This window comes from Lactuca sativa, chromosome 5 (genome assembly GCF_002870075.4).
Source record: "Lactuca sativa cultivar Salinas chromosome 5, Lsat_Salinas_v11, whole genome shotgun sequence".
NCBI lineage: Eukaryota > Viridiplantae > Streptophyta > Magnoliopsida > Asterales > Asteraceae > Lactuca > Lactuca sativa.
The window spans coordinates 367,578,614-367,650,702 of record NC_056627.2 but is presented as its reverse complement, the minus strand read 5'-3'; the positions used below and the strand labels follow the sequence as shown (position 1 = coordinate 367,650,702).

Genomic DNA, 72,089 nt, shown 5'->3' with positions numbered 1-72,089 from the left:
GGTTCTCATTCATCATACAATACCAGTTGCATGATTCCAAGTTTCTGTACAATTGAAACTTGGGTGATGTGAACCATTCCTTATTTGGTAAAATGTTGACATTACCACTAAGAATCCTTTTCAATATTGCTATCAACAGAAACATACAAACATCAATTTTCATAAATGCCATTGCAAGGATATATATAAATAAGACAAAACAAAATTTATTTTATTTATAAAAGTGCGGGAAAACTTGTCCTTAAAATGCAATTACAAATGAAGACTATGTTACTTACACGTTTCTAAGCAATCTATCCTAACTCTTAAACAGCAGCTCAAAAATCCAATCTTCGAACCATGCGATCGAAATCCATTTCTTCGTGATCATACTCATCTCACTCTTATTTTAAGCTTCCTTTCTTTTTCTTCGATCCTACAAAATATCAAAATGCAATCTTATCACATCATGTATTGAGAATCTATAAATAGGAACTTAATAGAGTTAGATAGTGAGTTTTACCTAAAGTATAGTCATACATCTTGACTCTCCCATCTTCGCGATCCTTTAGATAACTTCGGCAACTTCGTAACCAATGCCCCTTCTCTTGGCAATAGAAACAAGTGGACTTCTTTGGAATAACACACATGACAATCTTAGACTTAGCCTTTCTCTTGCATAGAGAAAACTTTTATGGACTTCCAATGTTGACATCATCAATGTCCATGGAAGTTTGGGAGGTTGACTTACCAGACACATTTGCTAGACCAGTGCACCAAATCATTGCTGATTCAGCAACAATAAGCAAATAGGTAAGATCAATGAGGGTTACGTCGTGGTCCATCGTATAGTACTCTCTAATGAACTCACTATATGAGTTAGGAAGTGATTGAAGAACCAAGTCAACAACCAACTTCCTTGTGACATCAACACCCAACATTCCCAACTTGTCGATATGTAACTTCATATCCAAAACTTGAGCACATATAGACTTTCCATCTTCATGTTTGCTTGCAAATAGGGCTTGAGTAACCATGAACTTTTCAAGTCTTCGAGCACATGGATCAGGTATAATTATTGGAGGAGGTGGAGGAAGTGAAGCATGATTTTCATTTCCACAACCCAATTACGGAACATCATCTTCATATGGAAAACTTTTTCCAACGGATTCAGGAAGACCATAGTTGTTAGCTTTTGACATCTACAAAACGAGAGAAATTCAAGTTAGTTGATTTAATCCTTAATATAACACCCAAATGAAATATTAAGGCTACGACCCAACACAATATTCTACAATTTAGAAGAGGGATACCGTAATCCAGCTGCATAATATTTGAAGGTAGGTAAATGACGATTTACCAATTTCCACCGTGAAAAAAGAAAATTGAAAATTAGGTGTTAAATGAATTGAAACTCCTATATCTTTTGAGATTCATTAAACTTTTCAATGGAATGTTTAATATCGATTATGCCCTTCAAGTTTGTGACTGGGATGCCGAGGATCACAAACAAGGTGTGGATAACCATGCAAATTAGCTTGGCACTCTCGAAGATGTCTATCGCCTAATCAATGTGTCGATTAATCACACACACTCCATTGATGTATGATAATCTACGAGCTACCCATTTCCATCTTTCATTGGTCCCATATTAGTGTGTCGGTTAACCACACAGGCTCCACTAACGACCAACAAGGTGCAATATGAAATTTCATGGATTAGCACCAACTCCACATTTTTCCTAAAGTAACTAAGATTTGGGAATTTGTAAAAGTGTTTAGTTACTTTGTATTTCATTATACTTATAATGGAAGGTTGTGTCCTATCCTACCCGTTCGGCTAACGACCCTCCACTAGTAAAGGGTGCGGTGGGTAAGAGAGGATACCTAATGACGGTCATTTTACAGACAACTTCCTTAAACACCCTTTATGGACCAGCTTCGTGAATGAGGCCTACTAATGGTAAGACTGACATTTACTTATATATATATATATATATATATATATATATATATATATATATATATATATATATATATATATATATATATTAAACTTTTAATTCTATATAGTATAAGGGTGTATTTTATACTTTTAAAATACTAGGTGGTTTAATCTATTAATAAATTAGACTTTTAATTTGATTAAACATAAACCATATACTTATGGATTTATTAATTATCTCTTTTTAATTAAACACTTAATTAACTTAATAAAACCATAAGGGTGTAGTTTGAACTTTTCAAAATACTAGGGTTTAGAATCCAATATTTCAAAATTAATACCTTTTAATTAAATTCTAAATTCCAAAACTTGAGGACAAATTTTGAATCCTTTCAAAATATTAGGGTTTAACCATTTAAATTTCAAAAACTAAAACTTTTAAGTTCAAATTTAAACTATAAAACCTAAAGGGTGTAAATTGAAACTTTTTCAAACTTACCAGGTTAAATATTTGAATCATAATAATCCTATATTATCCAAATTTAACCAAAACCATTAATTTTGATAAGATAATCATTCCAAACATAAAAAATCGATTTTAGGCAATGAAAATCGAGTTTTGATAATTATCCTTAACAAAATCTGCTCAAAAAATCGAAAATCCCGTCAATAGCACCCTGAACTCGTAGAGTCCATTGATGGACTCGATGAGTTCATGCAACTCGTCGAGTTCACTGATGGACGCGCTGAGTCGGCTTCGTAGACAACAAAAATTCGACTTTTTGATCCCTTGGCAGTTCACTTTTGCATTTATTCAACTGGAAAAACGACCTAGTCTCTGATACCACTGATGGGTTATTAACATAACATCAGTCCTATGGTGTTCATGCAACCCTAATTGCTTTGATCTAGGTTTTTCTAATGTGAACATACAACATTGAATACCAAAGCAATAAACCCTATGAACTAGCATATAATTCGAAATTGATATATGATTAGGCTTAGAAACTTACCTTGATTGTTATGTAGTAATAACAATCCCAATCCTTCTTGATCTTGACTTCTGAAAGCCTAGTTCCTCAAATGTTGCACCTCTAATGGAGTCATAAACACCACCAGCAACAAGGAAGAACAAGAGAAAGAGAGGAGAGGCTCAAAATCGGCTGTGGAATCCTTCTAGGGTTTCTGCTGGTCGATTTTGGCATGCCCAAGGGTTCCTTATCTAGCAATTAGGGTTCCAGTCAAAACCCTAATCCAATTGCTTAGTCCTTAAGCAGCCTAAAGGATCCTTCTAGAAGTCCCCTTGGATGATCTGTATATGGACTCTCATATAGAATTCGTCCATTGCTTCCTTATGGATCCTAAGCCCAACTTCGTAACTATCTTATAATTACAGTATCAGTCCTCTTGATTTAATTAATCTCTTTTGACCACACCAATTCTAAATTAATTCTTGATCAATATTATTTAAACCATATGATTTCTCTTTTAATATATTATTCACATAATATATTAATAAATCACAATTAATCCTCTGTCTCCATAATTCATCCTATCAGTTGCTAAGGTGAAGGCAACCCAAAAGGACCATGCTCATAATCGGGTCAAGTACATACCAAAATAGTTATGGGCTTAGACACCTAATCCAACACATATATTGTTCTAAAGGTTGTCTTCTAATTATCTTGCTCTTTAATCTTCAACTAGTGATAGTCTGACCTGAGATCAATCTTGGATAAGACAGTTGCTCCCCGCAATTGATTGAACAAGTCATAAAGCATGGGTAAAGGATACATATTTTTGATCGTAGCTTTCTTTAGCTCTCTATAACCAATGCACATTCTCATTATACTATCCTTCTTTACGAACAATACTGGAGCTCCACATGGTGATGAACTAGGTCTTATAAAACCTTTTTCCAACAACTCATGGAGTTGTGTCATTAACTCCTTCATTTTCATAGGCGCTAATCGATACGGTGCTTTGCAATTGACGTGGTGTCGGGATATAAGTCGATTCTAAACTTTACCTGCGGTGGTAATCCTGGTAATTCATCTGGTAATGCCTTAGGAAAATCTCGCACCACAAGTATATTAGTCATTGCCTTATTCTCCTTTTTTTTCGTGTCTATCACATGTGTTAAGAATGTCTTACATCCTTTGATTAGGCATTTTCTGAATTTCATCATCGTGATGATTCCAAACTTCACCATACTCTTACCTCCGTATACCACAAATGGCTTTCTCCCATGGGGATTAATACACATAATCTTTCTTCCACATAGGATTTCTACAAGGTTTTCTCCAAACCAGTCCATGCCGAGAATTACGTCAAACTCACTTAACTCAAAGGTTAAAAGCTCTCAATGAAATTTGTTTCCCCGTCTTAGTTAATGATTACGACCTATAACCTATTTCTAATAGATACATTCATACCATAATATACTTCTACTAAGATAGGGGTACTTAGCCTAAGTGGTGATAAATTAAGTTTCTTACTAAGTTCATGTGATATAAATGAATGATTTGCTCCAAAACCAAATAATATATTTTCATGAATTTGATTAACTAAGAATGTACCTAAGTAACATCGGTCTCTTCCTTTTCTTCATTAAGGGTCATTTGATAGCTTTGACCATTGGGATTTGGTGACATGATCCTTAGGATTGGTTTCTCAACCTTTGGGCACTCTGCCTTCATGTGCCTCTCCTTTCCACTATTGAAATAAAATTTTCCTTTCACCGGGTAATTTGTAGAAATTTGCCTTGTCTTACTGCACTTGAAGAAGACAACACAATCACGAAAGTGATTTTTCTTGCATTGGTCACACCACTTCCCTTCTTGGTTGATTCCATGCTTGTTGCTCGACCTTGAGAACTTGTTGTTGTTGTTGTTGTTGTTGTTGTTATTGTTGCTTCTTTTAGCTTTCCTCTTTTCATAAACTTCCGCTTTGTTGGTAGTCCTTTTCTTAATCATTCATTCCATAGATTTTGCAGCCAGACGGTCGCCTGGAAAGTAGGTTCCTGCTTAACTGGCACTGTATACTCCCATGGAAATCCACCTATAAATACTGGTCAACTTGTCAGGGGCGACTCATATGGAAAATTCCATCTTGTCAGTGAAAGCATTGGTGTACTCATCAACCGACATGTTTCCCTTCTTTAAAGTCAGTAATTGATTTTCCAAAACCATAATGTTCTCTACCAAACATAATTTCCTCTTAAAACAGGTTAAGAACTCCTCCCACGTCAAATGAAGTGGCTTGTTAGGACTCAATATATATCCCAATGAATTCCACCAACAAAGTGTTGTGCCCATGAACTGCCTCACAACATAGGTGGTTTGTAGCTTCCCCACAGGTGATAAATGCTAGCTCCATTTCTGATATCCAGTCTATGACTCCTAATGGATCCTCTTTCCCGTTAAATGATGATGGCTTACAAGTAGTGAAGTCCTTATAGTTGCAGTAACCTCTTGGTTCATCATTCTTTCGGATCTCTAAGTCTTTTGGAGGGGGGAGTGGTGCTTGGTGACTTTCCGAGTCATCATTTCCTTCCTGGACTGTCTTTAGATGAGAGGGAATCGACCCGTTGTTGACTTGTTCAACAACTACCGACTCGTTGATCACATGCGCTCCTCCTCTAGCATCAACTAATTCCTAAGCTAAGAGTTCCCTAAACTCATGTCGTTTCTGTTCAAGCATTTCCTACATCATCGCTCGACCTTCATTCATCGAGATTTGAGCAGTAGCTGCCCCGATGTTCTGAGGTGCTAGACCTCCTTTGTTGTTGACGACTCTTCCGCTCCTAGTGATTGTCATGATGTTCTATAGTCGTAGAGGTGGGTATTTTAAAGGCGATATATTACTTGTTATATATATATATATATATATATATATATATATATATATATATATATATATATATATACACACACACACACACACACGCACATACACACATGCACACACACATACACATTTAGCACATAATTAGCAATTAAGGCATCTTCCTATAATATGCTAGGGCTAGAGTTTTAAGCATCTAAGGTATATATCCTAAATTAATCTATCACACACCTCACCGATCATACTTAGCTTCTAAGTTTAAGTCTAGAATTTTCTAAATTCTTAATTTGCTTAAACTAATGCTCAGATACTAACTGTGACATCCCTATTTTTTTTTTTCAAAACCAGTTAAAACATTTTCTTTACGCTTTATAAATTGAGATGCAGAAATTCCCAATTAAACAAAACATTTTTGACATAACAACAATTATTTCATTTTATTAAAACCTCGAGGTTGTCATCGTTCATATCTAAACATACCTTACATTGTAAATATTAAAAGGTCCTTAAACTATGCACATCTCTTTATTCCACTCAACATCCTAACTAGACTTCGACAGCCTTACATCCGCTACGTGTGATGCAAAAAATGAAGTAGGTCAGGTTTAGGAAAATCTAGTGAGATGCATTGGGTTTTCAAGGCTATAATAATTTAATGGTAATTAATAATATCATTCCTTCAAACAACGATGTCAAAATTATATATATGAAATCTTGACCTAAGGCCAACTACCCAACCCAACCGATCCTCACATATCCTAAAACAACGATTATCTGGAGGAAACACCCAACGTGATGAATCGTTTAAGAAACTCCTTGATTACACCGTTAGGGGAGCCCTTTTTCAGTGAAAGTCATGTAAAGCAACCAATGTTCATAGATTTGATAAATATGGTATCCCATTTTATCTATGTCCATAGGGTATAAGTCCAGGCTAGCAACGTAATTCACTAGACCGCCTAGAATAGTCAAGTGTCGTCGTCTAGTTTGGTTGATGAACCAACCATACTTGCTAGTTGTCTGATCTGTACCCACCATTTATGGTCATCCAAGAAATAGGAGGAATGCGACACTCTACTATCTGATTTCACACTCTACCCCATAATGATACCTATGGGGTAGAGTCCAGGCTATGTAAAGAAACCAATGTTCATGGATTTGATAAATATAGTATCCCATTTTATCTATGTCCATAGGTTATAAGTCCAGGCTAGCAACGTAATTCACTAAACCGCCTAGAATAGTCAAGTGTTGTCATCTACTATGGTTGATGAACCAACCATACTTGCCAGTTGTCTGATCTGGACCCACCATTTATGGTCATCCAAGAAATCGGAGGAATACGACACTCTGCTATCTGATTTCACACTCTACCCCATAATGATACCTATCCAATGTCCAACTTATTAGTAACTATACACCTTTTTCAATCCTATTATAACTAATTATGACTTATGCTAAAGGAAATTCGTGTCCAACATAGTTCCTAATCTAATAGTATTATCATATTTATACAAGTAGCACACAACACAAACAATACATGTAAACATTTAATGTTGCTGTAAATAATACTTTTAGTTTAATACTACGTTCTTGATAATAACTATGCACTCACCTGAAAAAAGTAGGCGACTCGAAGTTAGGGCAACGCTTGGCCTTAACTCGTTTTCCAAAAGACCTAGGTGTACATAAAGCTAAGTCTTAGTTGTGACATCCCCAAATCTCGGCCAGAAAAGACCAATTTTCATTTATGCTTTTAAAATAATTTCAGAGTAAATCCTTTTGATTTGAAAGAGTTGCGGAATTTGTTCCCAAAACAAAACATGATAAAACAATGTTTACCAAAGCATTTCATAAAAGAAATGTATTTTTCATTATATAATAAAAACTCGGGGTGTCATGTTCCGATACAGACCAATAAGCATAAACGATAACATTACAAGTCATTCAACAAATATATACATATAAAGACTTGTAAACAAAACAACTTGATGGTTCATCCATCTTATGCCCTCGCGCCACTTCCTGTAATACAAATTAAAACTGAGTGGGTCAGGCTTGGGAGCCTGGTGAGCATATAGGGTTTTCAACCCACAATAAATAATCATATTTAATTTCCACCAACCAACAATAACCCAATTACCCATTCCCGTTATTCTCACTTTATGTCCCTAAAACAACTAACATAAGGGACCTAGTCTAAGAATATTTCATCGGGGCGACAACACATGCTTCAGGGGTTCCTCAGCAATATAAGTCAAATAAGGCAACCATGAGGGGGATGGAGTACAGCGAATGAACACCCAAGTTCATTAACACCTACAGGTGGCGAACCTGCTAATGTTTCCACAAGACTATCTAGAAAAGTCCATGGTCGTCATCTAAACTCCGCTAGATGACTAAATCAAACAACAACGAGGCGTCTCATCTGTTTTATTACACACCAACTATCTACCCATGTTCTACCCAACATATTAGTAGATAAAATATACATTTTTATACATAGTTTTGAAAACCTGTATAGCATGCTTTAATCAATACATATTCCACATAATAGATGAGGCACACACACACATAACACATATTTCATAGAGAATAAATCATATCTATGAGATAGAAGAAAGTGAATACACATTCACACATATAAACAACAATATACTTAATACACTCAAACCATACTTGTATTATTATCGTGTTTATGAAAGGTAGTATACACTCACTTGATCAGAAGATGATCCGACAGCACTACGACTTGCAGAAGTAGTAATCCTCAGCAGATCTGGAAGATCTTCACAAAAATCGAACTTCTCGCAGGCAGAGCTTCGGCTCGGGAACCGCACTTCTCGGGATCTTTGGGATCTCGGGACTTGCTTCAGGACTCGGGAATATTACCGGGGCTTCGGGGTACTTCTGGCACGCAAATCGATGCAAAACGAGAGAGAGAGAGAGAGAGAAGAGAGAAAATAGCAAAAGAACTTGGCTGCCCTCGCATCCTATTTATAGGAGGTTGGAGCCTCGGAGTACGCGGGGCGTACTGCTCCGAAATCGTCACTGCTTACGTATCCGAAGTGCTCGAGTGCGAGTGTCGACATCCCTCGGTGTACGCGGGGCGTACTTCGGATCAGATCGCTGACTCCCCTTCGGATAATGCCGATTTTTCCAATTAAAATTAAATACAAATTATTTAATAAACTTCGGAAATTCATATCTTCTTCATACGAACTCTGTTTTTGACGTTCTTTATATCCACGCGAAGGTGAGACTACGCTCTACAACTTTCGTTTAGACTCCGTCGGCTAATTTTAAATTTATTTTTATTATTTATTTTTAATAGGCCGAGACAGAAAAACTTCGTTATAAATTCATAACTTCTTCGTTTGACGTCCGTTCTCGCCTAACTTTTCATCGCTTTGAGACCAACAACGAGACCTTCGATCCTCGTTTAGATTGCTTCGACTCAAAACCGCTCGATCTCAAATCGAGTATTTCGGGCTGCACACCGCTAAGCCGAAACTTCGATAAATCATAACTTTCTCATACGAAGTCAGATTTGGGCATTCTATATATATTCGGAAACCTCATTTCAACTACTACAACATTATCCAAAGATATCAACTTTATTTTACACTTAAATTTTGACGCTTATTTTTATTCTTAATTAATCAAACCACATAATTAAGCAATTAAGCACAAAACACATAATACTCAAATAATACACTTCTATTATTTCAAAATGGGTTACAAAGGTTAACCTAGACTATTACATTGCTAAAAATGGCAAGCCCGGAAACACAGGCGTTACATTAGTCTAGTTTCATGATTCACGAACTATTATCCTAAGGGTTTAAATTACTCAAAGATCCGAATGTCTACCTTAATATCTATTAAATAAGGAATAACCAGGTAGGATCATATTGGAGGTAGGGTCCGTTTGGTATATATAGTATACCGTTTGGAAATCCCAATTTAAACACCTCGTTAAATCCAGCCTAAACACCACTCTTGTAAGTAGATCAATTAGTATAACGACTTCTAATCACTGATAAATCTTAATTATAGGTTCATACTAACGATTATGACTATAATTAAAAGTTACACTTAATATAAACTAAGCGCAACTTAACTTATAGAGGTTCTTCATGAATACCGGGAACTAAGAGGGCATAATACTGACTCGAGAACTTGTACTTGAAGGTTACAATTAGCTGAGCACTCAGGGTGTCATAGGGCTTCATCACTAGCTAGAAACTAAGGGAAAATAGGCTAAAAGTTGAAGAATATCGAGAGAGAAGGTATGTAGGGGTGAAGGATTTAGACTGGAGACTGCTGGTTATTTATAGGAGGGAAAAGTGACTTGCGCGCCACACACAGACCAGGTGCGCACCACGCACCTGACCTGGTCGGCTTCTTTGTGCCTGACACGTGTCCTCTATTGGGTGGGGCTGCATGGTTGACTTCGGGAACACGCTTATGAGCACCATGCACACGCGCATGCCGTTTTTCTGATTTTGAAAATTTCATAACTTCTTCATATAAACTCCGTTTTTTATGTTCTTTATGTCCCGGAAAGCTCTTGAAGAGATCCAGAAATTTACTTTAGACTAGTCGGCTAATTTTTACTTTTTTTTCACACAAGCTTATATTGTTAAAACCTGTATAAAATGCATAACTTTCTCATCCGGAGTTCGTTTTCGACTGTCCTTATATCGTTGGGCTCCTATTAAGAAGATCTTCAATTCTCGTTTCCGATTTTTTGGCTAAAACTCGACCGCTCTAAAATTCGATTTTTGAGATTTAAACGTTCTCTATATACACGCTCTAATGAAGTAAGATTTAAACGTTCTCTATATGCACACTCTTGGTTTAACGACTACTACGACTTTCTTTTAGATCACTAAGGCTAAAAAGTAATTTATCAAAAAATTACTTTTTACAATACACAAAGTCGTGCTGGTTTACTCGCGAAACTTTAAAGAAACATAACTTCTTCATTCTAAATCAGATTTAGACGTTGCTTATATCTCCAATATCCTTATTACGTATATTACAACTAGGTTAAGATTATTTATCCTAAATAATATTTTACTTCTGACACATATTTTAATATTATTTATTTTATTATTAAATATTTATATAATTCATATAAAATATTGTATAAGACACATAAACACATAAATATATGAATACTCTTTTCTTATTCATTCATATAAAGATTACAATAGTTAACCAAAGTGATTACAGACTATGACTAATCTAGCAGGAAACGCGGGTGTTACATAGTGGTGAAATTAACAGATTAAGAGCTTAATATGTGTAGCACCCGGTTCCTGGTACGTAAATCTTAATTGAGTATTTCCCTTCTTTTAGCCTTGGACTCGGCGAGTCATAGGTCCGACTCGCCGAGTGGATGCGGGACCCGGCACAAGTTTAAGTTGGCGACTCGGCGAGTCCATATCCTGGACTCGGCGAGTCACAGCTGTTGGATGAAACCCTAAGTTTTAGGGGTTTGCACCCTATTTAAACGACTTAACTGCCCCAAGCCAGCCCCCATTCACCCTCAGAGCCCTGTATCTCTCTCTAGTCTTGCTTTCTTGTGAGTTTGAAGTGTTTTGTGGTGTATTGAAGTTTCTTTGAAGGAAAAGAAGAGGGAATCAAGAAGAGGAGAAGAAGGCCAAGCATCTCTGTGTCATTCCAACGTTTCCCCTAAGGTATAGCTCGTTTCCCCTCTGTTTTTAAGCTTATAGCTTCATAAAAGTCCTTTTTGAGCCATTTCCAAGATTGTGTATGCTTGAGGGTTGGTAATAAGTCGATTGGCCTCTAGATCTAGGCAAGATTGAGCTCCAGGAGCTCAGATATGTTAGCTTTATGGCCCCATGTTGCTTGTTCACCCTAGATCTACCCTTTTGAGGCATTTTGAGCCCTAAAATCCATATTGATAAATATCCAGATCTGTGAATGGCGTGGACTGGAGTCGAGCAAATCTGTGTATTTAGTGGGTACATGGCAACGACTCGGCGAGTCGTTCATGTGACTCGGCGAGTCTGTTCGCGAGTCTCCGAGTTTGTCCCCTTTTCGTAGTGTCGAGTGAGCAGTGAGTCACGGGGTGTGACTCAGTGAGTCGGAAGCTGAACTCATCTATGGAGGTACTCGGCAAGTCAATGCCCTGACTCGGCGAGTTCAAGGCAATCTCCTTAGATCAAGAACAGACTCGACAAGTTGTTCATACAACTCGGCGAGTCGCAGCATAAGTGTTCATCAGATGAAGATGAACTCGACGAGTTGTTCATACAAATCGGCGAGTAGGATGAAGGACTTGAATATCAGTTTAGAAGGAGAACTCGTCGAGTCGTCGCCTAACTCGACGAGTAGGAACGGGATCCAGGACAATCGTTTGGGTGGTGACTCGGCGAGTTGGAAAGCCAACTCGGCGAGTCGGGTCAACTGAAAGTTGACTCTGACTTTGACTTAGGGCATGGTCAGGGGTAAAATGGTCATTTTACCCAAAGGTTAGTGAGCAGTGTTTGATTGAGTATGTTGTGGGAATTGCAGCCGGAGGATTTCCGGAGCAGCAGCAGCAGCAGTAGGCAGTCAGTTCCCGATCAGATCAGCAGCTACTTCGAGGTGAGTTACCTTCCAGTAGCGGTGGGTCTACGGCCACAATGCCAGCCCACCAGTAGGAGTTGTATGTTAGATGATTGCCTTTGTGATATCATCTAGGTTTGCTACTACCTGATGTGTTGTATGCTGGCATGATATGTATATGTGATAGTTGTAGAGTTCGGTTGTTAGGACCGAAGGGTAGGTCGGACACCCCATATATGTCTGACAGTACGTGATGATATGATTGCATGCTGGCTTGTTATGTTATATGAGGTAAAGGTAGTAAGAGGGGACTAGTCCCCGAGGATCGGTTGTTAGGACCGATGGGTAGTCAGCACCCCATAATGGCTTGACACAGGTAGTCAGCACCCCAGAATGGCTTGACATGGGTAGTCAGCACCCCAGAATGGCTTGACATGGGTAGTCAGCACCCCATAATGGCTTGACACGGGTAGGACGGCACCCCAGAACGGCCATACTGGGTAGTCAGGCACCCCAGAATAGCCTGGCAGTATGTATGGTATGTGGTACGATGGGGGAACTCACTAAGCTTTGTGCTTACGGTTTTCAGTTTTGGTTTCAGGTACCTCCTCAGCTAGGGGAAAGGAGCCGACGCGTTAGCAGCATGTCACACACACACTCTCCGGTTTCCGTATTTACGAGTTTCACTGGGATTTGTACTCTGATATTTTGATTGGGTGTATGAATTGGCTTTTAGACATAGTTCACTTTGTGTTATGGTTTGATCAAACAATGTTTTTAGTTATTAATATTTTCTAAAGTAATGTTTTAAAACAAAATTTTTGGTCGTGAAAATTGGGTCGTTACAAGTTGGTATCAGAGCCTTGGTTTGAGGGATTCGGACACACCCTCGAGAGTGTCTGAACTCAAATCGAGGGATTAAAAGATTTTCTAAAAGAAAATGTTTTCTAAAATTGAGAAAAGAGTTTTGAGAAAGAACGAAGTGTGTGATGTGCGCGACCGGCCGAGCTTAAGTAAGTATTCCCCGAAGTACCCATACAAGTTTATGTTATGTTTATCAGCTTTTGTAGAACAGCATGCTAGAATAGGACTAAGGATCTAGGAGTGATGCCTTATGTGCCTGCTTTATGTGTTTCAGTTGTGTGAGAATTGCATGCTAGATATTGAGTAGACAGTAAGTAGGATTGCCTGATTAGGTTATGCCTGGTAATATGAGCTTAGCACTAAATGCTAGCTCAGTTCCTGAAAGTAGATAGAGTTAATTGAGATTGTTACCCTTATCTGAATGTTGTTTGCTTCGTGCTGCGTGGGACTCTGAATAATGGGTGTTAGCCATTAGGCGAATGCATCACGTCACATGTGATCAGGGTTGAATAATCTTAGAGTGCCGGATTTGATCCTACTGCGCAGCTCTTGTTTGAGTCCAACTGTTGTAGGGACGAGTCGGGTACTCGAAGGATTATCTGAGCCTCGTCACATGTGATGGTATTCGGGTAATGGCTAAATGGCATTACAAGGAGGCCTGCAACAGCTGAGGACTGGTTAGAATGGGATTAGAGATTTCCCTAGGGCAAGCCTAGGATGAGTATAACAGTGATCAGCAGTAGTGAAAGGGATCTGGTGGAGTCGAGGCATTCCTTGAAGAAGGTACGGATAGATGTGGAAGGTAGTATGGGCCCGTACTACTGAAAGCAGAGGATCCGTACCCGAACCAAGGAAGGCCAAGATAAGACCAGGGAACTTGTAAGTAGTTGTGATCCCTCAGGAAGTATCAATATCACTAATGATTGTTGTGATGTATTGCAGAATGGTGGTACTTCGATCGAGGCCGGTAGATGGCGGTTCAGGAGAGGGGTCAGGTTCGGGATCAGGTTCCGAGCCGGTTGATGAGGGACTACGCGAGTTCATCGCGTCAGAGATCACCAGAGGCATCCTTGAGTCGACCCCCATTATCTTTGGGTCGATCAAGGAAGGGATCATGAAGTTGATGGAGGATTGCCTTTGGGCATTCAGGAGTGATATGGCATCTAGCCAGTCAGGATCTCACACACTGTCCTTCAAGGACTTTAGGGGCAGTGGTGCGCCGGATTTCCATGGGGTGAAAGACCCCATTGCTGCCAGGCGATGGATTGCAGACATCGAGTCTGCCCAGTTGACTAGCTTCTGCCCCGAGGGGTCAAAGGTGAGGTATGCAGCATGGTGTTTACGGGACCGAGCCCGGGATTGGTGGGAGTCAGTGGGTGACTCGTTGGGAGCCTCAGCTATCGAGGCGATGACCTGGTCGGACTTTGTGACCAGGTTCAGGGCAGAGTTTGCGCCAGCTGTCGAGCTTCAACAGTTGGCCAGGGAGTTTCTAGACACGAGACAGACGACGGAGACTGTGGCGGAGATCACCGCCAAGTTCCGGGAGAGGGCTTTATTGGTGCCCCAGTATGCTGGTGACGAGGACATGAGGAGGACTCGTTATCATGATATGCTACGAGCTGACATCCGGGAGCATGTTAGCTTTTCAGCTTGCCCTACCTTGAATTCTATGATTGCCAGGGCAAGGGAGAGGGAGATAGATTTGGAGCACATCCGGAAATGGAAATTAGAGGAGGGTCAGGTAGGAGGAGCTTCGGGGAAGAAGCCCAAGGGATCAGATGGTAGGCCGAAAGGCCAGTCAGGACCGAGCCGTTGCAGGAAATGCGGCAGGCCGCACGAGGGGGCGTGCAGGATGGGATCATCAGGCTGCTACAAGTGCGGGAAGACTGGGCACATTAGAAGGGATTGCACTGCTCTGGCAGCAGTCATTCAGACATCAGAGTTGCTGTGTTTCCACTGCAACCAGAGGGGCCACAAGAAGGCCAATTGCCCCCAGTTGACAGTCTCAGCGTCGGTGAAGGCGCCAGCTCCAGCAACCCTGCGGATCACAGATGGCCGACAGGGCAAGGCAGAGGCTCCAGTGGTGAGGAGCCGAGCATTTCAGCTGACTATCGAGGAGGCACGCGCCGCACCCGATGTGGTGACGGGTATGATTCTTTCCCACTATCTTATTTTTATGATGTTATGTTATTGATATGTGCTCTGTATGTATATGTATGCATTAGGATCGTTCCATGTGAACGGACTCCCAGTTCAGGTGTTATTTGATTCGGGTGCGTCCCGATCATTTGTTTCCCTTGCGCTTAGCAAAAAGTTTCATGAGTCATCGGGCGAGTTAGATTGCCCTTTGGAGGTGGAGATTGTTGATGATCGATCGGTGCGAGCATCGATGGTATTTCGAGATTGCGTGCTGCGTTTGTTTGAGGAGCGCTACTTGGTAGATTTGGTTCCCATTCTGTTGCGTGGGAACAAGGTGATTATAGGCATGGATTGACTGAGCCCTAATGGGGCGGTGATAGATTGCGCGCAGCAGCTAGTGCGGGTCAGGACCCCAAGCGGGGGAGAGTTAGTGATTCATGGAGAGAGGCCTCAGTGTGGACCCACTGTATGTTCAGCAGCGAGGGCTAGGCGCTACCTTCAGCAGGGATGCGCAGGATATGTCGCGTATGTGATGGATACCCGGGAGGCAGGTAAGGCGACAGTGAGCGAGGTTCCGGTGGTCCGAGACTTTGCAGATGTTTTCCCAGAGGAGCTTCCTGGGATACCTCCAGAGCGACAGGTGGAGTTCAGGATTGACCTTGTTCCTGGTGCGGCTCCGATAGCCAAGGCGTCGTATCGGTTGGCTCCTCCCGAGATGCAGGAGTTGTCTACGCAGCTGCAGGAGCTGCTAGACAAGGGATTTATTCGTCCGAGCAGTTCACCCTGGGGAGCCCCGATTCTGTTTGTGAAGAAGAAGGACGGGTCGCATCGGATGTGTATAAATTATCGGGAGATGAACAAGGTAACGGTGAAGAACCGTTAACCGCTTCCGAGGATTGATGACCTCTTTGACCAGCTTCAGGGAGCATCTTGGTTCTCCAAGATTGATTTGCGTTCGGGTTATCATCATATGAGGGTCAGGGAGGAGGATATGCAGAAGACCGCGTTTCAGACGCGCTATGGCCATTATGAGTTCGTGGTGATGCCGTTTGGGCTCACCAATGCTCCTGCCGCGTTCATGGACCTCATGAACCGCGTGTGCAGACCGATGCTGGATCGGTCTGTGATAGTCTTTATCGATGACATCTTGGTTTATTCCAAGACTCGGGAGGAACATGAGGAGCATATGAGGGAGGTGTTGGAGGCCCTGAGGAGGGAGAGCTTGTATGCCAAGTTCTCCAAGTGTGAGTTTTGGTTGCGTGAGGTGTAATTTCTTGGACACCTCGTCAACCAGAACGGGATTCTGGTCGATCCGGCCAAGGTCGAGGCCGTGATGAGATGGGAGGTTCCGAAGTCTCCATCTGAGATTCGGAGTTTCCTGGGATTGGCAGGCTACTATCGGAGATTTATCCAGGATTTCTCCAAGATAGTCGTGCCCCTGACGCGGCTGACGAAGAAAGCCGTGGTCTTTCGGTGGGGACCCGAGCAGCAAGCTGCATTTGAGACGCTGAGACAGAAATTGTGCGAGGCACCGATCTTAGCCCTGCCAGAGGGCGTAGAGGATTTTGTGGTTTATTGTGATGCGTCCATTTCTGGGTTGGGGGCGGTACTGATGCAGAGGGGGCATGTGATTGCCTACGCTTCGAGGCAGCTCAAGCCTCACGAGGCGAACTACCCGACGCACGATTTGGAGTTGGGGGCGGTGGTTTTTGCCCTCAAGATTTGGCGGCATTACCTCTACGGGGTTCGATGTACCATCTACACGGACCACAAGAGTTTGAGGTACCTTATGGATCAGCCGAATCTGAACATGAGGGAGCGTCGATGGTTGGACGTGGTGAAGGATTATGATTGTGAGATCTTTTACCACCCGGGGAAGGCCAATTTGGTGGCCGATGCGCTTAGCCGCAAGGCGGCGCCGATCAGGGACGTTTGCATGAGGATGACCGTGGTGACTCCCCTGTTGGAGCAGATTCGGGAGGCTCAAAAGGAGGCTATCAAAGAGGAGCATTGGAAGATCGAGCGCGTGGTGGGTCAGGTTTCCTCCTTTGATTATGATAGCCGAGGACTATTGACACTACACCGTAGGGTGTGGGTGCCGTATCACGGAGGCGTGCGCCAGATTTTGATGGAGGAGGCACACAAGTCCCGATTCTCTATTCATCCCGGGGCGACGAAGATGTATAGGGATCTTCGTCTAGACTATTGGTGGCCCTGCATGAAGCGGGATGTGGCATGGTACGTCGAGCGATGTTTGACCTGCAGGAAGGTCAAGGCCGAACATCAGAGACCGCATGGCAAGATGCAGCCTTTGGATATTCCACTGTGGAAATGGGAAGATATCACGATGGATTTTATCACGAAGCTTCCCAGGACCGCACGTGGAGTGGATTCGATTTGGGTCATCGTGGATAGATTGACGAAGAGTGCTCACTTTATTCTGATTCAGGAGAGCATATCGGCCGAGAAATTGGCCGACATCTATATCAGGGAGATTATGGCACGACATGGGGTGCCAATATCGGTGATCTCGGACAGGGATGTGCGTTTTACTTCCAGATTTTGGAAGAGATTCCATGACGAGTTGGGCACTCGTCTGCATTTTAGCACTGCCTTTCACCCGCAGACGGATGGTTAGAGCGAGCGGACCATCCACACTCTGGAGGATATGCTGCGGGCGTGCATGCTAGACTTCGGTGGTAGTTGGGATACCTATCTTCCCCTGGCCGAGTTCTCCTACAACAACAGCTATCACGCGAGTATCGACCGCCCTCCCTTCGATATGTTGTACGGACGGAGGTGCAGGACCCCGATATGCTGGGGTAAAGTTGGACAGAGGGTCATGGGGAGCACCGACGTGGTGCTCAAGACGACCGAGAGGATCCAGCAGGTCCGGAGCAGGCTTCAGATTGCTCAGAGTCGGCAGAAAAGTTATGCCGACAAGCGTCGATCCGACTTGGAGTTCCAAGTCGGGGATATGGTTCTCCTGAAGGTGTCGCCTTGGAAAGGCGTCATTCGATTCAAGAAGCGGGGCAAGTTGGGCCCGCGATTCATCGGACCGTTCAGGGTCGTAGCCCGGGTGGGCAAGGTAGTGTATAGGTTGGATCTGCCAGCCGAGCTCAGCCAGATCCACAGCACTTTCCATGTTTCTCAGTTGCGGAAGTGCTTAAGTGGACGATTCAGCAGTAGTGCCTTTGGAGGATATTCAGGTTGATGACAGCCTGAATTACATTGAGCGCCCAGTCGCAATCCTCGACATGAAGTCGAAGGATTTGAGGAACAAGAGGGTGGAATTAGTGAAGGTGCAATGGCAGCACCGCAAGGGTTCGGAATGGACTTGGGAGCCGGTGGACGAGATGATGGAGCATTATCCCGAGCTGTTTCGGGATCGAGCAGCAGACTTCGAGGACGAAGTCTAAAATAAGCGGGGGAGATTTGTAGCACCCGGTTCCTGGTACGTAAATCTTAATTGAGTATTTCCCTTCTTTTAGCCTTGGACTCGGCGAGTCATAGGTCCGACTCGCCGAGTGGATGCGGGACCCGGCACAAGTTTAAGTTGGCGACTCGGCGAGTCCATATCCTGGACTCTGCGAGTCACAGCTGTTGGATGAAACCTTAAGTTTCAGGGGTTTGCACCCTATTTAAACGACTTAACTGCCCCAAGCCAGCCCCCATTCACCCTCAGAGCCCTGTATCTCTCTCTAGTCTTGCTTTCTTGTGAGTTTGAAGTGTTTTGTGGTGTATTGAAGTTTCTTTGAAGGAAAAGAAGAGGGAATCAAGAAGAGGAGAAGGAGGCCAAGCATCTCTGTGTCATTCCAACGTTTCCCCTAAGGTATAGCTCGTTTCCCCTCTGTTTTTAAGCTTATAGCTCCATAAAAGTCCTTTTTGAGCCATTTCCAAGATTGTGTATGCTTGAGAGTTGGTAATAAGTCGATTGGCCTCTAGATCTAGGCAAGATTGAGCTCCAGGAGCTCAGATCTGTTAGCTTTATGGCCCCATGTTGCTTGTTCACCCTAGATCTACCCTTTTGAGGCATTTTGAGCCCTAAAATCCATATTGGTGAATATCCACACGTAAAGTTGGAAACTTTACGTGTGATTCGTGTCCTAGAAGTACAGATCTGTGAATGGCATGGACTGAAGTCGAGTAAATCTGTGTATTTAGTGGGTGCATGGCAACGACTCGGCGAGTCGTTCATGTGACTCAGCGAGTCTGTTCGCGAGTCTCCGAGTTTGTCCCCTTTTCGTAGTGTCGAGTGAGCAGTGAGTCACGGGGTGTGACTCAGTGAGTCGGAAGCTGAACTCATCTATGGAGGTACTCGGCGAGTCAATGCCCTGACTCGGCGAGTTCAAGGCAATCTCGTTAGATCAAGAACAGACTCGGCGAGTTGTTCATACAACTCGGCGAGTCGCAGCATACGTGTTCATCGGATGAAGATGAACTCGACGAGTTGTTCATACAACTCGGCGAGTAGGATGAAGGACTTGAATATCAGTTTAGAAGGAGAACTCGTCGAGTAGGAACGGGATCCAGGACAATCGTTTGGGTGGTGACTCGGCGAGTTGGAAAGCCAACTCGGCTAGTTGGGTCAACTGAAAGTTGACTCTGATTTTGACTTAGGGCATGGCCAGGGGTAAAATGGTCATTTTACCCAAAGGTCAGTGAGTAGTGTTTGATTGAGTATGTTGTGGGAATTGCAGTCGGAGGATTTCCGGAGCAGCAGCAGCAGCAGTAGGCAGTCAGTTCCCGATCAGATCAGCAGCTACTTCGAGGTGAGTTACCTTCCAGTAGCGGTGGGTCTACGGCCACAATGTCGGCCCATCAGTAGGAGTTGTATGTTAGATGATTGCCTTTGTGATATCATCTAGGTTTGCTACTACCTGATGTGTTGTATGCTGGCATGATATGTTTATGTGATAGTTGTAGAGTTCGGTTGTTAGGACCGAAGGGTAGGTCGGACACCCCAGATATGTCTGACAGTGCGTGATGATATGATTGCATGCTGGCTTGTTATGTTATATGGGGTAAAGGTAGTAAGAGGGGACTAGTCCCCGAGGATCGGTTGTTAGGACCGATGGGTAGTCAGCACTCCAGAATGGCTTGACACGGGTAGTCAGCACCCCATAATGGCTTGACACGGGTAGTCAGCACCCCAGAATGGCTTGACACGGGTAGGACGGCACCCCAGAATGGCCGTACCAGGTAGTCAGGCACCCCAGAATAGCCTGGCAGTATGTATGTTACGTGTTTGTATGGTATGTGGTACGATGGGGGAACTCACTAAGCTTTGTGCTTACGGTTTTCAGTTTTGGTTTCAGGTACCTCCTCAGCTGGGGGAAAGGAGCCGGCGCGGTAGCAGCATACCACACACACACTCTCTGGTTTCCGCTTTTACGAGCTTCACTGGGATTTGTACTCTGATATTTTGATTGGGTGTATGAATTGGCTTTTAGACATGGTTCACTTTGTTTTATGGTTTGATCAAACAATGTTTTTAGTTATTAATATTTTCTAAAGTAATGTTTTAAAACAAAATTTTTGGTCGTGAAAATTGGGTCGTTACAATATGGATTTGGATCTGCCAGCATAATCACGATGTGGTCAGTTGCTGACAACGACGTTGTGGGTAGATCCATCGCATTGCTATTTGAGCCAGACCACAGTGTGGTCAAGGTGTTGCCACGACACAATGGTTTGTATGGTTGATTTTGACTATTGACCATTGACTTTGACCAGGTTGATTTTTGATCAACTGAGGTTTGACCTTTGATTAATGTTTAAGTGGTGTGTAGGACCAACCTATTTGTTTCTTGCGAGTTGTAGTATTATCTTCATTGACTTTAAGGTGACTATTCTTACTATACTATGTAGGACAGTTGGTGTCATGGTATACTAGACTGTCTTTGTGACTTTTGCATGAAAGATCATAGGGAGGACCATGACAGTTGTATGAAATATCATGGGGGAACCATGAAAATTGTATGAAACATTATGGGGGACCATAGCAGGAAAGATGTAATGGGGTTATAGCAATGAAAGTGACTATAAGACTATGAGTGAACCCACAACATTTATATGGGTTGATTTGAAATACACCCTTAGGCCGGGGCCCGTTGTTATGTGTTGTATGCGGTATCTTGAGGAACTCAATAAGCTTTGTGCTTACGATTTTCAGTTTAAATGTTTCAAGTACTTATTGTAGCAAGGGGAAGAGCCAGACTTGATTGCATTGCATCCACCAAAGATTTTCAAACTATTTGTTTTATGTTTTTACTATGGTGTTTTGAGATTACGTTTTATACTTTGATTATCTTTTGATGTACTGAAATGAATGAAAAAAAATTACTTTATAATTTGGAATGTTTCAATAATCAAGTTAAATGACAACCTTGAGAACTGGAACTGAAATCGTTTAAACTAATTGTTTACAATCTATTTAATTTCCTACATGCTTTTAAGTTATATTGTTCATTATATTCTTAAACAATCCCCACTTGACAATCGCATTAAATCATTTTTACTGTGTCCAAAGCCAACCAACCTCTCCACTTGATAAAAATAAAAATAGATCTAACAACCGGGCACTCAAAATCCCACCATTTACCAATACGACTCCAAATAACAGCAGTAGAATGACAATCAACAAAAACATGCTCAATACTTTCCGACACTGAAAGCCAGACACAAAAAAGATTCAATGTCAATACATTTGTCATGCAAGTTCACTGGTGTTGGAATCCATTTGAGAAAAATTCTCCAAAAAGGAATGTTCAATTCTTCAAATAATATAATAATATAATTAAACAATAATAACAATATTAGTAGTTACATGATTAAAGTCATAATATTAATTAGAAAATCTTTAAATGAACAATGGCATGACTTTTTAATAAAGTAATTAAAAAAGTGAACGAGTTTATTGGGTGATAAATCCTTTTATAATAGCTTAACAACCTTAGTCTCAGTTTTTTTTTTTTACTAAGCATGCATAATCTTAAGTTATATGGTGCGGTGTCATTAATGATCACATTCACTTTCCTACACCTCTTATGATTTACATGCCATTATATCATCACATCACTCATCATCCCCTTTTTTTATTATTTTTTTACCCAGGAAATAACCACACATCATCTCTCATCATTAATTATGCTTTAGGCTGTTATTCAATACAAGTGAAAGGAAAAAAATAAAACAAGAGGAAGGGGAAGAAATGTGACAAGATCTTGCAATAGGTTGGGGAAATAGGACGTGGTGTGATATTCATGCGGGGAGGCCACAATGCCACATCCCTCATCGCATATGTGTGGTGCATCCACATTGCCTAGCTTAATAGTAACATTATACAAATAACTTGAGTTGGTCCAATGTAAACACATTCAACCTTTATATATGAGTTTGTGAGTTCACATCATTCATCCCTTTTCTTGTCCTTTTTTTTTTCTTCCTCCGGATACTAACATAACACTCATAATCGACACACATAGCGATATGAGTTATCCCAATCAACACAAAGAAGCAACGTCATATTTGTTAACCGGAACTTTGGATGAAACCTATTAGTGGGCATAACTTGAAAGTTCACCCCTTTCTCAAGGGCAAAATTGCTATGAATGAATTTTTAAGGGTCAAACCAAAAAAACCTAAAAACTTGAGGGGGTTTTTATCGATAACCCTAGATATATATCGAGGACTAAATCTACAATTGACACATAGTCGGAGGAAAAAACATGCAACTTACCCAAGAAGAAATGCCGACTACCCATTTATAGTCGACAAAGATCAACTTGCACTATTTCTGTCTTGATTCGGATTCACGGTTGGATCCTCCAAAGGCCACAATAATTAAATTCAACAAATCTCCTCATTTATATCTAAAATCAATTGGATCACAAAACCCACAATTTTAATTTTTCATCTTTTTTTCCCTGCCAATCAAAACCCATGATCCTTAGAGAAAATCCTCGAACGTCAGTGTTAGCAGTATAGTACAAAAATGTAGGGATTTCTGACCCTCACACACGAGAAACAGGATTTGGGTTAAATTCCATAACTGATATCTTTTCTCGTGCTGATGTTTAAGCTGTATCTAATGGCCTCTAATGGGTATCTTCCTACCCTCGTGTTTCGTCCAGAACAAGGATTGAATAGAGTACCCAAGGTGATTCTCGTACTTTTTCGGTTTATTGATTTTGTTGGTTTTTAGGAATTTCAATTGGGGTTAACGTTTTGTTATGTACGCTGGCTTGATTTGATTAATCTAGAACTCCGTGTGCGATTTTTTTAGCTGTTTGTAGTTATTGATGTTTACGTGTAATTATGTATTCTGTGAAATTGTTGTGGGTTTGATGGATTAGGGTTGGATTGTTTTGGGGTTTATTGGAATAGAGTTTTCGAATAGTTCTTGTGGGGTTTGTAATTATGTGCTAGTGTGCGTGTGTGTATGTGTGTGTGCATATTCATTAAGGTTAGGAGAAAATACCTATTTGATACATAGGGTCATAGGGCAAGCAAAGCAAATAAAGCTTTAAGTGAGTTCTTATAAACTTTGAACTCGATTCCTTACACGTTTTGAGTTTATATTAGTACTCAAACTCGATAAAGTTCACCTTTGATCTCTAACTATTCTATAAAGGCCCCGTGCTCTAAGGCTATTGTTGTTGCATACATGCCTAAGATGCTGTTTTAACTTAATGGACTTAATTGGGACAAGACTTAATCCGATAAGCTATATATGGTTGTTTCTTTGTGACTTAATGCAGAAACAACCACTTAATACAAAAAGTCAAGGAAAAGAAACTTTCCCATCAAAATTTTATAGTATGCCATAATTTTCTCAAAATATCTTTTGAACATTATTTAATCACTTGTTCTCTCCGTATGTTTGCTTCATGTTATACACATATTTATTACCTGAATGAACTTAACATGCGTTATCGACATTAATTGCTATGGTTATCATTCATTACCATAATTTTTAGCTTTTCAGATTATTTTTATGCTGTGAAAATTGCATTATGTCGGTTTCATGAGCAATTTAGCTTTTTGAATCATCATATTTGTTGAAACAAAACTCCGTTCTTATAACAAGACAAAAGAAACACCACACATCTTAACACTGAGTGGTTTTGGTAAAGCTCTACAAATGTAAATGCAAAAAAGATCATTGTTTCAAATTTAAAATCCCATTTTGACCTTGTAAGTTTCATGTCTCTATTGCAGGACTCTCAGCGTCTGTTGCCTAATTATGAACTACGAGAAGACTTGATACGATCAAGTCCCCTGAATATGGGATCAAAACAAATTGGGGATCCATGGAAATCAACAACCGGGCTATTCAACAACACCAATAACAACAACCAGTTTGTCACAATTGACCCCACTTTTACAAAACCTGTGCTCATTGACATGCAAGGTTCACCCCTCACTATCTTTGTATTTTGAAAACTCACATTCAAACTCAAAGATTTGAAGTGATAATCTTAATATCTTATAATTTCATGGATGATGATGTTGTTTTGCGCACAGATTGTTGCCCAAACTCGGAGCTTTTCAGCTTTAAATTTGTGATGCCTGGATTACTTGAAGTAGAAAAAGATGGACATGGAGTAGATCTGTCATTGCTGTCCAACCTAACTGGGCTTCAAACTGATTACAAACCATATGTTCCCGATTTGGGTTATACGGATTCACGGCCTATATATCCAAATCCAGAATTTGATTCCCAGAAGCCATTGATGGACTTAGTTGGTGATCTTGTTCGACATTCTGAAATTACAATCCATGAAGATGGATTCGTGTCATTGACTGGGAATAAGAAAGAGATGAAGGACATACTTTCGATTCTTGCTGAGTTTTACTTGTCAAAGAACTTGAATAACTGGAGAAGACACTCAACTTTGGTACCACAGTTTGATAGGTACGTGTAGATGTGTATATAGATATAATAACGTATGAATACTCTTTGTTGTATTTATGTTTATGAAGATTGAAATTTTTGTGTTATAAACAGGTTGTGGTTTGATGAAACAAGCTATTATGGTTCTGCTTTGGAGATTGAAAACGTGATTGTTGCTCCACAAAAGAGGTATGTCTATTTATTTATTTATTTATTTTTGGTTTGAACTTTAACTATCCTGCTACTTTAACAGAATTAGGTGTTGTATTTTTTTTTTTACTTAATGGCACAATTAGGTAGTGTTTGATATGTAGTAATCAAATAGGGAATAGAATGGAGCATTACAAAGGAATGAAAAAAAATCTTGTTTGCTTGCCACAGGGAGTGGAATGGAATGTGATTCATTCTCCTGAGCTGATTTTCATTCCATGGGGAAGGGATGCTTTTTTTTTTTTCTCATTCGTTCATGGAATGGAATGATATATGATAATTATAAATCACTTGCATTTATATAATCTTCAATAACAATAATATTGTTATATTATTTCAAAACTTCAGTTAAATTGTTTTTTGTTATTTCCCAAAAGTCACAATTTTTATATATTATAATTCTATTTTAAGATTTAATTTTACATTTTTGTAAACAATTTTTATATATTATATAATCTTCAATAACAATATATAATCTATTAAGCGGTATATCTTATCTCATTAACTTTTTTTTTTCTTATTTACAGTTTAGTTTTATTTATTTATCTATACATTAAAGAACATGTTTGAGTCCCTCATTCAAATACTTTGTCCATTCCATTCCTTTCATCATACCAAACAGTCCCTTAATCCTCAAAGCTATATATGGGTGTTCCTTTTTAACTTAAAGCAGAAAGAACAACTTAATTATAGATAAAGTCAGGGAAACAAGGCTTTTTTACTTTTTACAAACTTGTACTCAATTTAATCTTATATAATGTGACACAGCCCAGAGAAGAGCAAACAGAAGGCATCACAGAAAAAGAAAAGCAACCGTAACAAGACAACAATCAGACAAAACACAAGCAACTACAGTGAAGCTTGTGAAAGCCTTTTATCAATCATTTTTGACAAAAACCGCAACAGTAGTAAAGCTGCAATTGCAATTCCCGCTTTAAAAAAATCGGGCCCCGACCTACCAAACCTTCTAACCCAATTCTCAGCCAGCATTGCGGGAACCGGAATCGCGGTTCTTTTTTCGGTCATCTGTAAAGTAGCGAGTGGGCGGGACCCGTTTTGTTCATCAAAATTGCTGAATACAGGTCTTGGGCTTGGGCTTGTGTGGCTCTCGTGGGCCGTGAACAGACTTAGGGATACGATTGTGATGATTAATAAGAATTCGAATAAGAAAAAGGGGTTGAAAGATGAGGAAATGATGAAACAATTGGATACAAGTGTGAAGGAAATTTACTTCAGAGCAGGAGCTTTGATGATGGTGATGGTGCTGAGGCTTGCTTGAATTGGAGGTATGGAAAATAGACAGTTGATGTGAAAATGTGTGTATTATGGTGTAAATGATGTGTGTGAAATAGGGAAGTCGATTTGATTTGTTATATGATATGATATGGAGTCGATATCAAGTTTTGCCTGAAATAACTACTCCTAATCTGGATACATTCTTGAAGGATCATGAAAATTGAAACAATAATTTTATCTTTTATTTTTACATTCTTATTACATAATTTGATAATCTAAAGGTGGGTTAAACCTTTGATTTTGAATAGGAAAACTCGAAATAGGTATAGCAAATTAGCGAATGAAGTTGGGGTAGAGCCAGAGGTATTGTATATTTGTATTCTCATGGCCACATTTGAAGGTGTTTAGCTATCTACTTGTTAAACTTTACAAGGCTGCAGGGAGTGGAACTCGGCAACCTTCGGCATCATCTAGTTGTACTCGGCAATCACCGCGCCGCCACCTTTGTTTCTGTTGCTCGGCATTGGAACTCGGCAATTGCTTACTGAGTTTAAACCTTCCCTTCAACCAATGAGCTATCGACTCTTTTTTTTAATACCTATAAATACAACCCTACATATCATTGCATACCACATCAAAACCTACTTCTCCATTCTCTTTAAAAATGTCATCTTCCTCTTCATCGTCGGGTTATTTTTGATGCAGTGTTAGAATCGGCCATAGAGGTCATTTAATGCGTTGAATAGAAATAGAAGAACTACGTCAACAAAATGACGAAATGCGAGGTGGAGAAAAAGAAGATACATACAAAGACATCGTGAAGCTGCTCATTAACGTCTCATGCAAGATTAATTTGATGAACACACGACTTTTCAAGGCTATTATTTTCATCGGCGATTCCGTATGCACAAACATTTGTTTCAACGTATAGTCAACGACGTCACAGAAGCATGTCCATATTTCCAACAACGTGCAAATGCTAGAGGTACATTATGTTTTATTCCCTTACAAAAATACACAACCGCACTTCGTCAACTAGCATATGCCACTTCTCCTAATGCACTAGATGAGAATCTTAAGATGTTCGGACGTACTGCACAACAAAACCTTTACAAATTTTGTAAATATATCATAAGATTGTATGGTCCATAATATTCGTGTAAACCTACTTGTAATGACGTTCGACAATTATACGCTCATCATACAAATATGCATGACTTTCCTAGAATGTTAGCAGGCCTAGATTGCCTTGAGTGGGATGAAGCAATTGCCGGAATGCATATTAGTGCCAATACACCTTCATGGTTATCCAACCCCAGAACACAAATGATAAATTTTGTTTTTCTTCCATATACTTCTATTTCTTTCCCCTCCCCTCCTTTTCCTCCCCCCTTCTTAAATTTTACACTCAAGAACAAGGTTAATTATTCGATTAGTAACCTCTACTTTCGGTGCTTCTCTTCATATAACACCAACCATACACAATATTTGTACACCTTAACGCATATACACATGATAAATATTTATAAAAATGTATGTAGCAAATCAACATACATAAATTGATAATACATCAGATACAAACAACAAATACCGTTTTAGTTTCAAACCAGCACCCACCATATATTAAAATATCACTTAAATGACACCGTCTTCCCATTAGCACCCATACTTGATGTGGCCCGCAACTTAAGCCTTGCACGGCCAATGAAAGTCGACACCTTGTCATTAAAACTATCGTTCCCATCCACTGTTTTGGAATCTCCAATATCAGAAGGAGCACTCATTTTCATCTTCATACGACCAATAAAACTATCAAACTTTGCCTCACCAAACGTCTTCTGATGATCACCCAACTCTTTACCACCATTACCATGTTTCTCCACATTCTTACCAGAAAAATGAACATTCTTAACAGATTTTACCTCTGGGGGAGGAACAAACTCGATCGGAATCTCTTTTCCTGAAAAGGGTTGATGAAGAGCCATCGGTTGAGTGAAAGAAACACGAGGTTTTGATGAGAATGAAGGGCGAAAGCGACCAAATGTAGCTTTACGAATCCTATCACATGAACCCCTTGATGGAGTTTGGCTTGATTGGTTTCTTGCCATGCATGTGTTGCAAATGAAGGTGAGGTGTATATGACCATTTAATAGAAGTATGGCACACGTTAAAGTGTAGAAACAGCAACCGAGTTCATCACTGTTTACAAGCTAAAAGCGATTAAAAAATGTCAAAAAAGGTTTGGCAAACGATTCTGATCACACTTCTAACATGTTGTATATTGAGTCTGGATCGTATGCGGTTCTCTCTTATGCGGACTTTCTCGTGTTAAAATGGAAAAGATGGTGAAAACAACTATTTCTTTCTCAAATTGCAGGTAGAATCAGATTCTTGATCACCCAATAGGTTAACGGGGCCTCAAAAACTAATGATTGTTTTGGAAACATCCAAAAACAGGAATCAGATTCTGGGATTGGCTTCAAAAGTCTAAATATGCAACAAAAGTTCTGGGATCTTATGTAAAATACTAAAATATGCTCTTGTCAAAGTTAAAACCTCGTAACAATTATTTTACTGGTGACTGGTGAGTCTTTTTTATCTACAAGATTTATGCAACGGGAGGCCTAACCTTGGGAAGTGTCCTTTTAATTTTTAAGAAACCGAATTTGTTTTTTGTCTTTCGTTTTTTCGTTAAAACATCAGATAGATACCCAGTAGTTTGGAGATTTTGTAACAATCATTTACGTGAAATTAATTATACAAAAAAAAAAAAGTAACTGGTTTTAAGATTCGTTATATATATAATGTCTTCTTTCTGTTTGCCTTCAGTCATTACATCTTCGAATGGGCAAACAAGGGCATTATAGTTTATGGATATGTTTTTTTCCTTAACATGGATGTTTAAGGTTTAGCCAAAGTAATTAAGCTGGTAAAACTGAAGCAATCGGCCGGAGTTGAAATTGAACTACATGATCAATCAGTTTAACAATTTATAGTAAATTAACACAATTGGTCCCTTTGGTTTTGGATGGTTTGCATGTTTGATCACTAATTTTTGTAACCATCCTAGAATTTTGTATTGTTTTGATTTTGGTCCCTGATCAACATGCATCATTCACTTTCTATTTCTTGCTCTATACCAATAGAAGAATAGAAAAACTTGCATCTGCCTAGTTCTGAAATTGCTCTCGACATTGAGTTCTGAAACCATCGACTTTTGGAAACCTGATTGTTTCAGAACCCTAATGACTTTCATATCACATGGCAATCCTCACTGCACAATTTGTGCACCATGGTGTGGTGTTACCGCAAGAGTGCGGTTCCAGATGGCATTAACTGCACCCTAAGGTGCTCCTATACCCTCCAGTGTTAGAAAAATGTTGCAACTTTTTAATAAAACAATTTAATGTGTTATATGTACCTGCTTACTAGTTTTCTGACTTTTTAACGGTTTTATATGTTTGACCCGTTTTTAGCTAATTTGTTTTAATCTTCGTATGTAAATATAAACCACAATGTAACTAATCAATGAAGTTTCATGAATCGATTTAAGTTTCGTTTTGAGCAATATACGCATTCTTTAATTTATGATCTTATACCAAAAAGTTGTAGGACATATCTCTCAATAACAATAAAAATTAAAGGAAATAAAATGCATATGCTAGCGAATCAAAACATTTGATGACATATTTAATCACAAAGTTTGAGTTTTCATATAGAAAAAAACTTCAAACATGAAAGTTCATTTTATAAGAACTTGACCATTTTTTATCATATCTTGAACTATATACATACTACTTCAAAATATATACATATGTTAATATTTTGAGACAAACTTAAAATTAAAACTTGAGGCCGAAGTTTAAAACTTCAAATTTACTTACAGGGCTTCTTGCAAAAACCAATACACAGCCCGGCCCATTTTAGTTGTATTACAGTTTAGTGAGTTTACAGACGCCGAAATAAAACCCTTGACGCTTCTACAGTTCTTAGTGATCGATCCCATCCGTAAAACCCACCAAAACCCCTCTTCACCTCTGCAACACTCATTTCTCCGTCTCCGTAATCGTCTACGTCCATCAATGGCGTCCGTGGCCTTCAGAAACCCTAATTCTAGGCGTTTGATTCAACTATCTCCCCAATTACGTTCTGGTTGTCGAGGATCCGTTGTATCTGCTTCTGGTTTCCCAGCCATTGAATCACTTTCTGGAAATGACAACGCGACTGCTTCTAATCCATGGTGGAGATCCATGGCCACTTTCACCCGAACGTAAGCTTTTCGAATTGTTTTATGTATTAAATTATCCAAATAATGTATTTGTATATGAAGAAAGTCAGTGCGGTTGCTCATTGATCTAAATTACATGTGCTTTAGTTATCCAAATAATGTAACTAAATTTAATCATTTGATATTAGCATCATTTGTACAGATTTCTTTCCCTTGCTATTTATAGTAAATCATTTCTCCGCTGATTTTAATCTGACTTTTTATGTCAAACCGATTAGTTTTGAACTTCGAGATTAAGGTTGGTGATCTTATTCAACTTTAGAGTTCATACAAATTGACAAATGCCGCCCTTATGGAATTCATTTTGAAGTTAACCAGATTATTGTATTTCCTACATATAAGGCTTGCGTGTTTCTATCAACCTCAAAATATGGTCTGTTCACAACTGTGTGGACTGGAAACTGGAAACTGACACAAACTGAGAAATCTATTACTGCTCTTGCTATCTGTTGTTCTATTGGCTGGAAACCCCTTTTAACAAGTTTGATGTGGTAAATTGGTAAAACTGTTTTGTGCATATTTCTTATGGTGTGATTTATATCATTCAGAAAACCTCATGTAAATGTTGGAACAATTGGACATGTTGACCATGGAAAGACAACACTAACTGCTGCAATCACAAAGGTTGAATTCCCTGATTCTAGCTCTTAGTTCATGTTCTCTCTGTTACTTTTCATAATTTTTAAAGAAATCATATCTTATTAGTTGGCTAAACTGTGTGTTTTCTATAGGTGCTGGCAGATGAAGGGAAGGCCAAGGCCATCGCCTTTGATGAAATTGACAAGGCACCTGAAGAGAAAAAGAGAGGAATCACAATTGCAACGGTTTAATATATTCCTCTTTCTCTCTGTTTGATGCAGTCCTAAACAGATGAGATATTTAATATCTTAATCCATATTTGCTTATGGTTTGTTTATGCAGGCTCATGTGGAATATGAAACCACTAAAAGGCATTACGCTCATGTAGATTGTCCTGGACATGCTGATTATGTTAAGGTAAGATATGTTTTTCGATTTTATGGCTCCATTGATCAAGTAATAGGTTAGAGATTTTCTACATTGTGAGTTATGCAATGAGGAAGGTTTATCAGATCATACAGTTAACTGGCTATTATAAGACTGTAGTAAAATTTTACTTCCTTCATATAAGTGTGCACATTTTGGTGTATATATTATCTGAACTGAAAATTTGTTAAATGGGTAAAAGTAATTCACTATTACACAGTTTGAAGTGGTTTGATCATATGAAAACTTTGTCATCTGTGGCTTTCTACACTTGTTGCAGTTCTTGACAGATTTTTAATTTAATTTATAGAACATGATCACTGGTGCTGCTCAAATGGATGGTGGAATTCTGGTTGTCTCTGCACCTGATGGGCCTATGCCACAAACAAAGGAACACATTCTTCTTGCTCGACAGGTTCATTGCTGACAAACCATTAACCTGATACATTTCAATGAAACTAGACTCATTCATTGACTCTGCCATTTGCAGGTTGGTGTTCCTTCACTTGTGTGCTTTTTGAATAAGGTTGATGCTGTTGATGATCCTGAGTTACTAGAACTTGTGGAACTAGAGCTTCGAGGTAATAAAACTGGATCTTTGTCACTTGTGTACTGCTAACATTTAGAGTTTTTTTTAAAAAAAAAAACTATTTATATGGTTAAATATATGGAACTAGTATGCTATGATGCATAAATTAATGAAAGTAGGTTGCTTTCTTTGCATTTAGGTCTTACTTTATGATGTTTTTGATGTATTTGAAATAAGTTTGTGATTGTGGCAGAGCTTCTTAGCTTCTACAAGTTTCCAGGGGATGAAATTCCCATTGTACGAGGTTCAGCCTTGGCGGCTTTACAAGGCAACAACGATGAAATTGGAAAGAATGCCATTTTGAAACTGATGGAAGCTGTAGATAATTACATCCCTACCCCTGAAAGGCAAAAGGAGAAGGCCTTCTTAATGCCTATAGAAGATGTTTTCTCAATTGCGGTATTCAATCACAATGATCTCAAAAACTTCCATGTTTTTAAATTGGTAGTTTTCTATGGTAGCCTTATTTTTTGAACTTGAAGGGACGTGGGACTGTTGCCACTGGTCGTGTTGAACAAGGGACAATTAAAGTTGGAGAGGAAGTTGAAATCATGGGGTTGATGCAGGTGAGTTGTGGTTTTCCTTGGATCTATTTTCTGAATAATCAATAACTGCTTAATATTTATGTTTTTTACTTGTAGGGTTCGAAAAAAACAACTGTTACTGGTGTTGAGATGTTCAAGAAGAGTTTAGATCATGGAGAAGTAAGTTATTGTTCTCTTATACATACAAAACAAGTGGCAATTTCAACCCATTTATAATCATCATATATAATATAATATATCCTTTTTTTTTTTTTTCTGATAGGCCGGTGATAACGTGGGACTTCTTTTACGTGGTATAAGCAGGACTGATATCCAGAGAGGACAGGTAATTAAAATTATGTTTTCCAAGTTATTAATGCAAGTCTTGTCTTAAAGAATTGATTAATAATGAGGTTTTTGTTTGTACTTTGTACAAAAAAAGGTGATTGCAAAGCCTGGCAGTGTAAAAACCTACACAAAATTTGAGGCTGAAATATACGTGCTAACAAAGGATGAAGGTGGACGCCATACAGCCTTCTTTTCAAATTACAGGCCTCAGTTTTATTTGAGGACAGCAGATGTGACTGGGAAAGTGGAGTTACCTGAAAGCGTAAAGATGGTTATGCCTGGAGATAACGTCACTGCTGCTTTTGAACTTATTACACCAGTTGTTCTTGAACCAGGTATGTATACTAATACTATATTGAAGAGGGCAATTTAGGAAATGGGTAAATTTGTAATTAATGTCTATCTATGGTTTACATTACAGGGCAAAGATTTGCATTGAGGGAAGGAGGACGAACAGTGGGTGCAGGAGTAGTGTCAAAGGTGATAAGCTGATGATGAATGGGAATACAAGTGTTGCTTTTTAGTTTTTATCTTTTTTTTCTATGTTCTCCACTTGGTTATCAGAAGAAGAGGTAAGGGACATAAAATTTGCAGCACCATTATTTTTGTTGTTTGTCTTCATTGAAGAGCATTTTAAGTTTTTACGAACATAGAAAAAACTTGTCTTAATTGTGGGTTGGAATCCTAATAAGCGAAACCAATGAAATAGAAAAATCTCTCCAGAGTAAAAGTAATTATTTGAGGTAATGGATATTCATTTTGAGTTGACATGTCCGCAGATGTAGTCTACACAATTTCATCGGCAAAACCAAATCAAACCACAGCTATGTGTTTAGTTTTTTCAATTCTTCACTGTATTTTTCCATCTACAAAAACGATTTTCACTTTTCATTACTTTGTTTTAGCATCTAAAGCAAAATAAATTGACTCTTGATTACTTCATCGACTTTGACTTTTTGATTTGTACTTTCAGATTTCATTTTCTTTCCATTTTCGTCTGATGATGCTTGCCTCAGAAATGATGATTACAATACCAAAACGAAAAGCATTACAAGCTCATTTAAGAATTATGAAAAAAAAAACATTTGAAGAAATTGCTTACTCATTAAAACATATTGGAATCACAAAACTAAAAAAAATAAAAGAAGAGATCACACAACACAAAAAAGTAATATTAGAGTTGATTAATATAGACTTGATTTCACACCTTTGATGCAAATTAATTGATTTAAGCCTAGTTTAATGGATTGAAAGTAGATGGTTGATTTCACACCTTTGATGCAAATTAATCGATTTAAGCCTAGTTTAATGGATTGAAAGTAGATGGGGTATAAACAATTGAGTGCATCCATAGTTAGAAATCAATTTTTAGATAATTGCGTTTTCTCATTTTGAGAGTAATAACGCCTGAAGTGAAGAAGGAAGAAGGAATAAGGAAGAATAAATCCATAGATTTTTTTCTCTCTAAATTAAAATGAATGGGCATTATTGCCAATACACCTAATTTTTATGTGGATGGATAAAATACTTCGATGGCAAAATCAGTTCCTTTTCATAAGTTACTTGAAATAATTTTTAGATTATTGTTTAAAAAGCCCCATGTCACACTTTTTGGCTTGCCTTTTCTGTAAAAATACAAATATGAAACTTTATATATAAAATCACCGTCAATTATGTAATTTATGTCTGAGGAGAATGAACTTCCTTATTTTGTGTTAAATTAAAAGTGTAAAAAAATATAGTAATAAGAAAAACCCAATGAAACAATGCGCACTATATAGTTTATACAGATATACTTATATGGAATATAATGGATGTTTATTTTGGGTTAAAAATCTAGGGAAAACCACAAAAAAAACCTATCTATTATCGGTTCATGCTTAAAAAAAACCTTTTTACTATTTTTAGGTCCATTTAAACCACTTTTATTTTTATGGAAAACTGCAATGAAGTCTCTACATATTAGCCTCATAATCGATTTAACCATTATATATATTTTTTTTATTCAATTAAGTCCCAAATACCGGTAATCGTATTCAATTTAACCCTTTGACTCGGTCAACAGGTCATCCAACTTTCAAAAATTATATTTTCGGCCCAGATTTCAAAATTTATTACAAATTTGGTCCAAAATTTACACTTTTATCCCAGATTTTAATTTTTTTTTTATAAATTTGGTCCAAAATTTACCCTTTTTATCCAAATTTTAGAATTTTATTATGAATTCATCATAACTTTAGTTTTTTTTACAACTTTTTTTTCTCAAAAGTTTGTTTCTAATATGTTTTTTCTTTAAAACTTATATTTATACAAAAAAAACATATTTTCATATAAAAATCTTATTTTTTCTATATAAAAACTTTTTTTAAAAACTTTTTTGTATGTGAAATATCTAATTATAAAAATAAGTTTGGATTATTTGTGTGATTTCTCTTAAAAAATCAATTAAGAAATTAAAAGTAACCCTAAATTATACTATTAAATTATAGTTTGTCAAAAACTAGTTACACTCATGGATAGTTGAGTGTAGGTGAGGCCTGTATCTCATAGTTAGCGGAATGTGCGCGAGGCCTGTATCTCCTAGTTAGCCGAGTATGGGCGGGACCCGTGTGTCCTTGAGTGTGGGCGAGGCCTATATCTCTTAGTTGTATGTATGTGCAGGTATTTCCGGTAGGGGAAAAGATCGGGATGACTGCATTGCACACAGCACGATGTCTAGCCTAAGATATTACTCTGATATAGTTGACATGTGTTTTCATACGGATACACTGATTATGATGTTTTAAGATACTACTAGTTATGTTTTGATGAAATAACCCAAAAGATACACAAATCCCACACACCATCGTCAACTGATTGAATCGTCTCTCTGCCGCCGACGTCTTCACAGCCCTTCGTCTTCGTCTCCTCTCTCAACTGCCCGTTGTGAAGGTCTTCTGTCACAATCCCTATTACTGAAGATGCATTCCCCATCCCGTTGTTCTTTCCGATCACAACAAACTCTCACAAACCCTAATTTCTTCCGATCACTATCTATTGCTTATCTAGAGTACAAGTTTCAAGCCGATGATTTTGTGGTTTGGCAGATGTGGCTGTTATAGCTGATGAACACTGAAATTGCTTCGTTCTTACCATCGCTTGAGGATGGTACCGCCGGCTTATTTTTTGTTCATATCTACTTCGATCTCCGTCCAAAACATGAGCTTCTACCCCAAATACAGGTGAGATAACCACCGTTCTTCGACCATCATCACATCTCTACTACTTCTCACCTTCTGATTCCTTTTATCTCTATAGTCGGTGGACTAGAACATCATACATGCAACAGAACCTGTAGAAGCTACAATTACACGTACCACCACATCACCTGTATTTGTTTGCCTTTACCCAGGTTTGTCGCTTCTGCTTAATCCACTATCTCCAATAAAATTGTCTTTTTCAAGAACTACAGAAGGAGAACAAATATTGCGTTTTCGTTGTCAATTTGCCCTACACTTTCTCAAACCCATGGGCAAGCGTTTCAGTACAGTTATGTATATGTTTCTGTGGGTTTTTTTTTTTCTTTTTTGTTATTTTGTTATTTAGGTTAAAGTTTCTGTATGATTGTTAAAACGATGATAGGAGGTAGCAATAAGTGCCTAAAAAAATTGTTCTTCAACTGCTAAAGAAGCATCAGACCTCTTTTTTCATATTTGATTTCGTTGGTTTTTTTATTCTTCATTCTAAAGCTCAATAAAGCCTCAACTGAATTATGCCCACCAACTGTTTGTCAAAATGACAAACAGAGATTTTTGGTCTGTTACATCATTGCTTGCACATATGGTCAATGTAACTTCACAGATCTCTGTAACTTGTGATTGAGGACAAATGCTTTTCTTGATTCAAATGATTGTTGTGTTAAATCATGGATTGATCCTAATGTTTTTTCCCATTTTTTTCTTTTATACTGAATTATTGAATATTTCTACAGACACTTGAAATGCTAGAGAAGAAACAAAAAGTGCTTCTGAAGAAAGTTGGTGTAAAGGTTGAACAGAGAAAGGTGTTCACTAGAGCGAAAAACAAAAGGGGTATTAATATTTAACCTTATTATTCTGTGCACTCTTAATCTCTTATTGTTTGGAAAGTTAATTTATTCTAAATATGTTGTTTCTCATTATGGAATTATTCAGCTGCAATACAGAGTGTTTGAAGCGAAAAGTATTTTATGAACAACAAATTCAATAGCTTCGCAATTTTCAATTTCGTATTCATGATCGGGTGCCTTTAAATTTTTGTATCATTATTAAATTAATTGTTGAAATAAGAACTTAGCCTCAGGTACTTACATGAATGTTGTGCCTTTGTTCAGGCTAATTGTTTGGTTCAACAATGTCAATGGAGATTTCAAGGTGTTCGCCCTCTATTGTCAGGTTTAGATTTTTACTGTTTGCTAATGCAACTTTTACTCAAAAAAATTATATATTACCTTTTTGTATGCATTGAATGCAGCTTTAGTTTTCAGCCTGTTCATGAAATGGGCCCTCTTTATTTTTATTTGTATGTGTTTTATATATTTTGCAGTCATTTAGTTTTTCTTAAAAATGCAATTGATAATGACATACCATATATACTACACAAAAATTGTATTCAGTTTACGTGTTTATTATGATTCCATATAAATTTTGGCTAACTGATTTCATTTGCTTTCGACATTTTGGTATGAAATGCTAAAAGCTGCCAATTAAAAACTAACATAAGGTTAGTCACTTTATTTATTTGATTGGTCAAAATATCTATTTTTATTTATTTATATATTATTGGTAAAATTCCTCACATTTTTTTTTCTGAGTAGCAGATTCAGAACGCCTCTTGATCAACATCTATGGCAGGTTTATTTATAAAAAAATTTATCATCAATTTTGGTTTGTTTGTAGATTTTTTGTTCCAAGAAGAAGATGAATCAATCGATTTCCATTTTGGCATGAATATATGTCAACTTTCAGGTCGGGATTTTCACCATGGCGGTTTCAAGTTTCATCATTATATATAACATTTCCCTCAAAATGGGAATGGAAGGCATTAAAAGGTAAAAGTTTCCTGTAAATGACTAGAATGCCCTGTCACTGAAAAAACAAAATTACAAAAAATGACCAAAACTTTGACTTTTGTCGGCTTTTGTTTATTTACATTTTAAAGTTCAATATTCACTTTAACAATTTTAATAGTTATTCATATATTATCTATTTTATAATTTATAATTCATACATTTTTTTTTTTTTATCATCATGCATAATTTTCTAATATCCAGTTTTTTCTTCCCGATTTTTTTTACATCAACATTTTTGATGAACTCATCCAATTGATATGGTGCAGCACATGTAGCATGGATGCGTTTTGTTCTTCTCTAAACACATGATGATGGTGTTAAGGTTTTTATTATCGTTCTTACTATGTTGGTGTTGAGGTTTTTATTAGTGCTAAAAAAAGTAAGTAATAATAATGTCCTGTAAGTTATTTGTTTGATATAGTATATTTCTTTCGTTTTTCTGTTAAATCATTATATTTGTATACTCATTTTGTTTTGTTTTGGATAATCTTTTGACATTTTTCAGGTTGAGTGATTTGGATGCCCTTGGTTTTGGAAGTTAAGTAACCAATTGACTAATTTCTTCTGATGAAAATGGTATAAAAATGCAGCCGCCGCCTCAGTAGAACCGATTATAATTTATACATGATGTCTTCTTCTACATGACAGGTAATTATAAAAGGAAAACTTTTGTAAATTGAATTAACCTTTTAAATTTTAATGGTCAAGTAGAAGACATACATAGTTTGATTATTGTAATCAAAATTTTGGTGATGGTTATGTCATGGTTTAGGTTCCTATTTGTTAAATCAACAACCCATATACTCCATTGGATGCATCCAACTACTACAATGTGTATCTGTATTACCAAACTTCCGTATTATTCAATCGATTTGCCATGTAAGGATCAATGTGGTTTCATTTTTTTAATGTTTGGATATTATACACTTTAAAATATAATAACTGTGGAATTTTTTTGCATTTGGATGATGATGTTGTAAGTGGCTTGGATTTTTCAAATTTAAAGTTGTAAACTTGTGATAGAATGAAATGAAAGTATGATGTTGTAATAATTAAACCAAATAAACTATGTTGCTATTTTCTGCATTTTCAGGATCCATGGTCCTATGCAGTGACATCCCTGAACAAAAATATAAAATACCCATATAGATTGTTTACTTGTGAGATTATGTCCATGACTAACACCGTATCTTTTTCATTTTCAACATATCTCTACTTTGCTTTGAAATACCATGCATGCTTGCATATTATCGGCTCGATCCACCCTGAGTTTTTCAAAGCAAAGTAAACTGAACCGAACAACCCGCAACCAAGTTAACTAAACCAAATTTTTTCTTTAATGACTTGGACAAAAAAAAACCACACATCTGGCCCTGCAACGCAGGGTACCCAACCTAGTTTTTATAACATTTTACACTTTTTATATCATTTTCTTTTTTTACAACGTTATTTTATAATTTTTTACGATCTTTTCTAAATTTGTTTTAGAATGTTTTGAAAATTCTTCTACATCAATAAAAAAAAGTAGACTGAATACGAAAATAAATCAAAACTCATAAAACAAACCAATACAATAAATAGATTGAAATTCATAAACCAACTCTGTTACTAATACAAAAAATGAAATTATATAGATCGGTACACGCTAAACGAACCAACACATTTACACACGTTAGTTTGATCTCATTCTATAAATTTTGATACATGTACAAAAAAAAAAACATTGTAAAAAGTGTAAGAAAAAGTTGTAAGAAAAGACTTAAAAGGTTGGACTTTAAAAAGTTAAAAAAAAGATATTATAAAGATATTTGAAAAAGTTAATTTGTAAATAAAAACTTATTTGAGGATTATTTTGTAAAAAGAAAAATTAAAAGTTTAGATAAAGTTTTAAAATTTTGGCCAAAATATAAAAGTTAATCTGTGTACTCATGATATATATATATATATATATATATATATATATATATATATATATATATATATATATATATATATATATATATATATATATATATATATATATATATATATATATATATATATATATATATATATATATATATATAGGTTCAGGTTCATTTGAGACCATTCTAATTTTTAATTTTGTGAGACCAAATCTAAAAATAATTTTAAAATGCAAAAATCCAAAAATTCTTTTTTTAAATATTAGTTTCGGAACTTAAATTAATTAAAAAAAATAAAAAAAATCCCGTTTTTTTTAAAATACGTGAAATACTCTAAATAGAATATTACACTGACATATTCTAAAAAATAATTTTAAAATGAAAAATAAATGGAAAAATCTAAAAATTCTTTTTTTAAATATTATTTTCGGAACTTGAATTAACTAAAAAGAATAAAAAAAAATAAAAAAAAAATAAAAAAATACGTCTCACGGTCTCACAAAATTAGGCCGTTTCACATGAACCTAACCCTATATATATATATATATATATATATATATATATATATATATATATATATATATATATATATATATATATATATATATATATATATATATATATATACACGTTGAAAATAAAAGTTTAAAAATCTTGTACATAATAAAATTTATTATCCTTATACATTATTTCTATTAATTAATAAATAAATAATAGTATAAGGCAAGACAAGACACTACTTTAATATAGGCCAAGAATGGTGATGGAGGGCACATAAAGGCATGCAATTCCAAGTCAATGCTTTCTTTGGGGTCCCAAAGGCCAAATGCATGCTATTATAATGTTGTATACATGTTAATGTTATAATGTTAGATTAATACGTGAAGTTACAAATTTAAAGAAAAGGCCCTTCGTTATCTTCTGAAAAGCTAATTCATGATTAAATAAATCATTAAATTTTTTAAAAATGTTTTTGTTTTCGTTATTTTTTTTGGACCGACAAATATAAATATATCATATACTCTTAAACTAACATTTAATTTGATTCATATCCACATGATTTGAACCTCTAACCTCAAAGAAAAGACACCAATTGATACTGTTGGGCTAAAGGACATTTGATAAACTTGTTTAAATAATAAATATTTTAAATATAACATAAATTATATAATTAATTAAAAATCAATTTAGATGAATTTTTTATGCGTTCAAACTTATATATATATATATATATATATATATATTCTAAACTACTTTTTAAATCCTACTATGTTTATACGAGACTTAACCCTTCAATCTCAAACAGAAAAAGTAACATTGGATACCGTTGAAGTAGAAATAACATGTATTTCGATAAAAGTTACATGGTCAAAATGGTTACTTGACCACAGTGATATATTCTACTAATCGATCAAACAATGCCCAAGTAAAAAGCATGTTTATAAGTAACGAACATGAATTTCAAATGCGAGTATGCATTAAAAGTTGGGTGTGCACTACAATTAAAAAGCATTATATTTGTGACGAATGGAGTGGTTTATGTACATGTGTGTACGATTTAATGCCAACACATAATTCATTATTTCTTACCTTCGGACAATTACTTATGAGACTCTTGACATTAGGTTAAAATGAACTGGGGGTTACAGGAGAAACATCAAACAATGTCCCTTCATTGGGTATTTCTTTATTAAGGGTCAGTGCAAAAACTAAAGGACCCTTTCTTTAACCAGACATGTTCAATGCCCTTTCTTCTTCTACTATATATATATATATATATATATATATATATATATATATATATATATATATATATATATATATATATATATATATATATATATATATATATATATATATATATATATATATATATATATATATATATATATATATATATATATATATATATATATATATATATATATATATATATATATAGGTTCAGGTTCATTTGAGACCATTCTAATTTTGTGAGACCGTGAGACCAAATCTAAAAATAATTTTAAAATGCAAAATAAATGGAAAAATCCAAAAATTCTTTTTTTAAATGTTATTTTCGGAACTTGAATTAACTAAAAAAAATATAAAAAAAATAAAAAAAAATAAAAAAAATTCCGTTTTTTTTTTTAAAAATACGTATTTCACTGACATATTCTAACAAATAATTTTAAAATGCAAAATAAATGGAAAAATCTAAAAATTCTTTTTTTAAATATTATTTTCGGAACTTGAATTAACTAAAAAAAATAAAAAAAAAATTAAAAAAAATAAAAAAAAAATTCTTTTTTTTTTGAAAAATACGTGAAATATTCTAAATAGAATACTACACTGTACATATTCTAAAAATAATTTTAAAATGCAAAATAAATGGAAAAATCAAAAAATTCTTTTTTTAAATATTATTTTCGGAACATGAATTAACTAAAAAAAAAATAAAAAAAAATAAAAAAAATAAACAAATGCGTCTCACGGTCTCACAAAATATAAGTGGTCTCAAATGAACCTAACCCTATATATATATATATATATATATATATATATATATATATATATATATATATATATATATATATATATATATATATATAGTGTGAGTGTATGACCAATTTTGGTCCATTAGATAAAAAAAATGAAAGCTTGTGATCTTAAACTATACATTATTAATATGTGATAACATTTACAATATAACTACAATTTATTAATTATAAGGGCAAATTAGTAAAATTGGTTAACATTAATTTATGGAAAGTGATCGTAATAAATCTTGCAATTTATATTTGATTTCAAACGATAAAATTATATATTTTACATTTTAAATAAATTATTTTATTTTTTAATATGATTAGCAAAACCCTCTAGGGTTTTTCTTAAAGTTGATTATTGTTCGTCCATTTTTTAAGACTAAATTCTACATATTAGAAATTCCTTAAGAATGTGTCTATTCTTATGGTTTCATCTTGTTGATAATTATGTTTGTAATCTTTAAGAATTTGATATACTACAATAAATAAGATTTTTTTTCTTTAAAAATTAACTTTATTCTTTTGGTTTGATTGTGTGGATTTATATGTTTGAACCACCACAAATTTGATATACAAGTGAATAATTCTGGAAGAGTTCAAGCACTCTTGAAGAATGTTTGAAAAATATTTCAATTAACAATGTCTTCGGTTCTGAAAAATTCTTGGAGAATTGAAGAATAAAAATTAATTTACAGGTCTGTAACAAGTTTTTTATTCAACGTAAGAATTCTTGAAGAATTCAAGCATTCTTGAAGAGTGATTGAAGAATATAATGTCTAAAACTCTTCTAGTCTCAACTTTCTTCGATCGATAACCATTGACACTAAGCTTGCTCATTTTCTCATAGCATCCTACAAAACTAAAAAGTTATTCACATCTTTTTGGGATAAAAATATTTATTTCCTTTCTCATAATCTCAACGTCTCATGCTTGACGTTGAACACTTGCAATTGGCTGCAAAGCAATTAAGTAACATCAATATTTTAACTTAATAGTATAATTTACAACAAACACTTTCTAAAAATATCACATGTTTTATTACGATAATTGATGAAGGAATGCAAAAAATTTATAATAATAAAAAAAAACATCACAATTACTTAACATTATGTGAGAATACCTCTTAAGTACTTAACATTTTTGTGTGAATACCTCCTGAGTACTTAACATTCTGTGAGAATAAAAAACTTTTATCCACTGTTCATGACTTTTAAAAACAAGTGAAAACAATAAAAAAATAGTTGAGAATGATTATGATTAGGAATGCATAAGAAAGAATAACAATTCTTGTGATATTATCGTCTAGGTTTGAAGAATATAAGATATTATCGTCTCATGATCAGTCGTGATAAAATTCATGAAGTGATTTAAGTGAGCGCGGGTTAAATCTAATACTCAGAACTTATGAGCACTCATGAGTGTTGTAGCACAACTTTGTCCACCAACTCGGACCTCTACAAGCCAACCCATGACAGTCTTGATTCATATCTACTTCCAACATATGACCGACTGTGGATGGTTTGAATAACTTAGTCATTCCGAAAGGATAACCTAGTTATTATGGAAGTCAAAACATGCAAAGTGAAACACAAGAAGAAATGAATCTAATATGGTATCAAAACCTATGAATATAAATAAAACACTTTCTATTTATCACCATACTGATTACTCATTATTCATTGTTTCGGTTTTATCAACTTTATACTTGAATTAAAACACTAGGTGTCCCATTCTCCAAGCATGTACACTATGTTTTCTAAACAATAGCTTTGCCATACACCAAGTATGCACTCTATGTTTGTCTATGATCCTTACTTTTGTGAAATAAACCAATTGACCAAACTTCTAATGATTCTAATTTCACACTCCCAAATCGAAATCTGTTAGATTTTAAACCTAAATGCACTACCCTCTTGCAATGAATGTGTACAAAGTCACAAAGACTTGTCAACAACCATTACAGGGTATTCCAATGAAGACATACTCCATGGACACAAAGCCTTATGTTCAAAGTATGCATTGCTTTGAACATGCTTCTTGCACTAAGTTTTTTCTAATTTTACACAGATTTCTTCCATCTGTGGAGACAACTCTATATTCCCATTTTGACTACCACTTCTGAACAAGAGTTGCCTCTTTTCAGACTATGTCAATATGGTCCTTCCAATATTAACAGTATACTTTCAACTGTCCTTGAGCAACCAATCTTTGGTAAACCTTAGATTTTCCTCGACAATTGCTTAATCACTTTAGTCATATCCAATTCTAGACATTTTCCTCCTTAATGCCCCAAGGCATTTGGAAAATTCAGAAAGGATAAATATTATAGCACATGTAATCGATCTTGTACCCAAAGTAAATGGGACACGATTCATGAAGTTTCATATATAGACATGGTTCTAGACCAGTCTTTTGCCATAATAATTTTTGTTTGCCATATTCTCAAAATTTGACTCTGAAAAGGGATGCCGTAATCATAATCAAATTTTAGAACGCAAATAATAGACCCATATATATAGAATTTCCTTATGTTGAGCCATTCCAACATGAAATTCATATATGTATGCTTGACTAAATACGATTAGAACCTCAATCTAAGCTTTTAGATTTGAGATAAAGTATAATTTCCTCTCCCTTAATTATAGCAAAACAACTTTTTCAACCCCTGCAACCTCACGAATTGAAACTTTTGTTTTATATAATTAACATTGCTAACTTGCAATTCTTATTATAATTATCATGCTCCCACTAACATGATGATTATTATCATAACACTTATGCTCCCACTAGCTTTGACATGTATCCAAAAACAGCTGGACCTCTAGAAGTCAATACTTTATTGACATTCTTACCAAAGTTCAGATTTCTGATACTAGATTGCTTTGATAAAACTTTATCAATATTATACACCTTATCTTAGATAGCTCATAGGTGTGTCTGAACAATTTAAGAACTATGAAAAGGGATGTCGTAATCATAGTCTCGATTGTTTAGACCTTTACCACTTCTCACAAGTCCATGTTAGTGTGCTGGTTAACCACACACGCTCTACTAACGACTTTGAGAATGCAAATATCACAATTGCTATCTAGCTAAAATCTACTTAGTGAAAGTGTTTCCTCACCATCATTCTCATGAATCAGAGAGAAACCTTATGACACTTAGATTTAATAGTGTATGTGTTCTTATCCATGTGAATTGTCAAAACCATAGTCACAAGACAAGGATAATGACAAATCCAAACTCATATGGACTGAACTCAATCTTAATTTCTTGCCATCTAGTAGCTCAAGGACCTGTCATTGCTTCCAAGTTGTTGTGCAACCAATTGAGAACTCTAAGAACTCATATGCAAAGCCAAATTTAACTGGAATGGGCACAGACGCAGAAAGATGTCAGTACAATAGGTTATAAACCTCAATTCGTGTGCTAGTGAAGAACTTTAGGTTTTATTCTTGATTAGTTCTTGAGACTTTCAAGACCTTTAAGACTCCCACTGTCCTCTTGACATATAAGACTTTCTTGTCAGATATTCAAGAGATAGTGTGGATTCTAATCAATACAAACACTTCACACAATTGGCCTTAGTTGGTCTTGTTTTATCCAAAACATCACAACTTACCAAATTCAAATGTACAAGAGTAGAAAACCTTTTACTCTTACATTTGACAAGTGTTAATAAACCTTCTTTAAGATGTGTCACTCAAGTTACAATGTTGGAGTATAACTCTAAGAATTGTTTTTGGAACAAAGCATGACTCATCTTCTTGATTTAATCATTTCAACAATTCAAGATTCCTCTTCTTAGTCATAAGAATACAATAAGATGACTTTAGAGGACTAATTGTGACATGATTTTTAAATCATTAAGATGATCCCAAAACCTGATGTTAAAGTACTCTCCCATCTTTTCAGATTTGAGAAACTTTTATCCTTCTGCCAAATTTGATTCTTCTTATTCGCTTTGCCATACATTTGGAACTTTTCCAATGTTTCAGAATTATACTTAAGCTTGTAAGTATAACCATATTTACTAAACTTTAGTAAATCATGATGAATAGTCTTATCGATCTTTTGTGGTGGACTTGACCAGTGCACAAGAATGTGTACTTGATCCTTTAGTCCTTTACTTGACTCACACATCCATGTGAACAAGTAGCTAGTCTTAATTTTCTAATGCTTGAAAGTTCTCATTCATCATGCTATACAACTTGCATGATTTCCAAGTTTCTATCCAACTGAAAATTTGGGTGATGAGAATCTTTCCTTATTTGGTAAATTTAGACACTACCACAAATGAAAGAATCAAATTCATATTTCAATATTGCTATAAACATACAAACATCAAGTTTTCATGAATGCCATTGTAAGGATATAAAAAATAAAGTAAAACAAACTTTTATTTATTTTAAAATGCGGAAAAAACTTTTCTTTACAATGCAACTTGAAATGAAAACTATGTTATTACATGTTTCCTAGAAATGTATCATAACTCCTAAGAAGTAGCTCAAGAATCTGATCTTCACGGTCAGATTCAACATACTCTTTCTTTAAGTTTCCTTCATTTTTCCTTTGATTCTTAAAACATCAACATGTGACCCAGTCACATCATGTAATAAGAATCTCAGAACAGAAACTTAATAGAGTTTGATAGTGGACTTTACCCGATGTAGAGTCAAACTTATTGACTTTACCACCCTTATGATCTTTCAGGTAAATTTGGCAGCTTCGCAACCAATGCCCTTTCCTTTTTGGCAATAGAACCATATGGATCCTTTGGGAATGGTACATGGGATAATATCAGACTTAGCCTTTCTCTTTACCATTTGGTCAATCGAGTTGACTATGTCTGATCCCTTTCCATTGGGAAGAGAATGCTTTTTCTGGATTTCCAGTGTCACCATTTTCAATGTTATTAAGTTTTGGGAAGTTGATCTTCTAATCAAATTGCTTTACTATCCTTTCAAGTCATTGTTGATTCAGTAGCACCAAGCAAATAGATAAGATCATTAAGGGTCTTGTCATAGTATGTTTCATAGGAGTCCCAAAGGAACTCACTATGTGACTTATAAAGTGATTGAATCACTAAATTTCTCAAGACTTTGACACCCAACTCTCCCGGCTTGTCATTATTGATGGGTTTTGGTCATAAGACATCCTATGTGCTCATACAAACCCTAATGCTTGGATCTAGGTTTCTCTATTGTACATGCAAGTTATCCAAGGCTATAAACCCTAATTCTAGCATATGGGAATCAATATTAACATATAATTAGGTTTAAGATATTACCTTGATTGTTATGTAGCAATAACAATCCCAAATCTCCTTGTATTGACTTTGGAAGGCTTAGAGTCACAAGTGTCACTCCTTTAATGGCTTACAAACACCAAGAGAAAATGGAGAAGATATAAAGAGAGAGGAGAGGTATAAGAATTCGTCCCTAAGATGCCTTGGGAAGGTCTGGACGAAATCAAGAGCCAAAAGGGGTTTATATAGGTGTAGAGATAGGGTTTCAGTCCTTATCCTTATCTAGTTGCTTGCTTACCAAGCAACCCATAAGATAAGCCATGAATCCTCATCATAGTCGAATTCTAAGGTCCTTATCACCTCAAATTCGTCCAACCTATCCTTAAGATAATCCTTACCTTATTTTGTAACTATCACATAATTACAATTCAGCCTCTCTAGTTTAATTAATTACATTTGATCACAAAATTAATTCTTAATTAATTATTGACCAATATTAATTAAACAAATATGATTTCTCCTTTAATATATTATTCTTATAACATATTAATAAATCATAATAACCTCTCTCTCTATTTATTTCTCCAATTAAGTTGCTTTGGTGAAGGCAACCCAAAAGGACCATGCACCATCGGGTCAAGTACATACCAAAATAGTTATGGACTTAGACACTAATCCAACAGTCTCCCACTTGGATAAGTCTAATAACTATTATGCGTATGAATTCAGATCCTGATCTACAATCGTAGCTTTCCAAAGCCGCTGTCAACTCTGATCCTATCAAATACGCGTGTCCTTAAGATAAGGGATCATATATTCCTCCATTCTAGATATCATATGAGATATGATTTCAAATCATTCTCTTTGTACTATATCTCGATTCCCGATTTATGACGACTGACTAATTGAACAAATCAAATTAGCCCTAGCCCGGCCGAGCATTTACGTTTTTCATCACTAAATCATCGAGGGGCCCAAAGATATCGCTTTTATCCTACCTTGGATAAAAGGAACGGATAAACTTAGATACAATGCTTGCTTGCACTTACTCACCGAATCACACACAACAATATGTTTTATAACACCAAGTTACTAGTGCGTTTACATATTATCAATGTGTAACCGATTTGCAAGATACAACTCACACATCTCGGTTTCAAGAATATAAGATGTTATCGTCTCACCAACCATTCGTGATACAGTTCATGGAATGATCCAAGTGAGCGTGGGTTTAATCCAATGCTCAAATCACATTCATAAGCACTCATGAACGTTGCAACAAACATTTGCTTATGTCTAATGCTCTTTAGACAATCCACACACCAATTCACGACAGTCTTCATTCATATCTACTTCCAACATATGAATGACTGTGGCCCGTTCGAATAATTCGATTATTCTTAATAAACTCAATTATTCTGGAAGTCAAAACATGCAAATGTGAAACACAAGAATAATGCTAATCCCATATGGCCTCAAACCTTTGAGTATAAATAAAACGCCTTTTATTTATCACCATATTGATTACTCATTATTTGTCGTTTCGGGTAATCAACTTCTTACTTGAATTACAACACTTGTCCCATGCTCCTAGCATGCACACAATGTTTACCTATGGTTTTTACTTTGTGAAATAGATCACATTGAACACATTTCCAATCATTCTCATTTCACAACTCCAAATCCTTTTCATAAGTGAAAGAATATCAAATTCTTGCTACTTATAGAATATACTAGATTCTAACATTTTATGCAATGATCCTTTTGTGATTTTACTGCACCAAAGTCACAAAGACTATTGCCAATGATATTACAAAGTCCTCTATCGGAGATTGTTACAAGACAATTCCTTAGACATGATGTCTCTCACTCAAAGTACATTCCCTTGAACATCCTTTTGCATAAAAGTTTCTAATCTAGACATAGATTTTCAATATTCAATTCCCCATATGGACACGTTTCCATATTTTCCATATGACAACTCATTCTTAATAGAATCCTTTCTATTCATAATAACGTCGATATTGTCCATCCAATACCATGCTTCCAACTACTCACAAGCAACCAATCCTCGTCGAACTTTGGACTGTCCTTTGATAGTTGTTTAATTATTTTAGTCAAAACCGATTCTAGTCCTTTTTCCCTCTAAATGCGCTAGATATTTGGAAAATTTTAGAATGGTCAAACATTAAAGCATTTGCAATCGATCCTATACCCGAAGCGTATGGGACACGACGCATAATGTTTTATTTGCTATGTTCTCAAAATTCAAATTGTGAAGAGGAATGCCGTAATAATAATCGAAATTTTAAGAACACACTATGTACCCTTGACTAAATTTATTAACATTTCTCAACCTAAACCTTTAGATTTGAAATGAAGCATAATATTCTCTCCCTTAATTATAGCAAAACAACTATTCCATCCTTACAACTTTGCAAAGAATGACAATATTTTATAACTTGGAAGAGGGATGCCGTAATCCAAGCTATACAATATTTGAAGGTAGGTGAATGACGATTCACCAATTTCCAACATAAAATGAAATAAATTATTAGGTTTTTAATTGGATTTGAAACTCCTAGATCTTTTGAGATTCATTGAACTGTTCAATGGCATGTTTCAATCTTGAGTGTGCCCTTCAGGTTTTGTGATTGGGATGCTAAGGATCACAAAACAAGGTGTGAAGTAACCACACAAATTACTTGGTACCCTTAAGTGTTTACTCCTCAATCGATGTGTCCATTAACCACACACACTCCATCGATACTATGATAAACATTAAGTTACCCTTTGCCTACCTTGTTAAATACGAGTTAGTTTGTCTATTAACCACACACGCTCCACTAACCGACTTAAACAAAGTGCAAAGTGTAATTTCATGGATTAGCACCTTATTCACATTTTCCTAAGTAACTAAGATTGGGTATTTATAAAAGTTTAATTACTTAGTATTTATCATTAATACTTTTAATGAAGGGAGAATTTATTATCTTTGTCCTACCCGTTCAGCTAACGACCATCCACCAGTCAAGGAAGCGGTGGGTGAGAGTGCACACCCATTAAACTGCCATTTTATAGGCAGTAACCTTATACCCCCCTTATAGACTGGCTTCGTGAATGAGACCTACTAACGGTAAGACTGACTTTACTCTTATATATATATATATATATATATATATATATATATATATATATATATATATAAATATTATTAACTTATAATATTATAAAGTATAAGGGTTGAATTTTAACTTTTAAAATTCCAAGGGCTAACTTGGAATTAAAGTATTCATAAGTGAAAACTTTTCAAATTTCAAAACTTGAGGGCAAGTTTTGAAACTATTCAAAACTAATTAATTCCATAACTTATGTGTTTAAAGTAGTTTTAATTAAAAAACTCTTCAACTTTCATAACTTGAGGACAAGTTATGGAAGACTTTAAACTAATAAAAGACTGTAACTTTTCTTTATTTTGTAACTTATGAAATTAATTAAGGTTACATTTTATTACTTAATGAAGTGACTCTTGAACCTCCATAACTTGAGGACATGAGTCTTCATTTTTGTAACCATTGCCAATTTTTATGAGTTTTATGAAACTTAAATGTGACTTTTCATGTAACTTGAGGACAAGTTACAAAAACACATTTTAGAATCAACTCTTAGATTAAAATGGATTGAAAACACATAATCAATTAACTTATCTATTAATCTAAGCAACTCATATGAACAAAGATAATTCACATCAAACTTTTTCATGTAATTAGCATAACTTTTAAAGTAATACAAAACATGAATCTATTGACAATTATCTTTGAAATTGGATTAGCATTAACATTACCACATCAAAAACAAGTTTATGAGTTCAAAAACAGCTTATGGTAATGTTTCTAGTCCAATTCCAGCCAAAAACCATGAAGATATGCTGTCTGGAGGCCAAACTCGTCGAGTTCATGCTCTAATACATGAACTGGTCGAGTTTTCTACCAGAACTCGTCGAGTTTTAGGCTCTGACAGTTTCTTGGCTTCGAAAAATCTATTTGCATCAAGTATAAGAGAAATCAAGCCTAGTCTCTGATACCACTGTTGGGTTTTGAGCATTTTAACACTCCTATGGTGTACATGCAACCCTATAAACCTTGGATCTATGTTTTCTCTATTATACATGCAAATAAGAACTTTCCAAGGCTTTAATCTTAACTATCATACTATGAGGCAACTATACTACAAAGACTAGTTAGATGACATACCTTTTGGTGTAGCTTGATGTCTTCATGCTTTAAGAGCTTAGCCCCAATAGTGTGGAAGCCTCAAGTGGAATCACAAATCACCAAAACACTTTAAAAGACTTTGAGAATAAGAATACTTTGGTTCTCTCTAGTGAAATCGGCTAGCCCTCTTAGTGTACCCACACTAGTGCCAATTTCACCAACCAAGGACATCTTTATATAGTGTGGAGACTAGGATTAAACCCATGACCTTTCATTTCATATGATACATGGGTTAAACACTCCATGGACTATCCATGAAAGCTTAGCCCAACCTAAATGAACTTGGCCCATCACACACATATATCTAAGAGTCCATATTTAATTAGTTCATTTTGATCACTTAATTAATTCTAAATTAATTCTTGATCAATACTAATTAAATAATATGATTCCATATTAATATATTAGAACTTATAATATATTAATATAATCATAAATATACTATTCTCAAAGATTATCCATATAATTGTGCCGGTGAAGTGCAGCCCAAATGGACCATGCCGGGTCAGGTCAAGTACATACCAAATATAGTTATGGACTTAGACATTAATCCAACAGATGGTTCTTTATAAGCTCTTAAGTTTACTCAAAAAACTTTGGAGGTATATGTTTTGTCCTGTCGTTCTTGAAATATCCCTCTTTCATTTGAGTGACACATGCTAAGTTATCTTCATAAATTAAAGTTGGACCTATATCCTTTTCAAGTCCACATGAAGTTAAAACTAGTTGTGTCATCGATCTTAACCATATACATTCTCTACTAGCTTCATTTAGTGCAATTACTTCAACATGATTTGAGGATGTGGCAACAAGTGTTTGCTTTTGAGAACGCCGGGAAATTGCAGTACCTCCATTCATGAATACGTATCCAGTTTGAGATCTAGCTTTATGAGGATCAGAAAAATAATCTGCATCTGCATAACCAATCAAGCCTTGTTTTGAATTGTTAGGGCAAAATAACCCTAAATCACTAGTTCCTAAAAGGCATCGAAAAATATGTTTGATTCCATTCCAATGTCTTTTTGTTGGGGCTGAACTAAATCTTACTAGCAAGTTAACAACGAAAGAAATGCCAGGTCTAGTATAATTGGCAAGATACATAAGAGCTCTAATTGCATTTAGATATGGTAACTCTGAACCAAGGACTTCTTCATTTTCTTCGCATGGACAAAATGGATCCTTGTCAATATTTAATGATCTAACAACCATTGGAGTGCTTAAAGGATTTGCATTGTCCATATTAAAACGTTTCAAGACTCTTTCTGTGTAATTTGATTGATGCACAAGTATTTCGTTAGGCATATGCTCAATCTGTAAACCAACACAATATTTGGTTTTTCTAAGATCTTTCATTTCAAATTCTTTATTTAAAAGTTCAATCACTTCAAGGATTTCTTTATTCGTTCCAATGATGTTCAGATCATCAACATAGACTGTTATGATCACATATCCAAATGTTGTTTTCTTAATAAATACACATGGACAAGTAGTGTTGTTTTTATAACCTTTACTTGTCAAATAATTGATGGGTTTTAAGCATTCTAACACTCCTATGGTGTACATGCAACCAACCCTAGAAACCTTGGATCTATTTTTTTCTCTAATATTCATTCAAATTTCATTTTCTAAGTTTCTCATCCTAACTAGCATGGCAAGAGGTACTTGTAATATAAAACTAGTAGAATGACATACCTTTCTTGTAGCTTGGATTCCTTCACGACCTTGTGAGCCTAGCACCCCAAATGTGATGCCTCAAATGTTTCACACAACACCACAACTCTTGGAATAACTTGACAGAAGAAACACTTGATCAAAAAAAATTGGCTAGCCCTCCTTGTTCTTGTCTTAGTGCCGATTTTGCTTGCCATGGGGCTCTTTATATAGTGTGCTACATGTAGGGTTACACCATGTAAACCCTAATGTGCATGACTTTTCATTTCCTCCATGATCCATGGGTTTTAACCTCCATGGAGCATCCATGGAGCACCCAATGGGTCCTAGCCCAATCTTGTGAATCATGAACCATAAGCCCACTACATAAGAATGAATGATTTACAAATCAATCCCCATATATTTAATTAGTCTCTTTTTTATCACAAAATTAGTTTCAAATTAATTCTTGATCAATACTAATTAAATAATATATTATAACTTATAATATCTTAACAAACCATAAGTGTCCTTTTCTCATTTTGTCTATCCAATTATTATGATGCCATGCAACCCAAATGGACCATGCCAAACCGGGTCAAGTACATACTAAATATAGTTATGGACTTAGACACCTTATCCAACAGTCTCCCACTTGGATAAGTCTAATAACTATAGTTATAGGTATGACTTCAAGAACCGACCAACAATCGTAGCTCTTTCAAAGTCTCACGGAACTAAGATGATGATGCGTCATTTAAGATAAGTGATCACATAATCCTCTATTATAGATATCAGCTGGACAAATACATAGAACAATGTCGTACTTATTATCCAACAGTTTGTTTCCCGATTTCTAATTTGTTTGACATAGAACTAAACTGAACACATCAATTTGGTTCTGATCGGGCCCGGTACATAGTTCAAAACAAAATCATCGAAGGGCCCAGTTATCGCTTCTAATCCTCCAAGGACCAGAAGGAACAGATAAACTTCGACTCATATGCTTGTACTAACTACTTGTTGAATCATACACAAAAGCATGTTTTATAACATCGAGTTACCAATGCGTTTTCGTACAATCACTGCACAACCAACTCATAATCAACGACTCATATCTCTAGGTTTGAGACTTATATGATATTACCATCTCATGATCACTTGAGATAAATTCCATGAAGTGATGCAAGTGAGTGTGGGTTGAATCCAATACTCAGAACTTATGAGCACTCATGAATGTTGTAGCAATTTTCGCTGTCTAACACCTTAGACATCTACAAGCCCAATTCATAACAATCTTGATTCATATCTACTTCTAACATATGACTGACTGTGGAGAGTTTGAATAAATTTATTATTCTGGAAGTCAAAACATGCAAAATTGAACCAATAGTAAACAATTGACACAAGATAGCAACACTTTACTTATAAATAAACAACAAATTTTATTTAATCATCAAATATCAATTACATTTTACAAGTTTCATAAATAGCTATCTAATCTGTAAAAATAATATCATCCTTTAGCCTGATGCACCTCGCATGCTGCAAATGCTTAACCCCACACAGTCCCTTCATGAAGGGATCTGTTGGGTTCTCGTGCGATGATACCCTCTTTACCACGAGGAGTCCTTCTTCTATCCGATGTCTAATGAAGTGGTATTTTTTGTCGATGTGCCTGGATCTGTCTTGATCCCTTGGTTCCTTAGCTAAGGCAACTGCACCCTCATTATCACAGAAAATCTCCATAGGCTCCTTAATAGCTGGTACAACTCCAAGGTCTCCAATGAAGTTCTTTAGCCATATAGCCTCATTTGCTACCTCGCTTGCTACTATGTGCTATGATTCACAAGTTAAATCAACTACTGTTTCCTGCTTAGAACGTTTCCAAGTAATCGCTCCTCCGTTTAGGGTAAAGACCCAGCCCGACTGAGAGCGGAAATTATCCCTATCAGTCAGGAAGCTAGCATCACTATACCCCACAACTCCCAAGTCATCACTCCCACCAAGGGTAAGGACCCAGTCCCTAGTTCAGTGAGCCTTGCCCGAATTCCCTTGATATCTGTTGACCATGCTCAAAGCAAAGGCCACATAAGGACGAGTACAATTCATATCATACATGATCGAGCCTACAACGAAAGCATATGGTACTCGACTCATCTCAGCTATCTTAGCCTCTATACTCGGGCTATGAGTCTTACTCAGTTTGGCGTTACTCTGGATTGGTAAGTCTCCTTTCTTGGAATCCTGCATGCTGAACCTTTTCAGCACCTTATCCAAGTAGGTACTTTGACTAAGTCCAATTAGTCTCTTACTCCTGTCTCTCAGTATCCTTATCCCTAGGATATAGGCAACTTCTCCAAGTTCCTTCATAGCAAAACACTTCCCAAGCCAGGATTTAACCTCCTACAAGGTTGGGAAGTCATTTCCTATGAGTATTATGTCATCCACATACAATACCAAAAAACTAACTATACTCCCACTAGCCTTAACATATACACATGACTCATCTTCACTCCTCGAAAAACCAAACTCTTTGACTTTCTCATCGAAATAAAGATTCCGTTTGCGAGATGCTTGTTTCAATCCATAGATGGATTTTTCAAGCTTACAAACTTTATTAGGATGCTTTGCATCGACAAAACCCTCTGGCCAACTCATGTAAACATCCTCAGTTAACTTTCCATTAAGGAAAATGTTTTTGACATCCATTTTCCATATTTCATAATCATGAAATGCAGTTGTGGCTAGCAATACCCTAATAGACTTAATCTTTGCTACTGATCAGAAGGTCTCATCATAGTCAACTCTCAGAGTTTGAGTAAAGCCCTTCGCAACCAATCGCGCTTTATAAGTGTGTACATTCCCATCCATGTCGGTTTTCTTCTTGAAGATCCATTTGCACCCGACCGTCTTACGACCTGGTACATTGTCAACCAAGTCCCAAACTTGATTGTCATACATAGACTGAATCTCGTTGTCCATGGCCTCTTTCAATTTGGTGGACTCAGGGCCTGCCATGGCTTCCTTAAAGTTGTTAGGCTCATCCAAATTTACCAGTGTACTATCACTGATAAATGCATCACCTTCCGCAGTGATATGAGAACCATAGTAATGCTCAGGTGTATTCCTAACTCTTGCAGAACGCCTCAGAGGTACGGACTCATCAACATAAGTTTCCTCCTCATGTTGATTGCTAGGGTTTGAGGTTCCTTCACCGCTTGACTCTTGAAGTTCTTCAAGATCAATTTTCCTCCCACTATTTCGTTGACTTATAAACTCTCTCTCGCGAAAGACCCCTCTCCTTGCACAAAGACCGCATTCTCACTGGGTCTGTAGAAGAGGTAACCAAAGGATTTCTATGGGTAGCCGATGAAAATACAGCGCTCACTATGAGGTTCGAGCTTGTCTTGAGTCTCACGTCTCATGAAAACCTCACAACCCCAAATCTTGATGTGGTCTAAATTGGGAACTTTCCCAGTCCACATCTTGTGAGGTGTTTTGGCAACCTTTTTCGTAAGTACTAGATTTAGGATATGGGCGGCAGTCTCTAAGGCATACCCCCATAATGAGATTGGTAACAAAGCTCGACTCATCATGGAACGAACCATGTCTAATAAGGCTCAATTGCGCCTCTCAGCCACACCATTAAGTTGTGATGTTCTGGGAGGTGTCAATTGTGAAACAATTCCACATTCCTTAAGATAGTAAAGGAACTCTGTACTATAATACTCTCCTCCTCGATCGGATCAGAGCATCTTAATGTTCCTGCCCAGCTGATTCTCCACTTCCTGTTTAAACTCCTTGAACTTTTCAAAGGTTTCTGACTTATGCTTGATTAAGTAGACATAACCATATCTACTGTAATCATCAGTAAAAGTCACATAGAAGCGATTAGCATCCCTAGTGGCGGTTCTGAAGGGTCCACACACATCTGTGTGTACGAGGTCCAACAAACCTTCACCCCTAGCACAAGAACCAATGAAGGGTGACTTTTTCATTTTTCCAAGTAAACAAGACTTGAAACTATCATCTGACCTTAAGTCAAATGACTCTAAGACTCTAGCCTTCTAGATTTGGTCTGTGCGCTTCTTGTTAACATGTCCAAGACGACAATTCCACAAAGATGCTTTATCCAAACTAGTGGGGAGAATCGATATAAAATACATTATTTCCTAAGTTATCTACAACCGACACAGTTTCATATACACCATCACAAGGTAATGCTTTAAAATAAAGAACGTTATTATAAAAAGCATTAATACCACCACATTCATTATCAAATGAAAAAGTAAACCCTTGTTTGTACAAACCGTGAAAAGAAATAATATTTCTTGCCATTTCAGACGAGTAACAACACTTATTCAAATCTAACACTAACCCACTACTTAGCAACAAAGAATAAACTTCAATCTTGGTGACAGGTGACGCTTTCCTATTCCCCATGATCAAGTTTATCTTTCTGTGCTCCACATCCTCACTTCTTCTTAGGCCCTGCAAATAAGAACTTATATGAATACCACAACCTGTATCAAGGACCCAAAAATTAGCATGCGGTGAGTTATTAGACAATATAGTGTAAATACATGTATGGGTAGGTTTGACTTTCCCATCCTTAACATCTTGCAGGTACTTGGGGCAGTTTCATTTCCAGTGCCCCTTTTCTTGACAATGGAAGCATTGAGCTTCCTTTGGGTTCGAAGAAGGAGTGATAGAACCACCTTTGGTTCCACTTGAAGAGGAGCCATCAAGAGACTTTCCCTTGGTACCCTTCGAAGGGGTCTTCCTCTTCCTCCCTCTACTTTGCCCGATTGCCAGAACATGGGCGGTGTTAGGAGTAGAAGCAGTAACAACCGATTTACCTTTGAGACCGATTTCAGCGGTCTTCAAAAGCCCTTGAAGCTTGCTGAGTGTGACCTCCTCCTTGTTCATGTGATAGGTCATTCGGAACTGATCATAAAAAGTAGGTAAGGAGTGTAGTATGATATCAATACCCAACTCCTTGGGGAAGTTCACATTCAACTTCAGCAAACGGTCCACAAACCTTTTCATTTTCTGCACTTCCCCCGTGATGGAGTCACCATCCTTCATTTGGGTTGTTATCATGGAAGAGATGATTTCATACCTCTCTTGATGAGCACTCTGATGGTAGCGGTCCATCAAGTCCATGTGCATCTTAAAAGGGTAAAAGTCCTCATAGGACTTCTGGAGTTCAGCTGTCATTGTGGCCAACATGATACATGCCACCTTGGTAGCATCTCTCTCATGTGCCCTAAAGTTAGTGATCTCCTCTGGAGTAGCAGTAGGCTCATCAATTTCTTTCAGCTCCTTGTCGAGAATATATTCCTTGTCCTCGTAACGCATGACCATCCTGATGTTCTTGATCCAATCATTAAAGTTTGAACCATCAAAGATGACTCTCCCACAAAGGTTCATGAGAGAGAAGGAGCCGGTAGGGTTTGATCTAGAAGCAACATTGTTGGAAGACATCTGAAAAGAAGAAAGACAAGTTTAGATTAGATATAGAATCCTTAATAAGACACCCAAATTTAATATTAAGGATAGGACCCAACACAATACTGTACAACTTGGAAGAAGGATGTCGTAATCCAAGTTATAAAATATTTGAAGGTATGTGAATGACGATTCACCAATTTCCACCATGAAAAATGAAATAAATTATTAGGTTTTAATTCGATTGAAACTCCTAGATTCTTTTGAGATTCACTGAACTTTTCAATGACATGTTTAAATCTTGATTGTCCTGTAACGCCCGCAGATTCGGGTAGTCATTTAGAGACAATGAACATCAAAAATGACATTTTTTTTTATATAAGATAATTTAGAATAAATAATCTTGACCAAGTTATAGTGTATGTCACAAGGGTTACGTACATATAAAGAACGTTGAAACCCGAGTTATAACAAAGAAGTTATGACCCGTCGAAGTTTTACTGCTAAACCGGCACGACATTGAAAATCATAAAAAGTGAATTTATGATAAAATACTTTTTAGCCTTAGCAATCTAAACGAAATTCGTAGTATATGTTAAACCAAAATTGTACATAAAAAGAACGTCCAAATCTAACTTCGTATGAGTAAGTTATGATTATTCTAAGATTTAGCATAGTAGTGCACAACCCGAAATTTGAATTTTTGATCGGTCGATTTTTAGACAAAATAATCTAAACAAGAAATGAAGATATCGTTAATAGGAGTTAACGATAAAATGACAGTTGAAAACGGAGCTCGTATGCGAAAGATATGGACAAAGCTTAGTCCCTACTTTTCGAGTGCGGCGAATTCGATACAGTTTTGTAAATCTGAGATAGAGTGAGAATTAGCCGACATGATTTAAATGAAAGTTGTAGTACTCGTAAATACCAATCCGTGGATATAAAGAACGTCGATAATAGAGCTCGTATGCGAAAGATATGGACGAAACTTAGTCCCTACTCTTCGAGCGCGATAAATTCGATACAGTTTTGCAAATCGGAGATAGAATGAGAATTAGCCGAAAAGGTCTAAATGAAAGTTGTAGTACTCGTAAATACCAACGCGTGGATATAAAGAACGTAGAAAATGGAGCTCGTATGCGGAAGATACGGACGAAACTTAGGGGCTACTCTACGATAAAATCCCTATAAATAAAGGATGAATCCTTCATAATTTCTTCACACCATTACCTTTCTTTCTCTCTCTAATTTCTCTCTAGCCTCCTTAAACCCCTCCCAAGTCTAGGGAACCTCCCTAGCACGAAAAGAAAGCCCCGGAGCGCCCGAAGGCTCCGAGAAGAAAAACTTTCGGCTCGGAAACGCTGCTCCAGCGAAACCCAGTTTTTTTAATAAAAACCCACTGTAGGTGAGCTATGCCTATGCTACTTTTAATATAGCTTCTAATTAATTATAGAAACATTATTAGGACCTTAAAATAATTATTTTGGCTATTATTATGAGTTATATAAGAGTGTTGTTTAATGCTTATATAGTAGTAATAATAGCTAGACTATTAATTAGTCGCGGTTAACGTTAGACTAAACCCTAGCGGTATTGATACTAGGTTTTGTCGAAGGAAATTGTTTTAAGAGTAACGAAGCGCTGTCTGAGTTCAGAATCACCACTTTACCAAGTGAGTGCATAGTTACTTTCATCTTACACATAGATATGAAGTATTTTATATAAATTATGTGCTATGTGTGTATACTGTCTGAATACTTGCGGTCTATGCTGGATGAAACGTTTTATACATGTTTTAAATGATCTAAACTGTATATGTATTTTATATCTACAAAATGTGTTGGGGTAAAACATGGGTAGATTAGAGGTGAGATAAATGATGAGCGATGAAAGATGAGATAAATGATGAGCGATGATGTAACGCCCGTATATCCGGGCTAGTCAATTTAGAGGCAATAAGGGTCGAAAACGACTTTTCGACAAAAGATTATTAAGAATAAATAACCTCAACCAAGTTTTAGTATATGTTACAAGGTTTCCGTACATACAAAGAGCGTCGAAATCCGAGTTATAACGAAGAAGTTATGACCCGTCGAAGTTTCGCGACTGAACCGACACGATACCGAGAGGCGTAAATAGTGAATTTATAATAGAGCGAGATTTAGCCTTAGCGATCTAAATGAATGTCTTAGTATATGTTAAACCGATAGTGTGCATAAAAAGAACATCCAAATCTGACTTCGTATGAGGAAGTTATGATTTTTCTAAGATTTAGCGTAGCAGTGCACAACCCGAAATCTAAATTTTAGATCGGTCGATTTTTAGCCAAAATAATCTAAATGATAAATAAAGATATCGTTAATAGGAGTTAAGCGATAAAAAGACAGTCGAAAATGGAGCTCGTATGCGAAAGATATGGACGATGCTTAGTCCCTACTCTTCGAGCGTTGCGAATTCGATACAGTTTTGTAAATCTGAGATAGAGTGAGAATTAGCCGACGGGATCTAAACGAAAGTTTTAGTACTCGTAAATACCAACGCGTGGATATAAAGAACGCCGATAATAGAGCTCGTATGCGAAAGATATGGATGAAACTTAGTCCATACTTTTCGAGCGCGGCGAATTCGATACAGTTTTGTAAATCCGAGATAAAATGAGAATTAGCCAACGAGGTCTAAATGAGAGTTGAATATCTCATTAATAGGAACTCAATGGTAAAAAGATAGACAAAAATAGAGCTCGTATGCGAAAGTTATGGACGAAGCTTAGTCTCTACTTTTCGAGCGCGGCGAATTCGATACAGTTTTGTAAATCCAAGATAGAATGAGAATTAGCCAACGAGGTCTAAATGAGAGTTGAAGATCTCATTAAAAGGAACTCAACAGTAAAAATACAGACAAAAACGGAGCTCGTATGCAAAAGTTACGGACGAAGCTTGGAGACTACTTTACTATACAATTCTATAAATAAGAGATGAACTCTTCATAATTTCCTCACACCTTCAAACCTTTCTTTCTCTCTCTAACTTCTCTCTAACCTCCCTAAACCCCTCCCAAGTCTAGGGAACCTCCCTATCACGAGAAGAAAGCCTCGGAGCGCCCGACGGCTCCGAGAAGAAAAGCTTTCGGCTCGGAAACGCTGCTCCAGCGAAGCCCGATTTTTAATAAAAACTCGCTGTAAGTGAGTTACGCCTATACTATATTTAATATAGCTTTTATTTAATTATAGTAACATTATTAGGACCTTAAAATAATTAATTGGGCTATTATTATGAGTTATATTGAGTGTTATTTAACGCTTATATAATAGTAATAATAGCTAGACTATTAATTAGTCGCGATTAACGTTAAAACTAAACTCTAGTGGTATTAATACTAGGTTTTGGTCAAGGAAAAAAAATTGTTTTAAGATAACGAAGTGCTGTTCAAGTACCGAGTCACCACCTAATCAAGTGAGTGCATAGTTACTTTCAGCTTACACATAGATATGAAGTATTTTATATAAATTACGTGTTATGTGTGCATATTATCTGAATACTTGCTATCTATATTGGATGAACGTTTTATACATGTTTTCAATGATTTAAACTGTATATGTATTTTATATCTACAAAATGTGTTGGATAAAACATGGGTAGATGTAATAGTTGCAGTGTGACAAAATAAAATAATGAGAGGCCTCGTTATAGATGTTATTGATGATCAAGTCATCTAGCGGAGTATAGATGACGACCACGGACTATTCTAGACAGTCCAGTGGAACACTAGCAGGCTCGCAACCTGTAGTTGTTTATTTGAACTTTGTGTTTATTTGAACTGTGTGCTCACCAGATGTACTCCATCCCCCATATGGTTGCCTTAAGGACATTTATTGCTGAGGAATCCCCTTAGCAATAGTGTCCATCCCGATGATAGTCCTTAGACTAGGTCCCTTGTGTTAGATGTTTTAGGGACGTAAAGTGAGGATAACGGGAACGGGTAATCGGGTTTGTTTGGTTTGATAAAGCTAATAACTTATTTATTGTGGGTTGAAAACCCTATGTGCTCACCAGACTCCCAAGCCTGACCCACTCAGTTTCTTGTATAACAGGTAGTGGCGCATGAGCATAGATGTGATGTCTTGGGATGAGAGATTAATGGATTTTAGGCCTGTAAATACAAAATAATGTAGTAAGGCCTATGTTGTATTGTTTATGCTTATGATCTGTATCGAACATGACATCTCGAGTCTTTTTAAATGAAATACATTTCTACGAAAATGCTTTTGATAAATCTTTATCATATTTTGTTTTGGGATAAATTCCGCAACACTTTTATTTAAAATATTACTCTGATTTTTAAACAAAGCATAAACAAAATCGGTCTTTTCTGACCGTGAAAATGGGGATGTCACAGATGAAAGATGAGATGAATGATGAGCGAGGATATATGAGTGATAAAATATGGTGCGAAGCGATGACCTAAGTAATGAGCCAAAGCGATGAGCCAAAAACGATGAGCCAAACGATGACCCAAGCGATGACACCGTCATCTAGCAGAGTATGGATGACAACCACGGACTATTCTAGACAGTCTAGTGGAACACTAGCAGGCTCACAACCTGTAGGTGTTGTGAACGATTTGTTCACCCAATGTACTCTAAGAACCCATTAACAGGTATTGCGAATGGACTCTCGAAAACTATACTGTCAATAAACGAGATAAACCCTGGCGACTATGCAGACTTAGTGCCAATTCCTGAGGATACTCCTTAGGAATGAAAGAACGAGGAATAGTTGAATCTTAGGGTAGATCCTTAAGAGTAAAGAAGATAATGGGGATGGGTAATTGGGTTGATTGCTTGATGTTTAACATAATAATTATATTATTGTGGGTTGAAAACCCTATGTACTCACCAGGTTTCCCATCCTGACCCACTTAGTTTATTTATATCACAGGTGTTGATATGAAGTCACATTACACTGAGAGATTAAGGAGATATAAATCACTAGTGATAATGAATGTAGGTTCTGTTTAAGCTTATGTTACTGTATTGATGATGACCTCCCAAATGTTTTAAAATGAATAAAAATACTTTTCTTCGGAAATTTTTTGATAACGTATTTATCATGTTTTACAAGGAACAAATTCCACAACATTTTTATTAAAAGAGGTACTCTGATTTTTATAAAGCATAAACAAAATTGGTCTTTTTTGACCGTGAAAATGGGGATGTCACATGCCCCCTCTCAAGTTTGTGAATGGGATGCCGAGGATCAAAAACAAGGTGTGAATAACCATGCAAATTAACTTGGTACCCTTAATCTTTATCACCTAATCAATGTGCCGGTTACCCACACACGCTCCACCGATCTATGATAAAGATTAAGTTACCCTTTGCTACTCTTACTAATCCATGTTAGTGTGTCGGTTACCCGCACACGCTCCACCAACGACTTGGTAAGGTACAAAATGTAATTTCATGGGTTAGCACCAATCATTTTCCTAAAGTAAATAAGAATGGGAATTAAAAAAAAGGTTTAGTTACCTTATATTTATCATTATACTTTTAATGAGAATTATAGTCCTTGTCCTACCCGTTCGGCTAACGACCCTCCACCAGTCAAGGAAGCGGTAGGTGAGAGTGGACACCCATTAAGCTGCCATTTTATAGGCAACAACCTTATACCCCCTTATAGACCGGCTTCGTGAATGAGGCCTACTAACGGTAAAACTGACTTGCTCTTACACACACACACACATATATATATATATATATATATATATATATATATATATATATTAACTTATAATATTATAAAGTATAAGGGTTGAAGGAGAACTTTTAAAACTCTATGGTATGGAATTAAAGTTTTCTAAAGTGACTTTATAAATTCCAAAACTTGAGGGCAAGTTTTGAAACTATTCAAAACCTTTCATATTCATAACTTATGAGTTTAATGGTTTATTAAAATGAAAACTCTTCATTTTATGTAACCTATGGTTCTTTAATGACTCTTTAAAGAAATGACTTTTGGTAATGATTCTAGTCCATTTCCAGCAGCAAAACTCGAAATTCTGCACACAGGGGCTCCCACTCGCCGAGTGCAAGAACCTACTCGACGAGTAGGATGTATTTTCACATGGACTTGTCGAGTCCCCCCATGGACTCGGCGAGTTCACTATTCAGATTGCAGAATTCTTGATTTTTTCAAGCAACTTGCATCAATTACAAAGAAAAAAAGTCAAGGCTCTGATACCACTGATGGGTTTTAAGCATTGTAACACTCTTATGGTGTACATGAAACCCTAGAAACCTTGGATCTATGTTTTCTCTAATATTCATGCAAATTTCATTTTCCAAGGTTCTCATCCTAACTAGCATGGCATGGGGTACTTGTAATATAAAACTAGTAGAATGACATACCTTTCTTGTAGCTTGGATTCCTTCAAGACCTTGTGAGCCTAGCACCCCAAATGTGATGCCTCAAATGTTTCACACAACACCATAACTCTTGGAATAACTTGAGAGAAGAAACAATTGATCACAAAAATCGGCTAGCCCTCCTTGTTCTTGTCTTAGTGCTGATTTTGCTTGCCATGGGGCTCTTCATATAGTGTGCCACATGTAGGTTACACCATGTAAACCCTAATGTGCATGACTTTTCATTTCCTCCATGATCCATGGGTTTTAACCTCTATGGAGCATCCATGGAGCACCCAATGGGTCCTAGCCCAATCTAGTGAATCATGAACCATAAGCCCACTACATAAGAATGAATGATTTACAAATCAATCCCCATATATTTAATTAGTCTCTTTTTGATCACAAAACTAATTCCAAATTAATTCTTGATCAATATTAATTAAATAATATATTAGAACTTATAATATATTAACAAACCATAAGTGTCATTTTCTCATTTTGTCTATCCAATTATTATGATGTCATGCAACCCAAATGGACCATGCAAAACCGGGTGAAGTACATACTAAATATTGTTATGGACTTAGAAACCTTATCCAACAGTAATCAATTAAACGATAGTACCACATATGCCCTGATTGCTTTAACCCATACAAAGATATTTGTAATTTTATAGAATACATTTCTTTGGGTTTCGCATTTAATGCTTCATGCATTTTAAATCCTTTAGGGATTTTCATGTAGATATCACTATCAAGTGATCCATACAAGTAAGCTGTAACAACATCCATAAGACGCATCCCTAAATTTGATACTGCCAAGCTGATTAAATATCTGAAAGTGGTTGCATCCATTACTGGTGAATAAGTTTCTTAATAATCAATTCCAGGTCTTTGAGAGAAACCTTGAGCAACAAGCTTGAACTTGTATCTTACAATTTTGTCTTTCTCATTTCTTTTTCGTATGAAGATCCATCTGTATCCTAATGGTTTCACAACTTCAGGTGTGAGGATCGTGTTCCCAAAAACCTTTCTCTTGTTAAGAGAATTTAATTCAACTTGCATAGCTTCAATCCATTTAGCCCAATCATTTCTTATTTGACATTCAATGACTGATTGTATTTTGGGATCATCATTCATAATATCACATGCAACTAAATAAGAAAATATTGCACATATATTGTCAGTTTCATTTTTGTCACATATTCTATTTGTCTGACCATAATTTTGTTCATCATCCTCCTTTTTTGGGGGAATTTGAATAATTCGTGTTTCTCCAGGAACACTTTCTTCATGATCTAGTGCACTTTCTGCTCCTCTTCTTTTTTGTGGGTTCTTATCCTTAGAACCAAATGGCCTTCCATGCTTCAGGCGTGTTTTAGACTCTTGAGTGACTTTATCATCAGATTGTCCATGTGAAATTTCAATTCGAGCTGGAACATTGACAGTTGGTATATATGATTTAGTCACCCTTTTTGTGTCAGTAAATGCATCAGGTAATTGATTTTCCATTTCTTGGAAATGCATTCTCTTTTGAACTTCCATGTCACATTGCTTTGTGCGAGGGTCAAGATATGATAAAGAAGGCTCATGTCATGACACATCCTTTTCCAAAATCTTCTTTTCTCTACCTAATGATGGGAAATTTGCCTCATCAAATTGGCAATCTGCTAGGCATGCTGTGAAAATATCACCTATTAATGGTTCAAGGTATCTTATAATAGAGATTTACTCATAACCAACATATATTCCCAACCTTCTTTGATGACCCATTTTTGTCCATTGAGGTGATGCAATAGGGACATATACTGCACACCCAAAAATTCTCAAATGGGATATATTTGGCTCTTGACCAAAAGCAAGTTGTTGTGGAGAATATACATGATATGAACTTGGTCTCATGCGTATCAATGATCCAGTATGTAAGATTGCATGGCCCCAAACAGAAACAAGAAGTTTGGTCCTCATTATCAATGGTCTGGCTATTAGCTGGAGACGTTTAATCAGTGATTCAGCTAAACCATTTTGTGTGTGTACATGAGTAACTGGATGCTCAACAACAATTCCTACAGACATATAATGGTCATTAAATGCTTGTGAAGTAAATTCACCGGAATTATCAAGTCTTACTCTTTTGATAGTATAATTAGGGAAATGTGCCCTTAATTTAATAATTTGGGCAAGAAACTTTGCAAATGCCATATTACGAGTTAATAATAGGCAAGCATGAGACCATTTGTTGGATGCATCCATTAAGACCATAAAGTATCTAAATGGTCCAGATAGTGGGTGAATAGGTCCACATATATCACCTTGAATTCTTTCTAGAAATCTAGGTGGCTCCCTTTCAACTTTCAATGGAGAGTGTTTTATAATTAACTTTCCAAAGGAACAAGATGTACATGGTTTTATGCTATTGGATTGAGGGAACTTTTGGTACTTCAATAGATGCCCATGCGTATTCTCAATTATCCTTCACATCATTGTTAATCCTAGGTGACCCAACCTATCATGCCATAAACTGAATGTCCCAGGATCACAATGTTTTCCTTCGATTACCATATTTGATCCAATCATATGTATATATGTATAATGCAGACCATAATCAAGTGTTGGTAGTTTTTCAAGCACATGGTTTTTGTCTATAATATACATATATTTCTTATTTTCAATGGTCAGACTTTTTGTGTCATATCCTTTGAAATATATGTCATTGAAACTTAGTAAGTTTCTATTAAACTTTGGAGAAATAAGGCATTTTCTATACAAAATCTTGTACGATTTGGTAATATAAAATGGGCTTTCCCGGTTCCCTTTATCAAGTCTGCAGGACCTGATATTGTATGCATGATTGTTTTTGTTGGTACTAATTTTGAAAATTATTTCTTTGATTTTAGAATAGTATGTGTACTACCACTATCTTCTATACAAAGATCTCCAATCTTTTCTTGGTGTTGTGCTCCAGTTGGACTCATATTAAAATTCACATATGAAAGGAATAATAAGTGAATAAACATAATCATAATTATTATTAAAAAGAAAGTTCATTTATTGTAGGAAAGACATTACATGAAAAACAAATGAAGGAAAAACAGTTTTACTAGAACAATAATATTTTTTTTAGTTTATGTCTTCCATGTCATTGCAAAAATTGGCAACATTTAGCAGAGTGAATTCAACATTATCAATGAGGTTTGCTTCTTTTCCTTTTCCTTTAATGGAATCTTAATAAAGTTGACAAAGATGTGCAGGTGTGCGACAGGTCCTTGACCAATGGCATGTGCTACCACATCTATAACATGAACCATCAGATTTTTGTGATATCCCGGTGTCATGCCTTGCCACTTTGGCCTTATCTTGTGTATGGACATTGTATCTTTGTGAATATTGGTAATTATTCCTTTTCTGGCCACGACCATGATTATTACCTTGTCCACGACCAGAATTATGGTTCTGATTATGGATTTGGTTTCGATTAAAATAGCCACGACCTTGTCCTTGACCACGGACATGCCCTCGTCCACGTGTATTGTTTCGATGACCATCAATAATTGTACCATTTGCTTTAGGAAGTGCTACTGATCCTGTTCGACGAGATTCATGGTTTTTCATCAAGAGTTCATTGTTTTGCTCTGCAACGAGCATGCATTCAGTTCAGAATATGTTGTGAACTTTTGCATTCGATATTGTTGCATCAAGGTAATGTTTGTTGCATGAAATGTGGAGTAAGTTTTATCCAACATATCTTCATCAGTAACTTCTTGTCCACAATAATTGAGTTGTGAACATATTCTGAACAAAGCTGAGTTGTATTCATTTACTTTCTTGAAGTCTTGAAACCTCAGTTTTCTCCTTCATATCTAGCATTTGGAAGTATAACTACCTTTTGATGATCAAATCTTTCTTTCAAAAGATTCCAGAGAATACTTGGATCAGTAACATCAAGATATTTAAATATCAACATTTCATCAATATGCTTACAAAGGAAAACTTATGCTTTTGCTTTGTCTTGTGCCAAAAAATTATTGAATTCATATAGCATTTGAGATTCCCATGGACTCAAGACGCATTTTTACATCTATCATCCATGACACATAGCTTTTCCCACTAACTTCAAGTGCTGCAAACTCGAGTTTTGCAATGTTGGACATAATGTAACTATAAATTTTAAACAAAATAAAAATAAAAATTAAAATCCATTTATTTTAATAAATATTACACAAAAAAGAAGCGGTAAAGCTAACATTGCATACAAGCCTAAAAGTAGATGAAATTCCATATTATCTTCGATGTTAAGGATTGGGATGAAAAGTAACATGACTATTATAGTCATGATTATCACAAAAGGATGAATCATCTTGAAGCTTGATTTATGGAAATTGATTTGTTTGATAGAAAAGATAAATATTTGTTGTGGTTAAAATAAGCAGGGTAAAGATGTTTATTTATGGTAAAAAAAATATAGTCGTTGTTTTTGCTGTTTATAACCGTTATATATATATATATATATATATATATATATATATATATATATATATATATATATATATATATATGTGTGTGTGTGTGTGTGTGTGTGTGTGTATTTTATAAATCATTTAATACGACTTATAATCAATACATAACTTTACTTGGTATAATTTTACCAATTAGAAACATAAATAAATATTAGTAAATGTTTAAATAAAATTATGAAGAATATCTAAAATATAAATAAACATTGACATGTATAAATAAATATAATTTAAATGTTAGTATGCATAAATAAAAGTTAGTTGCATAATATAAATGTTAGTATGTATAAAAATTAGAATACATAGAGAAATGTTAGTATAAGAAATAAAAAATGTTAGTAGTCTATAATGTATTTATTATTATTATTTTAATATGATGACGGATTTTATAATTAATAGTTTTTTACTAAGTAATATATACCTTGATTAAGATAGATGTGATTTCCACTTGTTTACTAACCTTGATTAGAGTTTTCATGTTGATAACGTGTTATGAATTAAGCATAATTAATGTAACTTTAAACCAAACCAAACTAGTAAACTTTGATAAAAACTTTAATTGAGAAGAAAGAATATTTAGAGAGAATATGAAAGTTATATCTCTTATAACTTTTTGGTCTATCTCATTCTTTACGATGGAGAAGTATTTATATTACAAATTTTACTAAGACAAAATTGAAAAAATGGTCATTGTGGTATGCATTTTTTTGGGGTTTTGGTCCAAACCATGAGTTTTTTGGATTCGTGGTCCTTTTGGACTGGTTTGTTTGTGAAAATGGTCCCTGTAGTTAACTCCCGTTAAAAACAATTTGTTAACCCTTCATGTGCATTCCACGTGAGGGTATTTCTATCTTTTTACTTTGAGGGACCATTTTTGCATAAAAAAATCAACGCCTCATTCACATTCCTAAACACCCGTCAACTCCCCACCTCCTTCCTTCTTCCTTCTTCCTTCTGCTCCATTAAACCTGCAAAAGAAACCTCATACCCGCTGCAGACATCGAAGCCAAGTTTGAGGATTGAAACTCATCGGAATACTTATCGGAGCTTGGCTAAGAAACCCACCTTCCTCCCTCATTGTTGAACCTCTATCACCACCAGCCAAAATCGCACCTCTATTTCTACACCTCCACCACCAGTTCTTCTGTTTCTTCCGGCGGCGGCGATGCGATGATGAAATTTCAATCTATTTCTTTAGGGGTTCTGTTACAAATGATTTTATAAAACAAATTCAAGATTTTTTTTTGAACTTTAGAGAATCAATGGGTCTTTTAGGTTTGCTTTGTTTCAACATTTGGTGTTTGTTCTTGACGACTTCAAATTATGTGGGTTTGAGCATGTTTAATTCTAGGTTTGTGCACATCAATTTCATAATTTAAGGGCACTGATTTATTGGTTTAATTTGTAGATTGCAGGAATTGCAGGTGTTGGTGAAGGGCACTGATTTATGGGTTTTATTTGTAGATTGCATAAATTTCAAGTGTTGGTGGTTGATGCCTCGATGAAAGTGGTGGTTGCGATGTAGTTTGATGTCGGAGGTGGTTGTGGTGTTTGATGGCGGATGCTCGCCC

The 72,089-nt window shown here is 36.2% G+C and overlaps 3 protein-coding genes and 1 long non-coding RNA gene across 20 annotated transcripts; 3 read left to right on the top strand and 1 right to left on the bottom strand.

The window, feature by feature from the left end:
* The first annotated feature begins 23,167 nt into the window (after window positions 1-23,167).
* LOC111892179 (uncharacterized) lies at window positions 23,168-26,942 on the top strand. The gene is made up of 5 exons (XM_023888256.2): window positions 23,168-23,515; window positions 24,577-24,769; window positions 24,883-25,273; window positions 25,367-25,441; window positions 26,231-26,942. Exons 1-5 carry the CDS (start codon window positions 23,429-23,431, stop codon window positions 26,739-26,741), a joined length of 1,257 nt encoding a protein of 418 aa, XP_023744024.1. The 5' UTR covers window positions 23,168-23,428; the 3' UTR covers window positions 26,742-26,942.
* Window positions 26,943-30,671: 3,729 nt separating this feature from the next.
* LOC111892176 (elongation factor Tu, mitochondrial) lies at window positions 30,672-34,220 on the top strand. Its single transcript, XM_023888244.3, has 12 exons — window positions 30,672-30,968; window positions 31,535-31,610; window positions 31,718-31,810; window positions 31,908-31,982; window positions 32,302-32,406; window positions 32,482-32,572; window positions 32,774-32,979; window positions 33,063-33,146; window positions 33,222-33,284; window positions 33,388-33,450; window positions 33,547-33,787; window positions 33,874-34,220. Exons 1-12 carry the CDS (start codon window positions 30,781-30,783, stop codon window positions 33,942-33,944), a joined length of 1,356 nt encoding a protein of 451 aa, XP_023744012.1. The 5' UTR covers window positions 30,672-30,780; the 3' UTR covers window positions 33,945-34,220.
* A 1,976-nt stretch (window positions 34,221-36,196) lies between these two features.
* On the top strand, window positions 36,197-39,501 carry LOC111892110 (uncharacterized). 17 transcript variants are annotated; one of them, XR_006191667.2, is made up of 10 exons: window positions 36,200-36,673; window positions 36,750-36,843; window positions 37,423-37,522; window positions 37,625-37,712; window positions 37,804-38,192; window positions 38,290-38,323; window positions 38,438-38,520; window positions 38,808-38,920; window positions 39,047-39,189; window positions 39,314-39,501. It is a non-coding gene; the product is annotated as an uncharacterized LOC111892110 (long non-coding RNA). The 17 variants fall into 17 exon arrangements; XR_006191669.2 differs by having other exon boundaries at window positions 38,287-38,323; XR_008223929.1 differs by having other exon boundaries at window positions 36,201-36,673; window positions 37,804-37,864; window positions 38,169-38,192; window positions 38,290-38,520.
* Window positions 39,502-53,074: 13,573 nt separating this feature from the next.
* On the bottom strand, window positions 53,075-53,845 carry LOC122197968 (secreted RxLR effector protein 161-like). The gene has a single exon (XM_042902196.1). It carries the CDS (start codon window positions 53,843-53,845, stop codon window positions 53,075-53,077), a length of 771 nt encoding a protein of 256 aa, XP_042758130.1.
* Between the last annotated feature and the right edge of the window lie 18,244 nt (window positions 53,846-72,089).

Bases quoted from the DNA above. Each gene is read 5' to 3' on its own strand.
- LOC111892176 (XM_023888244.3), top strand. From the start codon at position 30,781: ATGGCGTCCGTGGCCTTCAGAAACCCTAATTCTAGGCGTTTGATTCAA. The intron at 30,969-31,534 runs GTAAGCTTTTCG...TATATCATTCAG, and splicing joins ATGGCCACTTTCACCCGAAC to AAAACCTCATGTAAATGTTG. The intron at 33,285-33,387 runs GTAAGTTATTGT...TTTTTCTGATAG, and splicing joins AGAGTTTAGATCATGGAGAA to GCCGGTGATAACGTGGGACT.
- LOC111892179 (XM_023888256.2), top strand. From the start codon at position 23,429: ATGTTTAAGCTGTATCTAATGGCCTCTAATGGGTATCTTCCTACCCTC. The intron at 23,516-24,576 runs GTGATTCTCGTA...TCTCTATTGCAG, and splicing joins GATTGAATAGAGTACCCAAG to GACTCTCAGCGTCTGTTGCC. The intron at 25,274-25,366 runs GTACGTGTAGAT...TGTTATAAACAG, and splicing joins TTGGTACCACAGTTTGATAG to GTTGTGGTTTGATGAAACAA.
- LOC122197968 (XM_042902196.1), bottom strand. From the start codon at position 53,845: ATGAAAGATCTTAGAAAAACCAAATATTGTGTTGGTTTACAGATTGAG.